Consider the following 72,089-nt stretch of genomic DNA (forward strand, 5'->3'; position numbering starts at 1 on the left):
GGAAGCATTTGGAGCAATTAAATCTGTGTATTTCATAGCAGGATTCCTGCCAGATCGTCTTGTTATTAGATACCACAATCGGAAATCCCTAGACTGGATCCTCTTGTAAATCAACCTCCACACATATCCTTGCCCCTGATGCTCTTGTCCTATGTAAAGTGACATTGTTTGTGCCTAAAAATCTCCCAAAACGAGTCGCCAAAATCTGTAAACAATTAAGCCTATACATATGCATAGGCAGGTGTGGTAAAAAGATCCATTGTGGCACAAGGGAGGATTCTTTCCGCAAATCGAAATCCTTAGTCCAACGAAACAATCTAAACACATGGCCCTGAATCATCCTTCCCTCTCTAACCCATCCGTGCACGAAGTCATTTTCAGATTTCGATTGAAGGAGAACATGAAAGTCGTCCATGAAACTGATGGTTGGCACCTCCAACAAACCCCACAATTTGATTATGTTCCTTTTGATCGTATCAATGGAAGGTTGTGCCCTCATAAACTTGAGAACAAGGGCAAAACGAAAATCTTTTGCCACTTTTGACATCTCTACATAAGAGAAAATGAATCCCGGCTCACTATTCACATCCACAAGGTATCTCATTGGTAGCTTAAAAGAGTAAATCACCCGATGAGATATCGCCTGGAGATAGGACTTGGGGTCAGCACCATCCTCGTGAGACCCTGCCGGTGTGGAAGCCACCAGAGGGGGAGCCACCATGGGCGAACCTTAGACGCAGTATTCAAAAAAACGAACTAAGAAGGGATTCTCGAAAATCGTGGAGCACAAAAAAATGAACCCTATTGTCCAGCCTCCAGGCATATGTGAGAATGTCCAGCCTCCGGGCATATATATGCCTTTTGTAATGCATACATGCTCATGTGTATATGGTAGTCACGCCTCTAAAATTTGGGGGAGGAATATCAAAATTTTGAATCGGATCTCTAAATTCATATCGCTTTGAAGGTAAAATAGCTTAAAACATTACTCTACAAACATTTATAAAATTCATATTCTTTCAACTTTTTATTCTAGTTTTAGTAATAAGAGTCAAGACCTTGTTTGGATGTTAAGATAATATGAGAAATTTATGATATATAGTAGTGAAATAATTTGTAAATAGTAGTAAAATAATTTGAGTTAAGATGTTTTATTAAGTTTTGAGAAAACATAGAGAGAAAAAATTGAATAAAAAAACTATAAAGTTAAAATATTGTTAGACTATAATTTGTTAATATTATTTTTGTTTTGAGATTAAAAAAGTGGAATTGTTTTTGGTATTTTGTTTGTAAATTTAAAAAAATTGTAATGATTAAACAAAAAAGTTTAAAATCTAAAAGTTTTAAATTTAAAAGTATTTGTATTTGAGTAGTATTTGAATGTTGAGATAAAATGAGATAGGTTGAGATAATCTTAACATCCAAACGGGACCTAAAAGTTGAGTCATACTTATAAATTACTGTACAAGATGCACTTTAGAAATTCATATACTTTAGAGTTTCGAGTCTAATTCTAAAATGTAGAGCGGGAAGAAAAAAATATATAACAAATTGAGTTTTGCTATTCATCACTCCACATACAACACAACACACCACACTTATTTTTATTTTTATTTTATTCATTCTAAAGTAATTAAATTTTTTTACTCATCATTCATACACCACATATTTAATGAGGAGCAAAAAATAAAAATTTATAAAAATCATGTGTGGTATGTGGATGATGAGTATAATTTTTCATAAAAAATAACTCGACAACATTTAATTATGCCTCCTATATACTCATTTTATGTGTACATTTTTTCACTCAATATTTCACAAAATTTAATAGAAGTAACTGTTGCCATCTATAAATTTGGGACAGTGCTACGTCCATAGCTCCCAACTTCTGCTAGGAGCTACTGTTAGATATAATTGGTCTCTTTTTTTTTTTTCTTTTTTATATGTATTTTTTTACACTTTTAAATATTTTTTAAAAAATAAAAAAAAATCACAATATTATTAAAAAATAACTTATTAATCACTAAATTAAAAAAAAAATAAAAAATTCCAACAGTAACAGTAAGCTGTAAGAACCAATTATGAAAGTATCATTTTTCTTCATTTTTAGGGCGGTACTATAGCCACCGCTGATTCTTACTAATTATTTTGGTATGCTTTTTTTTAATTTTTTTTACATGTATTTTTTTAATACTTTTCAATATTTTTTAAAAAATAATTTCATAATATCATTAAAAAATAATTTTTTAATTACAAAGTAAAATATAAAAATAAAAAATAAAAATGCCAGCGGGGCGGTAGAACTAGTATTACCCTTCTTGTTTAAATTATCAGAGCTTTAAATTAGAGTACGGATGGGATGGTCCTTGCCTGGCATGGAATAGGTTGTTACCGTAGGAACAATTATAACCTCTGGAGATCATGTCTTCTTAAAAGGTGATTGATTGAAGCAATCTGCTGTTGTGATTGGATCTCCTCCCCCTACTCTTTCAAACTGGCTCCTACCTGGATATTGCCTCTCCGGTGTCGTCACTCTCCTCATTTCATTCAATCGAGCCGCGTACTTCAATCCTATTACCTTTACTTTTTACTGTTTTTTTTTTCTTTTTAAAAATAATAATTTATTAATTGAGTTTTAATTAGAGACATATTTTGAGATTTGAAATTGGTTCCGAATTTGTATCTCCAATAATTTTTTTAATAATTAAAAAATATTTTTAAATGATATTATAAATTTTTTTTATCTTTTTTAAATATTTATAATAATTAAAAAAATATATTAAATAAAATAAATAAAATATATTTTACTCTTTCAGTAAATTTTCGAGCTACATCTCTCAAGAGATGCAGCACTAATCTTTCATTTATAGTTCGGTTTTGTAAACTTATACAATAATTTTTAGTTCATAATATTTAAGTGTTGTTTTTTAAATTAAATTATGTCACTTAAATATTTTAAGAAAATGTTAGGTAGTCCTATGATTTTATCTCTTCAATTTAATCGTTAATGTATTTTAATCGTTTTTAATAATTAAGAAAATAATTATTAGTAAATGTATATTCTTTTAAATATTTAAATATATTTAAAAAAATCAAATATAATAGAGACATATATATATTTAATTTTATTATGTTGATTTAAATAAAATAAAATAAATTTTTTAATTTTATATAATTATTTTTAAATCCTTTTCGGATGAGTTTGCAAGTCATTAAAGTGAGTTCAGTTGTCACGTGAATTACCTTCCCTCTCTCTTTCTCTCTGGTTCACTCCCTCCGTTTGATCCTGCTGCCAGTGCCAGAACCAAGAGGATCCAGATCAGGTATCGTATCTCCAAACTAATAATTGATTGAGTTACTATATTATTAATATTTATTTACTACCTTTTTTTATTTGATTTATTTGTATTTTTTATTTTACTTCATAATTAAAAAAATAAATATTAAAAAAATTATATATTTTTTTAATTTCTTCTTAATGGTTAAAAATATTAAAAAAATACTAAGTTCCGCTACCTCTCGCTCGATGTGGAGCATTGAAGGGAAGGGTAGTGCTGCTAGTACAGCTACTATGCCCTCAATTTGTTCACTTGGCGTACCTTATAGTGTAAATTATATATATATATATATATATATATATTTTAATATTTTTTAAACATATCTAAACTTTTTTAAAAAATAAAAATTATCAATACATTAATAGTCATAACTTACTTCCTTAATCAGTAAATAAATTTAAAAAAAATTAAATATACGAGCGATCAAAATAAAAAATTAAAATTAAATAACATACCAACATTATTGTAAAAGGGAATAAAAACTCATAAATAGCAATAGATGTTTCTCTTATATGTGAGAACCATTATATATATGCCTAAGCAATGTGTTGGGTTGTGAGCACTGTTTTTAATTTTGTACCGTACCGATCGGTATGATCGATATTTGCCATACTGGCCACTGGGCTGGTACAGGTACATATATATTTCGTACCGGTCGTATTGGCCTCAATTTCGGCTAGTACCGATTGATATTTCGGCCTTCAAACCTTTTTTTTTTTCATTTTTTTAAATTACAAGTTTATTTTTTGACCCTCAATTTAGACTAGACTATTTATAATTTATATATATTTATATATAATTTATTCATATATATACTATTATTTTAGAATATAATTTTTATATATAATTTATTAATATATCGACTATCTCAAAACAGTACACGAAACGGTATCAGTATCAAAATATTTCGTTCTAGTGCTTTGACTAGTACAATTTTCAATACGGTATTTAAAACATTAGTTGTGAGCTTTAGGTGGGTGATGAATCCTTGTAACTATTTGTTGAGCCATAATTAGAAATCTCGTCTTTTCATCCAAACAATTTGTACCAATCCAAAACCATTTTAGCTCGTTATAAGATGGAGAATCAATGCATGAATGGTTGAATCTTAATACTTAATATATTTATTGAAACCAACAAATCTTTTTGAGTTTTTATAGACCTCAACTTTTATATCGTGTAACACATTTATGTAAAATAAAAAAATAAAAAAAGATATAACTATATAGAAAATTAAGGCTTGGTTTGTTACGCAAACTAAATCATCTCATCTCATATCATTATAACTTTTTAAAATTCTCACACAAAATATAATAAACAATTCAAAATTTTTAAATATCAAAATAAAAATAATATTAAAAAATTATTTTAATAATATTTTATTCAATTTTCAAGTTTTATCTCATCTCATTTCATTTGTGTAATCAAAAGAGACCTAAGTCTCGATAATTTTATACATAAATGTAAAAAATAAGATTCTAAAAACACAACTTAAAATATTTTTCAAATTTATGATGATAAAGTTTGATAGAATAATATTCATTTATTATTATTTTTGTAATGAATTATTTATAATTTATTTTCATAGAAACTATCAAGTCGTCTTTTAGAAGGACATCTTTCATTCTAGTGTGTAAGTTAATTTATTAAGTTTCATATAAGATCTAGATATTTTTGTATCACATAAAATATATAATAATATAATTGAGATTTTAAATTTTTAAATTTTTTATCTAATCATTATAAATTTTTTAAATTTTAAAATAAAATAAAAAAAATTCAAAATTTTAAATTCTAAAATAAAAGTAATATTAAAATTTAAAATATTACAATACTATTCACAAATTAGTAATATTAATAATATATTTTATTATTTTTCTTACAAAATTATTTTATTTATATTCACATAAAAGTAAACGCTACGACCGATCTTCTGAATAATTTATAGGAAAATGATAGCCCTACAGAATTCCTGATCTCTGAGACTTGTCATTTCGCACACCCACCAATAAGGGTACAAGGACGGTTGATTTCTGGAGTTACCGAAAGTGCAATTACGTGTCCAAAAGCGCACAAAACAACATGTGGACTGAGGCGAACTCCGACTCATACAACAAAAATAAAAAAATCAAAAAGAAAAAGAAGTTGCCATCCATGTTTCCATCTTTTGGATCACTGATTCTTTCCAAAAACTTTGAAGATTCTCGGTGCCCACTCCTTATTTTTTTCTTTACTATGAAATCCATGACCGTTATTTTTAATTAATTTCTTAGTCAAATTATGAAATTACCATATCATTGCTTTCAACGCCCCCCAATAGACGCCACGTGGCCAGACAGTTTCCTAGGTCGGGTCAAGAATTTTTTATTTTATTTTTTTAATCATCGAAAAAGGATATACATTAGCTATTATTTATTTTTTAACAACTAAAATAATTAACTTGTGCATTTCTATTATTATAACTTATTCATTTGATTAAAAAATTCAAAATATGACATATCAATTGATGTGATTAGAAATAACGATATTCAAAATGAAAAGAATAGAGTACTTTAGTGAATAAAATTAGTTAGCAATAAGCAATAGAAATTAAGCGAAAATTGTTACTTAACCATTTGAAAAAAAGGGTTGACAAGAATTCATCATATTTCGTAGTATTTAGTCAATATTGAAATTTTAAATTGAAATTTTGTCATAATTTACAAAATATAATATGAAATTCAAGACTTGGGGTTTAATAATCGAAAAAATCTATTTGTAGGTCATATTTTTTAACCACGTAACACACCACATCAACTTTTTTTTAATATTTTCAAACTATTCATTATTTTTTTATAAATTATTTTATTATTATTTATAAATATTTTTAATATCCATATAAGCTCTGGATTGTTATAAATTTAAAGGTGCTTTAAATTTAGAGATGACATATTTTAGATGAAAGATAAAAATTGAAAAAATATTATTAAAATAATATTTTTATTTTAAGATTTGAAAAAATTAAATTATTTATTATATTTTATGTAAAAATTAAAAAAATATATAATTATAAAATAAGATAAAATAAGATACTTTTTGAAGAACTTATACTGAATTCTATAATAATAACGAATGCATTTTTGAAAAATGAATTAAGTTGACACGTGGATAAAGCAACATTGTATCAATTATAACCTACGGATATCAAAGTATAAATTATTACTCAAAGGTTCCAAAATAAAAAAGGAGGATAGGCATGGGTTTGAATCTGACGGTCCATAATGTCCATAATAAGATCATCGTTGCAAGAATCGTTACACGTGTTTGCAACGAACCCGGCTTAAAGAACATAATTAAAAATAAAGAATAAGATATATAATATATATCATCGTCACGCGCATATAAAGTGCGTTGATATACAACGACCAATCACAACACCAGAACAAGCCCTGCTTTTTCAAACTAACCATGATACCTTAACGCGCCCAATCCTCGCGTGAGGTCTCGCCTCCTCTCCTCTCTTAAACGTGAACAACTCGTAGAAGGACATCTCTCTCGGTCTCTCTTGGATTCATGCGCTCTCAGAGCGAATTCTTCTGCTTCGGCTTATCGAAACCCTAGATTTGCTTCCATTCTCTTCAGGTACTTCTTCCAGATTCGTTTTCCTTTTTGTTTCGTTGTTTTTTCGCCATTTTTGGACGACTCCTGCGCCCAGATCCGTTCTTCTTTCCGTTCTCTCTTCTTTTTCCACTTTGCTTTCGCTTATTAAAATTCTATCCCCATTGGCTTGCGAATTTCGTATATTTATATCATTCTCTCCGTTTTAATGCCCCGTTTAAATTATTTTGTTTTCATTGAATTTTCTGGTTTATCTTGTCGTTAATTCGCAAAATGCATATGTGGAAGACTGTTAAAGACCCTGAGGTGCTCCTCGTTTTTGCTGCTTTCGGTTCCTTTACCATAATCTGTTTCAGATTCTAATATTGATAAAACTTTTTTTGCTTTTGTTTTCGAAAGTATTTTCTCTCGGAAGTGTTTTAAGGAGCCGGAGTGAGCGCTCTCTTTGAATTCTGCTTAACAACATGGTGGAAAGGTCTTTAATTTTCAGGCTTCCTCCATTTTGCATGGAAGTATGTGACTTTCTTATGACTCAAAAGTTGTTTTTATTTTCTTGCTTTATGAATCTCGTTTTTCTTATTTTTCCTTTCTTCTCTTATTCTAGATTGCTTTGTAGTTTATAAGAGTTCACATACTTATTTTGTAGCTGCATTTTAGTTCTCCTTTCATTCGGTTGAATACGTGATCTGCATTTTGGCGATGAAAGCCAAATTTTTTTATTTGACCTATTTTGATGAGAAAATGGAGTACAAAGCAGAAATAGATCTTTGATTCCTATGGTTTTTTTTTTTCCCCATACAAAATTGAACTCAGCCAAGCTACGCGGTTTAGAACTTAAGGTAGGCTGAGCCAGCTTGTTCTGAATGGATTTTGCGGTTTTCTATTCTACTAATAATTAAGCTGAAATATCAAACATAGAAAATGAAGTTCTAGATTTTAAATTCATTTTCTTACCTTCTCCCTACGTAGGTCAAGTTGAGAAGTAGCTATGGTAATAGAAATATTTATCTACTGCGAACTTTTTTCCTTCTTTCACATTCTCCCTGACGTTTAAATGTTGTGGGGTTTTTAATGCTTACTTATTGTCAGAGGGGGCCCTGCTTCAGTTATTCTTCTAGCTTATGAAAATGGATTTGGAAGATAAATTTCTGACCAAAGGTACAGTTTTGATCTATCCTCTGTTTTTATTTATTCGCTAGACATTATTGTCTTTATGTTGCCTTTTGAGTTTTCGTGTTACAGGGGGGGGTAGTAGTGGAGAAAACAGAAGAGGGTGGCAATCATTAATGGTGGTTTATGACACGGCTGTACTGTACTTAGATTTGTGACCTGGTTTGAAGTATAGATGACTTTAGACAGTGGGAAGGTTTTATCGTAATTTCCTCGTACTTATGTCAATTGTTGCTGATGTGCGTGTTATTGTCCCAGTCTTCTGCTAATGAAATATGTTGCTTAGTAAGTTCATGAAGTTATTTCTTCTGGCTATTATTGAAGGTTCTTGTTTCCCATCATCGTGGCAAACACAGACTTTACGTGTATGAACATTGTTATACTGGGTTTGCCTTTTAATTGCTGAAGCCTTTCCTGTGTTAAATGGAAATCTTGCTTGCAATTTAGCATCTCAGCTGTATTTTCCCTGGCATTTGTGATGCACAGCCAACAAGCCCCTAGCGTTCTTGGTAGGCTCAGGGATGTGGGAATTAGAAATTTGCAGAGACACTAATTTCCCTATTACTTGAACATTCTAAAGATATGTTATTCAGTCCCACATAAAGGTAGTTATAGAAATTGCACATTTCCCTCAAATTTGGAAATTTTGTTCTCAGCTACTATATGTTGAACATGGTGACATCATTTTTAATTGAGGTTTGTTATGACAATTTGTGCTCAACATTTAATTAACTTCGTGGATGTTGCTCAGGATAAGAATTTTGTTGGTATTCATATGCTATTTAAATTCCAATGGACTATATAACTACTAGGCTTAGATTTGGCTGTTATTAGTGTGGGTGAATAGATGGAGGGTGATGTTGTGGGCTCAAAACCCCTTGGGTTGTTGTGTACATTTGGATGAAAGGGGAGAAAAAAGAAATGTTATGGATATAAGTTGGAACCTGTGACAGAAGATAAAAGTAATGCAGAAGAAAGAATCAATTGTGAGGAAATATGATATGCAGTTCAGAACCAAATAGGAGCTTCTTGGAGTGCAGCTGAATGGATCAAAAGCTTTAAGACAACATGTAGTATTCAAGGGAAGCTATTGATAAGGAAAAGCAGTTCTGACCTATCTTACTAGATGCTGTCAGCTGTTCATGCTTTATAAGCAATTAGTTTATTCTTGTTTTAGAAAGTACAAGAAATTGAGAGATAAATGTTTCTTTATTTAATCCATCCCAATATTATTAATTAATGCCTTCAAAGGGTTATAAAAACATCTTTAGTTTCCAAAGCAAAAAAGATACCAGATCCAAACTCCAAATCTCCTGTGAGATTTTCTCATCTTGCTGTCTAAAATGCCTAACAAAACTGATTATTGAACTTTGTTGGATTCCAAATATGGATAGTTGGCTATACCATCCATATGTTTCAAATTTTTAACTTTTTAGTGTGAGTATGTTAAAGCAATATCTATATGTACCTCCAACTTTCTGCTTTTTATGGGACATGACAATGGAATCAAATAAACAGATGGCATGTTGTCATAAGGAGTTCAGGTCATTGCATTGACAAGTAAGACTGTTAACAGACCAGCTTAAGACTGTCAGTAGACCAGCCCCTTGGTTTGACATTCAGTAATTGGTTCCAATTTCTTAGATTCATCAACTACCAAGTTGAATTTTAATTTCAGTCGATTGAGGATCTGTTTGGACAAAAAACATTGGCTGGGTAGTATTGAAGTTTAGATGCTATACACTCACAAACACAACTTGTAAGCTATACATGTAGAGCCTATTTAATCCATGTAGTCTTGAGTAGCTTGAGTTGGGACTGCTCCTCCATTAGCTTCTACTGCGTACCACTTATGAAATGCTCCCATAGTTTCATTCCCTCCACCTCAACCCCACTTTGTGTTCTTATGAAACGAAGGATCTGTTATTCATCTGGTATGTCCTAATTTCTGAAACAACTTGTCTTGGACTAGGGTTTCATGTCAAATGGTATCAATCTTTTCTGGTTGAGATGAGAAGACCTGATCTCTTGTCATGTTTTTCTTCCATAAGATTGCTTTATGCAGGAGCTTCTGTCGTTGTTAAGAGGATTTGATTTGTTGATTATGCTTATAGTTCAAGATGGTTTGAAACAAGAAACTTATCATTCTGTTCCCCATATTAAAAAATAAGCAATTCTCTGATCATTTTTCTGTTTCAAGGTATGACTTAGTTGACTCTTGAATGTAACTAAAACTCAGGTTAATATATGATTACTTTATCCTCTGTTTTTGGCCTTTTTTGTTTTTGCAATTCAAAGGGCCTAGATTTTTTTTCCCACCATGAAAGGTATCTATTGTGCCACAATCTAGTAGTTTTGACAGTAGGAATGGAGCAAATAATTGTTTACTGTGGTGGTCAGCCAGGCTCATTCAAATTTATTTGTTACCTTTTTATTATTTTAATATTGGCTTTCAACTAGTTACTGATGGGTAAATTGGGACAACTGGTTTCTTTTGAGCATGATGGGTGTGACAGTTTTGTAGTTCATACATGTCAGATAAATTATTCCTGCAACTGTGTTCCTCCCGAGTCTTAACATGTTCAAGGGACAAATGATTCGGCATTTTGTATTTATTTGCTGATTCAATGTTGTGCTTATTTGGGAATCCCATTTCTCTATGATAGCATTTATTCCCCTATTGTTACAATTGGTCTCGTTTGTATTATTGTTATTGTTGTTACTATTTGATGCTGTACTTATTTGGGTAAAACCCCTAGAGATTGGCTCAAGTGGTAATGGCTTTGGGCTTGGGGGTATGCTCCCCCAGGTCTAAGGTTCAAATCCCCTTGGGTGCAAATAATCTCTAAGGGCCATCGGATTAGGAGATTTTCCCCTTGAATTACCTGAGGCCCGCTTGCGGGAAACTCCTTGTTGAGGGCCTGTGCACCATTGGGATTAGTAGTGACGTTGTTCTCGGACAACCGGTGCCAATAAAAAAAAATTATTTGAGCAACATCCCTACATTCGATGGCCAATTGTCTTGAGAGGCATAGAGCATGGGTCGGGAGAGTTGATGTGTGTGTTAGTTTTGTCTATTGAATTGAAGTAACTATACATGCGAAATGTGGTGCAAGTGGTAGTGGTATTCTTCCAATACATTAGATCAATGGAGCACCATGCTGGCAAACTTGTTATGATGAATTCTAATTACATTGGTGTAATTCAGATGAAGATTTAGGCTACCTTTGAGTAGTGAGGTGATTTCATATGATCTTTAAATATTAGTGAAAAAGTAGTGAAAAAATAATGATAAAATGTTGAATAGTAGTGAAAAGGAATGATAAAATATTGAATAATATTGGAGTGATTTGGTGTTCAAGTAGAAACATTAAGTTTTAGAAATGTAATGTACTAACTCAAGAAAGGGCCATGCCACATCTAAACCTAACTCCAAAAGGGTTAGTTAATGTTACAATTGGAGCTCACTGAAATCATTATAAAGGGCATGAACTTTCTCCTCCCAAGTAATGTGGGATCTCATTCTCCATCTTTCTATACACCTATGATGGACTTAACCCGACGAGGATGTTGGATAGCTAAAGGGTCTAGAGTGTGATACCTTGGATTGTGTTTAGGAAGCAGGTGAATGGGGTCCCACATTGCTCGGGAGGGAAAATTTTAAGCACTTATATAATGATTTTAAGGAGTTCTAATTATAACATTGACTAATCCTTTTGGAGTATGGGCCTAGATGTGGCTTGGGCCTTTCTTGAATTGTTACACGAAATCAGTTAGAGAAAAGCAGATAGTTGGCCTTTGGCCCTTTGATTTGTGCTTCTACCCATTTATGGATAATATGCATTTAAAATTTGTCTTTATTCTTTACATATTTGTGTTCCCAGTAAATATTTACTCATATTTTTAGTTTGTCTCTTCTTCCTGTCTAGTTTCTGGCGTTCAGAGCCTTTCTTCCAGTGTGCAAAGCACCCCAGAGAAAAATGGGCATTCAGATAATGCTTCAAGAAGTCCAGAACTCCTTCAAGAGTTTCTGAAATCTGGTCCAAAGAAAGAACTTCTTCGAACATGCTTTGATAAGGAAAGGAAAAACTCGTCAAAAAGCAAAATGACAGAACTTCATAAGACTAATAATAAGACCATAAAGAAGCACGACTCTAGGAAAGCTTCTTCAAGTTCCAACATTCAGTCTTCTAGTAAGCAACAACGGAAGGGGGAAAATCCTATGCGACTCCCATCGGCTGCTGAACAGTCTCCAGGTTTTGGATATACGAACTCATGGATCTGTAAAAATTCTGCTTGTAGAGCTATTATATCCATAGATGACACATTTTGCAAGAGGTGCTCTTGTTGCATCTGTCACTTATTTGATGACAATAAGGATCCTAGTCTTTGGTTGGTATGCACATCTGAATCTGTTCAGGGAGATTCCTGTGGGTTATCTTGTCACATTGAGTGTGCTCTTCAACATGAAAAGGTGGGGGTTGTCGATCTTGGGCAATTGATGCAGCTAGATGGTAGTTACTGCTGTGCTTCTTGTGGCAAAGTTTCAGGGATACTTGGGTATGTATTGTCTTGCATCTTCCGAGTCATTGGTGAACTTTTAGCTCTAACACTTGATGGGCTGTTCTCTTGCCTTTACTGTGGAATTCTAGCCCAGCCATGAATCAGGCACATTGTTGATTGTTGCCAATTTTTACGGTTGACGGTTCTTATTTTTTTCCCTTTGCTCCCTTTAGTTTGTTGTATTTGTTTTTGTTTTTCATAAGAACTTTGGGTTGGGGATCTTTAATTGTTTTCCTGGTACTGACATAAGTATTTAGCATTACAATAGCTATTGATGGCTGTAAATGTTTTTGCTGGAGATGATTTGAATGAGATACACTGGGCCCTAGTGAACTTACTAGCTGGTGGATAGAGGAGATCCTTCGTGTTCCATACTGAGATGGAATCCAAAAACAGCAGCGCATGAAAGTTATTCCTGTTGTTTTGGTAATATATATTTGGCCTAGCGCTGATGGGAGTGTTGTGATCTTATCTGGCAGATGCTGGAAGAAGCAGCTAGTAATTGCTAAGGATGCTCGTCGTGTTGACGTTCTATGTTATAGAATATACTTGAGTTCCAGGCTTCTGGAAGGCACATCCAGGTTTAAAGAACTGCATGAGATTGTAAAAGATGCGAAGGCTAAACTAGAAACTGAAGTGGGCCCAGTGAATGGAGTATCTGCCAAGATGGCGCGTGGCATTGTCAGCAGACTCTCTATCGCAAGTGATGTGCAGAAACTCTGTTCACTTGCAATAGAGAAAGCAGATGAATGGCTGGCCACTGTTTCTGATGTGAACCCAACTTGTAGAGGTTGGAAAACCTACTATTTGGTCTTCTGTCTCTTTAATAATTTTGAAGGACATGTACAAAATTTACTTGCATAATTAACTGATTTTCTTCATTTCCTTTGCAGAAGATTCCCTTCCTGCTGCATGCAAGTTCTTTTTTGAAGAAGTAACATCATCCTCTGTTGTGATTATCTTGATTGAACTCTCTAAGGCATCATCTGATGATATTAAGGGCTACAAGCTCTGGTATTGCAAAAGTAGAGAAGAGACACAAACAAAAGAACCCATTTGTGTTTTTCCCAAAGCACAGAGAAGGATTAAAATCTCCAATCTGCAGCCCTGCACAGAATATACCTTTCGAATAATTTCTTATACGGAGGCTGGTGACTTGGGGCATTCTGAGGCCAAGTGCTTCACCAAGAGTGTTGAGATAATTCCCAAGAATCCGAATTCAGCAGTTGCCATGTACCGTAAGAAAGAGAATCCCCTCATTGATGGCAGTTGTTTGAGTTCCAAAAGGGAGCCTAAGAATACAACTGAAGTTGGCTTTTCTTCTGGATTTAAGGTTCGAGACCTTGGGAAGATCCTGCATCTGGCTTGGGCCCAAGAGCAAGACTGCTTTGAAGGGTTTTGCAGTCCCGAGGTGGAAAACTGCTGTGGAGTAAGCAAAGTGATCAAGCCTGAAGCTCTTGAAGAAGAACGGTCACCTTTTGTTTCACGTGGGCTTGACTTGAATGTTGTTTCGGTGCCAGATTTGAATGAAGAGCTCACCCCTCCATTTGAATCCTCCAGGGATGAAGATAATGGATGCACTTTGCAGCAGGCTGTTGAGGCAGATGATGATGCTGCTTCCCATGACTTGAAGAAGAATGATTTGGCTAGGTCACATGGTAGTGGTGACTCACAGACATGGACACATGGGCCAGCCATTGATTCCCGGCCAGAGTTTTGCAGGAAAAGGGTTGCAAACTCTAATGAAGAGACACATGATTGTGACAGCACTTTGATAAATGGCTCACCACATCGAATCTCCAATGGTTCATGTTGCTTGGATGAGAACTTTGAGTACTGTGTGAAGATAATCCGAGGGCTGGAATGCGAGGGTCACATTCAACAGGAATTTAGATTGAAGTTGTTAACATGGTTTAGCTTGAGATCAACAGAGCAAGAACGTAGGGTGGTCAACACGTTCATTCAAACATTAATTGATGATCCTAGTAGCTTAGCAGGACAACTAGTCGACTCCTTTTCTGATATTATATCTTTCAAGAGGCCACAAAACGGATTCTGTAGTAAGCTGTGGCATTGAACAAGGGGGGCAGCAACAGCAGTTTAATTTACAGGATTGCTAATTTGCTTCATGTTTAATTTTTTTCCCTGTGATAAATTATCCCTGATTGTTTTCACCGTTCATTGTACAGGCATTTTTTCTTAGTCGAGGTTGAATTGAGTTGGTGATTGCAGAGAGTACCTACCTGATGATTCTTGGAAAAAAGGAGGGGAGGGGGGGCGGGGCTGGGGCTGGGGCTGGGGCTGGGGCTGGGGCCGGGCTTGCTGTAGAAAGGCACTTTCCATCTCCTATATTCTCTAATTAGAATTGAACATTGAAGGAGAGTAGCATTATTCATTTATGGGGATGATATATGTATTAGTTACTTTATCATTGCCTTCTTTAAATCAAAGAAGGATGTACATCAAATCGTGCCTGGATTTTACATGATTATGTTAAACGGGTACATTCTGATGCAAAAGTTCTTTCAGTGGGGGATTAATATGGAAAATTATGACAAATTGGCAAATGACACTAGGTCTCATTGTTCATGTTAGTCTCATCTGTGTATTTCTCTAGTAAAGTTCTATTGGTTTTATAAAGATGGCAGTTGCCTCTAATTGCAAAATTAGGTTGCCAAGGCATAACTTCAACGAAGATGCCTTCAGAATTCTGATGCAAATGGTCAAAACTTGCTGGGAGAATGTTTCAAACTGAGAGGCGTTATTGCAATTAGGGGTGTAAACTCAAACCGAAAAATCGGTCCGGACCGGATCAAACCGGACTGGTTTTACCGGTTTTGAACCGATCCGGTCCGGAATCGGTTTTTAAAATGTAAAAACCGGCTGGTTCCGGTCCGGTTTCGGGATTTTTTGGCTTGGACCAAATCGGACAGGACCGGTTGATTAAAAAAAATAAAAAATAATATTTATACAAAATATTTTATATATATATATTAAATATTAATATATATATAAGTTTTATATATAATGTATAATTATAACTTTTTTTGTGAAATTTTATATATAATATATATTCATATATGAAATAATTTCTTATTATAATTTATAAATTATTACATAAAATGTAAATACTAAATCACTAAAAGTTTATAACTAATACTAATATATAACTTATAATTATATCAATAGTCTAATATTAATGCTATTATATAGTCTAATATATTAATAAAAGTATAAAACAGTTTTTTTTAAATCATTTTTTTTTTTATAAATAAATTTGTAATGACAAATTGTGAAACTTACATTTTAAAAAAACCGAAAAACAGGACCGGACCGGACCGGAAACCGGTAAAACTGAAAGTACCGGTTTAGGAGGGTAACCGGGTCCTAGATTTTATCCAAAACCGGATTGGACCGGACCGGACCGGTTACATCCCTAATTGCACTTTTCTATGTACCACAATCGACTGTGACATTCTTTCATATCAGCAACAAAACAAACAATAAACTTTTAAACCTCTATGAGAGTTAGAAAGGACTACCTTACATGGAAAAGTGTTCTCGCTGATTCTTAGGGGAGGTTTGGGGAGTGAGATGAAAATTTTGTGTTTTGTTTTAAAGTTTAAAATATTATGTTTTAATATTATTATTGTTTTGGGATTTGAAAAATGTGTATTGAGATTTGAAAAAGTTGAATTGTTTATTATATTTTGTATGTGGATTTGAAAAAAATATAATGATGAGATGAGATGAGATAAAAATTTTATATTTTATCTTATATTCCAAACCTGCCCTTATTTATCATATCGGAGGGGGTTATCATAGATCTTCCATGTTTTTGTATGGTATGTCAATAGAATGCTTTTATTTCTCCATGACATTGTGCAAAGCTATAGAGAAGTCATAATCTGACATCAAACCCTTGCATTGATTAGTTTTAGAATAGTCAATAGATATATAAATGTTGAGGTGGCTGCTGAAATATATGTGATTCAAGTCAAAAGAGACAAGAGTCCAGATGCTATATATGCGCTAGTCCTTCACAGTGCTGATTATTCAAAGCAGACTTTCTAGGAAAAAAATGAGGCCTTGAAAGCCTACACTGGAGCCGATTTCAGTTGATGTTGCTAGCTGTGAGGTTGGAATCTTCTTGTCTGACCTTATCTGTCCTTTGATTAATGGGTGCTAATTTGGCTTATTACAGGAAGAATGGATAAGGGATAAAAAACTGCAATATGCTGAATAGTCTTTAGTGTCCAAAATTTAAACTCGAGCTCAGGCTGTTGTTTGCATAGATAAATAATTCAACACTGGCCACAGGCACTTTTTTTTTTTATTTTTGGTTGGGGGGTGTTAACTGGGTATGTCACATGACATCTTGACTCAATATTACGATTATATAAGTTGCTTGAAATCATTATATAGGGTAGACTTCTCTTCTCCAAGCAAAGTGGTATTTCATTAATGCCTGATCTTGGACTATAATATTGACTAATGTTTCCCACACCATAGTAATTTCTTTTAGATAATAATTTTTGTAACACTTAAGGAGACGTTTGGATTCGAAGATGATTTGAGATGAGCTGAGATGAACTGAGATGGATTGTGAATAGTAATGAGATGAGTTGTGAATAGTAATGAGATTTATGAGTTAAAGTTGCTGAATAGTAGTGAGATGAGTTGAGATGAGCTGAGATGAGTTGAGATGAGCTGAGATCACTTACGAATCCAAACGAATCCTAAAGCTATATAACAGCTTGAGAAGAGCAGTAAGACGTGTGCTAGTTCTAGTCAGCATTTAAAAGTATTAGGAACCGCCCCATTAATGAGCTTACCTGCCTGAAACATTTCCCGAAGCAAGTGTTTTGATGCCACAAGTACCTGTGTTGTCATTTTCAGCTTTTTCTTAAAGAGGTCCCCTTCTTTACTCAACTGCAATGCTGAGCATTAATTCAATTTGGGTTTCCCTTTATGGCCTTTAATTCTCAACCAACTTTTGTCCTCTCCACTTGCCAATCCTATATATGCTTTCCTATGCTTAATTGACTGAGTTCCTCAGATACCATTTGTTTAAAGAACTGTTGGCTTTAATGATGATGACATCCCTAATACAATCTAGTTTGTTGTTAATTTTTGCGCATGTTCTTGTTGCACTTGCTTTTGTTTCTTATTTAACATTGAAGATGAGATCTATAAGAATGTCCATTTGATACGTTTTTCCAAATTTCATTTGCATGTAGGGCCATTGCACACTTTGAAGTGTCTAATAATGCAGAAGCGAAAGTATGCCCAAATGGTACTGCAATACTTATTTTTTAATTGAGGTCTAGGCACTGCCTACATGAAGTTCCCAAATCATGGAAAATTTCCTCTCCATTTCATTTGAAATGGATAGACAACAGATATTTTGTTCATCATGTTGACAAGTGAAAGGACTAAAATATCTCATATTTTAAGTTAAAGGTATATATTCTCCATTTCAAGTGAAATATAGAGAATGCTTGTCTCCAAAATCAAGGCTAGAAAAAGGATGCATGCAGTATCCGAAGAAGAATAGTAGTTCTCTATGGTGGTTTTATTACCGTCACCATCACCAACAAGAAGTTAAACTTGAGTAGATGCAGCAAATTCCTGCAAGTTTTGTGCAGATCATGAAAATCTTTAACCTCTTGATAGAGCGCATTTGCGTTTAGATGTTGAGGTGATCTCAAATGATTTGAATTGATCTATAAATAGTAGCATTTTATGGATCCCATTGAAATATGTTTTGTTCAACTTTCAATTTTCATATCATCTCAATTTATAACTATCCAAACCTCCCATAAATGTATAAAAGAAGTTAAGATGTGTTTAACCTTTTAATGAGAAGTTAAAAAAGTAATAAATTTTATCAATGATTGATTTGAGATGAAATAAGATGTATTGAAAATATTTTTGTATGAAAGGGCTTAATTTTGGGGAGATAAGGAACGTCATGCATGGTGGGGGACCGGCGAGCTTTAATGCAGAAAAGGTAGGCCTTGGACTTTATATTAGGTCTCGATGATCACAAGCATTAACAACATATATAAGAAGACAAAGGAGTCCTTTTTGTGTCTGAATACATCTCATCTCCTCCTCATAAATATTCACGATCTTTCCGTGCTTGCTTGCTAGTTACAAGTAGTGGTACTGGCATGCATGGCCTGATTGCATGGCATAATCCCAACATTTTAAGGAGGTTTGGATAAGTTGGAAACCCTCTTAAAAAAAAAAAGAAAAAAAAAAAGAAATAGTGCATGCATGCTTCGAGAAATAATTTGTATGGATGACAAATTTCATATAAATTCTTATAAAAAATAGATTTTTATCTAAAAACAAATGTAAAAAAATTATTTTTTATTGATGAGATTCACTTTTTTATAAGAAACTTGTATAAGACTTATGATTTATAGGTTTTACTATACATCAATCATTATTTATCTCACAATTGATAATTTTTTTTTTTTTTTTTCATAAGAATGTGGGATGTGAGATAGTGAATAATAACTGATGAGAAGAATTATTGTTAATGTAGTCGACATCCTAACAATATGTCTCAAAATTCAAGCTGGTGATCACGTTCGTACGTATTATTGCAATATCTTTTATGTTGGGTTTTATTCCTCAAGTGTGATTAATAGGTTCCGTAACTGAATTTTGAACTGAGTTGAGATTAATTGAGTTCTTTATGAATAGTAGTGAGTTGAAATAGTGTAATGAGTTTTGTGGGACCCACCTAAAATGAGTTTAGATGTGTTTGGATGTTTAAATGTATTTATGAAAAGTTGAAAAATATTGAGGGTCTCGCGTGTAAAGAGGTGTTGAGTTGAAAAATGTTGTGGGTCTCACGTGTAAAGAGGTTTTAAGTTGAGATGACTTTAGTAATTTAAGAGTTGAGTATTTGGATGTTAGACTCATATTAAAATTAGACTGAATTAGATTGATCTTAATTCAATTCAAGTTCCAAACGGAGCCTTAATCTCCTGCTCGTAAAGTAGTGAGATTGACTCTGGTACTAATATTATTAATTAATAATTTTGATTCATATTACCATATATCCTCAATCATATATTTGTTTAAAGTAATGCTAGATACAATTTTAGGATAGACAAGTCCCGTACACTTCTTTTAAAAAAAAGTGAGATCTATTGTTAAAATAATAATTTTTTAATGTAAATCTCAGATTTATCCATTTTTTTTAAAAGAAGTGCTCTGGACTTGAACACCCTAGGCAATAAGGTGCTATACTTGCTTGCCACCAACTTTTTTTTAATTTTTTTTTAAGGGAAATCCTTTAATCACAAAGTGATTAAACAAAACTAGCATGACAGCTTCATGTGGTACATAATATTATAAAGTAATTTTTAATATAAAATAGATCTAATGAATCCTATAAAATTATATTAGTTTTTAAATTTACTTTTGAATAATTTTTTTTTTTATATTATATATATATATAGCAGTTTTTTTTTAAAAAAAAAAGTTAATATTTTCCCAGCTTGTAATATTGAACACGCATGAGTAATGCTACACATACAACACTCTTCACAATACTTTTCACAACACATGCTGTAAAATAAGAATATATTTTTTGTCAAGTGCTGTTGGTGCTATTTTTATAGAAAATGCTACTTCCAAATATATTTCTTACCAAAATCCTCCACCGACTAACCTGGCTTTTGCCACTTGGAAATAGGGGAAAAAAAAAAGTGAAAATGTCCAACTCTCATCTCCTTGAACCCTTGTCTCACTCATCTCCCTCAACAGGCTGAAAGGCTGAAATTGTCGAACCCAAACTGAATCGTCTCTCTGAAAGTGTCAAATCCAAACTTAAAATCGAAAAGAAACCCTCGTCTCCCTGAAAATGTTGAACCCATCTTGTCAAGAACTTAGCTTGATGAACATGTGACTCCTAGGCAAGGTTTTAGTTTCGGAATTGTTTTTTTCCTTTTCTTCATTTGCTTACCAAAAGAAAGTTTTAGTATTCTTGATGTGGAATTCAAATTAATGTTTTGGAGAACAAACGTGGTGCATTGACATTTATAGTTTTTACTTGAAATAAAGTCTCTTAATTACTTTATTTCTCAAAAAAAAAAAAAAAAAGTCTCTTACTTGATACTTTGGGTACTGCAAAAATCGCATAGTATTCTTCTCAAAGTTAGATCCCATCCGATGGTAGCTATGAAGTATGCATCTTTATGCTAATTACTTATGTTTATTTTGTGATAGAAATTTTTGGTGTGTAGAAACATTTTTGGGTCATCCTTAAGGGGATTTCTTGCACCAGAATTGGGGTGATTTTGGTCGGCGGGAGGCATTCCAGATCCAAACAATGGGGCCAGATCTCGAGGTCTGCCGGTGAGGACTTCTTAGGACGGTGAGAGAGGCATGATGGGTCTTTTTTAAAATTTTTTTTTTTTTTTTAGCAAGGAGTCTGTTTTGGAGGAGAGGGACGAATAAATGACGATGGGTCTATTTTCGTGCTTTTGCTTTAGTTCATCTGGCATGCCACATAAGGTCCATCTCAGCCGGTAAAAAGTTTTTGTGGAAAGTTTCTATGACTGTAGCATGACCCTACTTTTATATAGTATTTTATAATAATATTTTTTATTTTAAAATATAATTATAAAATATATTGTAAAAAGTATCGTGTGTTAATCATTTTTCAAAATGATTAAGGAAAGTGGTTGTGGTGGGAAAAGCCAGCTTTGATGCAAGAAAAGGTTGGCCTTGGACTTTTCTCAAGTCTGAATCAACAAAAGAAGATCACCTGCAATAATAGTAGGAGTGTTAAAAAATCCAATAATTCTATGGGGCAACCGGGGTGCGTCCCCACGGATGACATGGCGCATGCCACGTCATTCGCCTTATTTTAATAATAAAAAAAAATGAAAACTCAAAAAGCACAAAATCACAAAAGTGGGAAATGAATACGCTCAGCTTCGTCTTCTCCTCTCGTTTTCAGAGATCAAAGCCCATTTTCTTCTTCCTTCCGAACTTCATCTTTGAGTCTTCTTCACCCCTCCCGAGCTTCATCTTCGAGTTTTCATCACTCTTCCTGAGCTTCATCTTCGAGTTGACCCACGAAGTAGACCCAGGGAAACCCCATCCCCACGAACACACAAGCCGCCGTCTTCCCTCCGCTTCACCCCGTCGTCTTCTCCCCATCAAAACCCTTTGGCCTTCTCCACGAACCCACGAACACCCATAGCAATATTGGTTCCAGCCCACGAAGTCCCTTCGTCTTCTCTACGAACCCACAACACCCACGAAGCCCCTTCGTCTTCTCAACCGACGAACACCCACGAAGCCATTCGTCTTCTCCACGAACACCCACGAAGCCCTTTCGTCTTCTCCACAAAATCCCCTCCAGATTCTAGACCCAGATCTAAAATCCTCCTTTGTCTTCGTATTCTGTTGGTGCAAGGTAACCTAACTATTTCAAGTTGTTTCAATTGCTTTATTACTTGTGCTAACTTTGCATGTGGCCTGCAATGCTAGTATATGTATGGTTTTGATCTTGATTCTAGTATGTGTTTTGTAGAATTTGGGTAATTTGGATTAGGAGCTGTCATATGTTTCATATATAATGTTAAAATTTCTTATGTTGGCTATATAGAATTTCTTATGTTAAAAGATGATTGAGAGCCCCCACTGATGATCAGTTCAAACATGTTGTAATTCATTTATTTCGACCATAATTTTAGAATGAGTCGTAGAACATTTGCACTTTGATTAGTTTGTAAGCTTTTCAGTTTGTTGGTTTAAAAGAGGATGAGGGTTAGGTTTACGAAATCTAATAATTTTATAGTGAAAATATTTACAAAAAAACATTGGATGTAAATACTAAAAACTAATGGACATAAGAAAAGAAAATATTCAATTAAATAGATCCATGTCATTGAGAAAAATAGAGAAAGAAAATAAAGAAAGACATTCCAATCCAAAGTAGCAAATCAGCATATAATATTTTGTTTATTATGAATACTTTTTGTATGATCTCCACAAAAGTATAGTGTAAGCTGTCCAAAAGAAGAAATGATGGTCCAAATAACATGTCAGATTTTCAGTTTATTGGTGCTAACTTGTAACAAAGACAAACACATACATGCTTGTAGATTCTAGACTTAATTGCTTTATTACTTGTGCTAAGTTTGCATGTGACCTGCAATGCTGATATATATATGGTTTTGATCTTGATTCTAGATTAGCTTGTAGCTTTTGATTCTATTATATATATGTATGTTTTGATCTTGATTCCTTTCGTATTTTCAGACTTGATTTGGTATTTGCCACTGAAATTAGGAGCTGCCATATGTTTCATAGATAACCATCATAGAGAGAGAGAGTTGGGTCTGGGGAAGGTTGAGGAGTTATTGTTGGTTTGTTCTAAATTTTTCTTAGAACTGGAGTTGTCGTGGGATTGACATGGTTGCACAGAAGCAATTTTTTGGGGAGTTCCTTTTCGGCCTTCTTTGTCTTGCCATTATCATGTGTCATTCAATACAATAAGATAGATTACTAGTTTCCTAAAACCATTAGTACCATACTGCCCACACCTGTAGAATGAGTCATATTACCAGACTAATTCATTTAAAATAGGCTGAAGAGAGAGATGTGCAAATAATTTTTACAACTCAAGAAGAGATACACAAAATTTATAGATTTTGTAGTATTAATATTATCTAAATAATCCATGTTGGTTTTTGGATTTCACATGTAACAAATTATAAAACATCATGGTAGAATGTTATCATCATCAATATCTTTTACATCGTTTACAAAACGTACTTTGGGACAACCATTCTGCTTCTGTAGGGTCAAAGCTACATTGAGATACTCAAATACTACAAGAAATCCAGGATGGCCCTTCTTAGGTGGTCCAAAATACAACACAGAGATAACTACATCATTTTTACATCTAACATTTTTAAATTATAGTAATTAATATGTTGTACATCTAATTCTTTTTTTATGGGTATAATTACAGGGATTACCATATTGTAAGTTTTTCATGTAGGTAGATAGTAATTAAGAATTTAAGGCCCAACTTCGAGAAAAAAATAATGAATTGTTAAGGAAGGAGAAAGAACTTGAGCAGATACTCGACGATATTGAAAAGACGAAAACTGAGCTCCGTAAGAGAGCGGATGAAATCGAGAAGAGAGAGATGGTGGTATCCAAGAGAGAGATGGTGCTCTTGAAGTGCGAAACTGAAATAAGGTGTTCACACCAATGTTTTGAATACCGTACCGGACGCTGTCCTGGTCAAGGCACTGGAACGAAATATTTCGGTACCTGTACCGTTTCGGGATAGCGTTTCGGGATAACATTTCGGAATAGTCGATATATAAATAAATTATATATAAAAATTATATTCCAAAATAATAGTTTATATATAAATAAATTATATATAAATTATAAATAGTCTAATTTGAATTGGGGGTTAAGAAATAAGCTTGTAGTTTGAAAAAATGAAAAAAAACACTAGCAGAAATTGAGGCTGGTACGAAATAGATATAGTTCATGTACTGGCCAGACGACTGGTACGAAAAATTTCGACCGTACCGGCCGGTATGGTACGAAATTCACAACTATGGTTCACACACAATACTTCGAGTGTATTGGACTTTTTCATTTGTAGTTGTGTGTTGGTTGGTAGTATGTAAGTAATTGCTGCCTAGTGTTTGTATTTAAGTATTGGACTTTATTTGATGTATATATTAAGTTCTTAGATTATGACCAAACTTGGTGCTAACTTGTAAAATTTACTTCATTTTAGCCTCTGAGCAAATATTGATGTATACATTAACTTGTAAAATTTATTGACTGCATGTATTTAGTGTATCTTTTTCTATTTGCATGTGTTTTTTGTGAATGGATTAAATTAGCAATAATTAGATGGTTCCTCCTGGACTTTGTTTATAACTAGATCAGGTTGGCACTTGGCATTTTGATAACAAATTGCACCAGACAACACGTAAGTTATCTTTCAGAAAATCTTGCATGATACAAAGTAAATTATTTTTCCAATATGTTGCATAGAAATCATTCTAGAATTCCCTTCAAACATGTAGAACTCCTTCCAACATATATTGGCAATGTATAAAACAACAAGCTTATGGCATACTTCCCCCTAAATTATTTGATGTTGCTGTCAGTTGTCTATATTAGGTCCTGATGTCTGTACGTACCTAGAACCATATTGGTCAGATAATTTGTAAACACAAAATTACTCGCCCACATAGTTGTAAGGATGAATAAACAAGTTAAAATTGGACTATCTCTAAAACTTACCTGGTACTGCGGATGATAGTTTCTAAAAGACAATACATGAGATATCCAAGGACAATATATGCTACACAAAAAACTTACCAATACATGCTTGATTTTTTAGAAACTTCTTGAACAACAAAAAACACATTAAATCTACAAAAGTCCTTGAAATACACTCATCCCACAAAAAACACAAAGGCTACACAAATAAGTCATTGGAATACATCAATTTCATAAAAAATAAATTAAATCTACAAAAGTTATTGAATATAACTTGGTCTCATAAAAAACACAAAGGCTACACAAATAAGTCATTGGAATACATTCATTCCATAAAAAATACATTAAATCCACAAAAAGTCCTTGAAATACATCCATTCCAAAAAAAAAAAAAAACATTAAATACATAAAATATACATAAAACACAATACATCCTTTGAATCATATCATTGCAGCGGTTGTGATCCATCCAACTCCAAGTCCACCAGTTGTGACCCATCCAACCCAATTTGCATATGCAAAAAATTAAACTCAAATATTATTTTCATGTCAATATTAGTATTAAAATATAAAAAAACTCTTGAGATACACTTACACTTTCTTGACTTGAAATCACTGTTCTTCGGATTTGGGTTCCACTAATGTCAAAGGTTGTGCTTTCTGGAACAGTCTAGTGAGAAATACTCGTAAAAATACAGCCAAACATTAGAATTTAAATATAAATATGTACTTATTAATATACTTGCTGTCCAACATTGGATGCATCCATCTTTGAATGGAAAAATAAAGGTCTCCGTGTGTCCACGAATGATATATCTCATCCATCCCGCTAATAATCAAGTAACAAAGAATACAAAGTTGTCATATTTGTATTTATAAAATATAAATAAAAATGTCATATATTAAATATCTGCACCTCTTTGCCTTTCTCTTTTCCTATTTTTTTTTCACTTTGACTTTTCGCATGTCTTTCTCCATCCTGGATGCTCTCATCAGTGATGGAGGGTTGCTTTTCCCTTGCATAACATGTGGATTGAGTACTTTCTTAGAAATACCAACTGTAGTAGTGTCATGTACCATACAACCAATATTAGAACCTGTTTGGGTCATCGATGGGTGTTGTTGGTTGGCATGATACAATTCAATCATTGCATATAACTTAGTTTTCGCATCCTCAGTATACTCTTTCAAACTTGTTGCATCAGTAATCATCTAATAACAGATATTTAACAGCTCTGAATATCTATTAGAATTTGCCCGTTGTTCTCCTGCATCATAGTTACTGTAGATTAACATGTATCGCCTTTTGATATCCTATCTCCATCGATTTAAAATGTATTTATCTAGCAAATTTTTTATCCCGTTACATTTGAACACGTCCAAAATGTGCCGACACAATATCTTCTCATCTGGAATAATCCACAAGAACACTTTGCAGCTGCATCCTTCTCACCAAAGTCCACAGAATGTGTAACCAACTTAGTGAACTCTTCCAAACGAACTTCATTCTCTACCAAATAGGTCTTTATTACACCATCACTCTTATGTAACTTTGGATTCATATCGATGATGCCTGTAATTTGAAGCTGAACTTCCTTGAGTTTTGCATTCGTGTACAAGTCTTGGAACCTCTTCTCCATTGGAGATCTAGATATGCAGGAATCATGACACTAAACGAGTGGAAGTTCGCGGCATTTTCATTCTCAAATTTTTTTTCAACGCGTTCTCAAACTGATCAACAAATTTTTTTAGGTTTGTCTTAGCATGAACATACCCGTTAAAAAAGGCATTCATGCACTCATTTCGTTGCGTTGTACTCATTCTAGTCCAAAAGTACACTTTCAAGAATGCTAGAACCAAATGCTCATGCTCAGCATATAAACTTTGCAACCACGCATTCTCATACAAATTGTACTTGGCAATTAACTGATCCCAACATCTCTCAAACTCTTCAACACTTTGGGTGTCATACACACACTTTATTAACGCATTCTTCATCCCAGTTTTATAGAAACCATAGGAGCCAAGATTTTCGGGAATTTGCTTCAGGATATGCCACAGACAAAATCTATGTCGGGTCTCTGAGAAAATAATAACAATTACATTTTTCATTACTATATCTTGATCAGTGATAATAGATTTCGGAGCTATGCTATCCATACACTGCAACCAGGTCTTGAATAACCACACAAAGGTCTCCGTATCCTCACTAGAAATCAAGCCTACTCCCAACAAAATTAATTGCCTATGGTTGTTTACACCAACAAATGGTGCAAACGGCATCCCATATCTATTCGTTAGGTATGTGGTGTCAAATGTGACCACATCACCGAAATATTGGTAAGCTACTCTACTAGGGGGGTCTGCCTAAAAGATATTTTTTAATCTCCCATCATCATCTAAATCCATCAATGCAAAGAATCCATGATTTTTGTACTACATCCTACAAAAGTACTCTCGAAGCGCACCAGCACCACCAGCGCCAAGTCGTAGATGTCTTGTCTTGTCGATGTAATTACGACAATCATTTTCAAAAAATGTGAGGTTTTCCAATCCACCCGCGCCAACAACAAGAGACCCAAAGCTCTTATTCATTTGAATGCCAGCCAAATCATTTGTATCTAAGATTCTTTTTACGGAGTCACTCACTTCTCTATTACATCGAAAGAAGCGAGATTTCTTTGGACTGAGGCTGTGGTTATGGATATTATGAACTGTAGTCAATCGAAACTTTCCATCAGATTTTAAGACATTAATGTTTGCCTTACATTTTGTATTTCTTGTCGGGCATGGGTTGGCGACATTGAAAGTCCTATTATGGGCCTTCCCACCACGAGCACAAGCAAGTGTGACATACATAACCGTCTCATCTTCTCCCCTCTCAATCCTTTTTGTCATCACCTCAAACCTGCATTTCTTAGCATATTACTTATAATAACTTATCAAATCTTCAAAGGAATTAGACTCCATTCCCGATTTTGGCTCCTCAATCATATCATCACCATCCATTTCAACATTCTGAGATGTTCCCGTACTGTCATCCTCAGTTTCCTGTGGAAGTGGTCTATACTCATTACTTTCCTCAACTCTAGCGGATGTACATGGTGCTTTAGTTTCCCCACCCTCGGGTCTATTATCCTCTGAATCAACTATTCTACTCATAGCAAAGCTTGTATTGATGAGAGGAGTCGGAGGATATATGGCATGTGGAAATGGGTAACCAGCATTCTGCAAAAGACACAAAGAAATATGCAATTAAACTCCTAAATTGGAAAAACGAACTTATTAAAAATAAATAATAACATATTTATTTTGAAAATATTTGTGTCCATCTGGATATGGCAGAAATCCCGATGACCACGCCGTCACTTCTCCATATTAACCGTTCATGTGATTTGGGATATTTGGACAACTTGATGGTATCTCCTAACATGTTATTGGATTTGCATTATTGATGTATTTTGAAAATAAATATCAACTAAATACATTCTAATGTTATTGATAGATTAAATTATATAACATACCGCGAATGAGGAATTTGAGCTAGATGGTGTTAGCGTGGATGAGTGTTCTTTACTGTTTCCCATGCTGAGAGGGAGCCAAAAGGAAATACTGGATCTAAAGAGTAAAAATGCAAATAAGGAAGCTCAAATATATGGGCTATAGATATTCCTCTATACAAGTATAGAATGCGCAGAATCAACTTAATAATTGGTAGTTTATTAGCAGGCTTATGGCCATACAGATTCATCATTGTCCATCATATATTATGCACTTGTTTACTTAATTTACATCCAAATAGTTGTCTAAATAGAAGAACTCTTACTTAATCTATGATTGGTTTTTCTTCTTTTCAACAACAATAATTCATACATACGAGATCTAAATCCTAATCTTTTCAAGCATGTTGAAATGATCTACTAAACAGGAGAATTAATAGACCTTTAAGATATTATCTGATGTGAATGCAAGAATGGGTTTCAATTACAAACATGTACAAGACATAATACAAACCCTAACCATAAAATTTGCAAAAATGAAATCTGAAGAAATCTGGGAGAGTCGTGAATAAATTAGGCAAGAATAGACCAAAATTTTCGGCTGGGTTTTGAAGAACCGAATCACATCAAGCCCATCCAATGCAAACGCAGATCTGTCTCTCACCCATGACGACTCAGTAGCTCAGAGATACTGATGACGGCGACAACGATAGAATGCTTTCCCACTCTTTGTTTCGCTCCCACTCTGGTTTCACTCCCACCCACTCCTACACAGAACTGAAAACAAAACTCAGAAAGACAGAGATAATTTAATCTATTGGGTCTATTGGTTGATGTGGGTTACCGTTGTTCTTTCGGGAGATGATAAAGCTCGAGACTTGGGGCCAAGATGAGAGGAGAAGACGAAGCTCGGGAGCTCGGGAGCTCGGGATTTTGCAACTCGATAGAAGACGAAGCTCCGGCCAAAACTCGTTTTCATTACCGATGAAGCAAGCTAGAGACGATCTGTGGGCCAAAACGAGAGGAGAGAAGACGAAGCTGGCTCGGGATTCTACAAGCCGAAAATGAAAATGATAGGGGAAGAGGAAGCTGAGCGTTTTCATTTCCAGCTTTTGTGATTTTGTGGTTTCTGAGTTTCATTTTTTTTAATTAAAATAAGGCGGATGACGTGGCATGCGCCACGTCATCAGTGGGGACGCATCCTGGTTGCCCATAGAATTATTGTAAATAACTGATAAATCGGTTCAACGGAATGAATTGAATGAATTGGTTTTTAAGAATTAAAACTAGTTCTAAATTATTGGTCCAATATTAATTTTCATATTTTTAAAATTGATTTAAATTGGACCGATATATATTTTTAATTTTTAATTATATATATAAAATATTATTTATATAGTTATTTATATTTTATATATAATATATTATATGTTAAATTACTAATTAATATAATATGAAATTCTAATATTATTATTCATTTTTATTAATCTTATAACATAAAATTAATATAACATTTGAATTTTGATATTAACATATAAATTTTAATTTTATAAATTTTTAGTAAAAAATTATAAAATGAGGGATATGAGTCAATCACTTACTAAAGTTTTGTTAGTGTATAATTTTGTTTATCTGTAAAGTCGGACTGAAATTGAAAAACCGAAAGTTTCGGTTTCAGTGGTTAGTCGGTCTGGTACTAGTTCTTAAATTTCTAAAATCAGTATATACCAATTTAGTTCTATAAATATTCAAAACCGAACTGGACTGGATAAATTAAACTCGTGATAATAGGATCCTTTTGTGACTATGAATTACATTTCTTCCTGCATGCATGTTGTCCGCCTCTTCTCGCACAAGTGCTCTCTTCTAATTGATAAAAGTACTGATTTGACCTATTTTTAGAGTCCAGACGACAGGTTGGCATTTTCACATGGACATCACATCCTAATAGTTTCCATTTGGATATACAACTCTGCTACAAGTACCCGGCATTGGGTACCTTTAGCGGAATCGGCTGACGTGGTTAATGCCACATCAGTCGATATTATTAAAAAAAAAAAAAACCAGCGATTTCAAAAAATCAAACTCATCCCAGAGTGAACGCCAAAATCAGTCTGAGAAGCACATCAAACCCATCCTAGAAAAAATTTGTTGTTTTGAAAATGATTTTTTGGGTGGTTGTTTTAGGAGTGGCTGCCTTGTTCTTTGATCTTTCTATATTTTGAACAGTGGAGACAAGAAAACGGTTTTCTCCTTCTCCTTCTCCTTCTTCTTTTTCTTCTTCATGTTTCTTCTCTACTCGTCTTTTTTTTTCCTGTTCTTGTTTGAATATTTTGAATGCGTTCTTGTTCCTGTTCTTCTCCACTCAAGTTGCAAACTTATGCCCAGTGGATACTCGTTTAGAAAAAACTGAAAGAAGAAAAAAATTCATATATTCAAACTTATCCACACATTCAGGAAAAAAAAAGGTTGAGAAATAACACAACAAAATCACCCAAAATCACCAAATTTTAGAAGAAGAAGATGAGAAGAACCTAACTTGCGTTCATCTTCGTTGGTAGACGAAGAAGATGAGAAGAAGACCCAACCTTTCATGCTTTGTTCATGGGTAGACGAAGAAGACGAACCTGTCGTTTGGGTTAAACACAAAACATGTCGTTTCAATTTTTCCACGTGGAGGGACGGGGGTTTCCCACGTCGAGTGCAAGTAGACTTTTTGTTGAATACATAAGTTATTCTTTTATCAAATGATGTGTTCTATACATCATTCACATCACTTATTTTAAAATAGTAGAGAATATTACAATGAAGCCATACATCACACATTTTTACTTAATTAATATGTAATTTATCATTTTTTTCTTTTTATTTAAACACATATTTAAGTTTTAAGATAGACGGATAAAAATGATAAATCACATGTTGATTAAGTGGAAGTGTGTGATGTAAGGCTTTCACGTAGAATTTATCTAAATGGTAAGATTTGATCTGTAAAATTCAAATTTTAAAAATTAACATTAAAATCAAATTATATCAAATAAACAGTATATAGAAGATTTAGAATAACAATATCCTAAATATAATATAGCCACCTAAAAAGAACGTTAACAATTTTCAAGTCGATTACAATTAATTTATATATGCATGTCATCTCCACCATTAACTTTTAACAATGATTTTTCCATCAACTTTTTTAAAGATTTTTTTCATTGCTAAATCCCAATTATTTTTTGTAGTAAATTAGTTAGACATATACTATTATTATTATTTTTTTTTATAGAAGACATATATACTAATTAATTCCTGAGATGATGATCTCCTACTTCCTAGACTAGTGTAGGCCCTTGGACTTTTTCCCATGTCTAAACTTCAGAACTTAACCACAAAGGAAGATAAAATGGTCCCTAGCTAGCTTTGTTTTTTAAATTCAATACATGATCTTCCCTTAATTAATATATAGGAGTTTTAAATTCTTGTGTATATATATATAGCATATTATATATTGGTCCTAAGGGATCATGAAAAATGCAACTCTATATATATTGACACGTATGAAGTGAAATAAACAGTCAACGTAGAAAGAGAAGTGCTACTTTTTTTATTTTCACACTATATATCAATATGAGATTTATTATTTTTATCATTCTATTTAAATATACATATTTATACATTAATATATCTATATATATGTATATTTAAATAAAAAATAAATAAAAAAATTATACGTTGATGCATGATACAAGAAATGATAAATAAAATTTTTCACGTTGAAATTACATAACCATGATTTATAATTATGACGTCTCTTCTTTATTTAAGTCCCGACATGATCTTTAATAATATTATTAAAATTGATGATGATTAATATTAATTTATTATTAAAAATAATTATAAACTATATATCTAGATTCTAAACACTTCTACGGCTCAAGTAACTTCGGCTCAGATCTTAAAGTACTTATCTAAGAGCCTAATAAGACTTAAGATTCAATAAATTAATCTCGACCTTCCATTTAAAATATAAATGGTCGAGATGATCATGTTGTCCAAGGAGCAATCTAACTAGTAATGCATACTGATCTTTCTTTCGAGTAATGCTACATACAGTCGTAGAATGCGTAAATATCGTGCAGTCACTTTAAAAAAGAGTGGAATCTATTATTAAAAAATTAATTTCTTTTCATGTGAATCTCATATTTATTCACTTTTTTTAAAATAACTGTACGATATTTATACACTCACAACTATAAATATCATTTCTTATTTTTTAATGAGATAGCCCTTACGTACGTGAGACACATTTTATAAAACCTTATCTGTTAAATAAACAAAAAATCAGAACGATGGTCCAATCACCTCGATCAAGATCGGTGGCCGATTGGGTGGCCATTTACGTCATATAAATTAAGTAGAGTAATTAAAGTCATTTTTTTTTCGAACTAAGTGGATGCATTTCTTGGATCTGGCTGTCTTTCGTGGACGAATATTCTCATGGTAATCCATCGTTGCATGATTTTTTAACCCTAGTTATGGGGAAGAAATACCTTTATTTTGCCTCGTACAAGGATATATATATATATATATATATACTAATTATTAATTAGACGTCTAATACTCTTGTCAATGGCACATCAAGGACATGCTCATATATATATTATTTACTTATAAGACCATAAGATGATATATTAATATGCTCAGTTGGAAGGTGGGTATAATATATAAGAGATGTTATAGACAATTGCTGTGGAGAACCTTTGGAGAACCGTTGTTCAAGTGGAGATGAAACGTCCCGTTTCATTTGATGACTCAAACGTCCCTTCCCTTCCCTTCGTCTTCTCCATCCCAACCAAGCATATCCCTTCGTCTTCTCCACTCCTGGTTGTCTCCACCAAGCCACCATCGAAGACCGCTTCATCATATCCACTTAGAACAACTCATTCTCTTCTCCAATCAGATCTAGTCTCCACAAAGCCACAAAGCCACTCATAGCAACCCATTCTCTTCTCAATATATAATATGTATATATCCTCTACTTTTCATCTCTAGTCATTTGAGTGTCCAAACTCTATTATTTATGTGGGCCTAGGGGCCAATGTTGTAACATAATTTCAAATAATAATTCAAAGTCAATTTTAATTTTTTGGGGACCTAAATTCTATAAGAGTCATTATATTCTCAAGTTGATTTATAGAACACATTATTTATCTCACTTAAATGGTAAAAATTTGCCAAGTACTTAATGGACTGATGGCACACACCCCATTTTCCAAATGAAAGGCATGTGTGTTCGAAACTCCCTCCCTATTGTATAAAAAAATAGTAAAAATTTAATTTGTAAGATTTTAATTTTAAAAATTTATCTTTTAAATTAAATTAAATTATATAAATACTTCATTATGTGTATTCTATACACTAGTTTAATAATAGAATACACATAATGGGAGGCTTAGCGCAGCTGTGAATTATGATTCTAGCCGATTAATGTTAGCCCTTCGAATCCATTAGCGTGCAGAAGCCATCTTTTTTGCGTAAGAGAAATGATAGTTAGTCGTGTAATGATTTTTAAAAAAAAATGAATAAATATGAGATTTATTTAAAAAAGATTAATTTTTTAATAATAAATTTTATTTTTTTTCAAAATGACTGCACAATACTTACACACTCTATAACTATATATATCATTACTCCTTTATTAATTACTAATAATCCAGTGCTCTTTGTTCCTACATTTTCATATATATATATATATATATATATATATATTATACACAAGATATATGAGTAATGCTAGTTCTAAATAATATATATGCTTTTTGTAAAAAAATAAATCTCATTAATAATTTTTTTTTTTTTTAAGATAGAATCTACATTTTTATCAGGACTTACACAAGCTTGTCCAACTCATATAAATCATTCCTCTGTATATAGAGGTGTGTGTAGTAGAGGCCAGGAAACAGCGAACGCCACCAAATACAGCTTAGCTTTTCAACTCTCTCCTACACTTGCTTCCCTGCTCTTTTCTTCTTTTTCTTCTTCCTCTTCCGAACATGGTGCTGACAGAAAAGGATCTTTCGACTGCCTTGAACGCAAAAATCATTGGGTCAGGAAGTGAAGTCATGGTTCTGGCACATGGGTTTGGGGGAGACCAGTCTGTCTGGGACAAAATCCTTCCCTCCTTGTCTCAACATTACAGTGTTCTTATTTTCGACTGGAACTTTTCTGGTGCCATTGATCAAGATCTAAACCTCTACGATCCTGTCAAGTACTCTTCGTACGATGCTTTTGCCAATGACTTAGTTGAACTCCTAGATGAGATGAGGCTAAAGTCTTTGGTTTTTGTTGGACATTCCATGTCTGGTATGATTGGATGCATCGCTTCCATCAAAAGACCCGACCTCTTTAAGAGGCTCATCCTCGTTGGGTCTTCACCAAGGTACTTATAAACACCATATCTTTCTGTTTCTTAATGGTTTTTTCTTCGGATGAGACTTACAAACACACACATACACACACACAAATGTAAATAAATCTTTTGGCAATTAGTTGTGGATCATTTGTTTATGGTCGGCTGTTCTCTGATTCTTGTTCATGTTCTTGATCTTTCCTCTTCCTTCTTGTAATTTATTTTGTTCTTGTTTTGGGATTTGATCCAGGCACACCCATTTAACTGATCAAAAGCATATTAAATATTGTTTCTAGATTTGCCATATCAGATACATATGATTTAGCGAGCTCTTTTCTCCAGTTTTTTCGATTTAAGTCCTCGTTTGTTTTGAGAAAACATCTCATCTCATCTAATTATTATAATTTTTTCAATTTTTAATACAAAATAAAATAAACAATTCAATTTTTTTAAATCTCAAAATAAAAATAATATTAAAAAATATATTCTAATAATATTTTATTCAATTTTTTAATTTTAATTTCATCTCATCTTATCTCCGAAAACAAACGAGCCCATTTTTCTCAAATATTAGAATAATTATGATCTATTTGTACAGTATTTGATAAATATTTTAATCATAAAGAGATACTGTAAAATAAATTTATAAATTAAAGTATATTGATGTAATATGTTAAATTATAAAATTATTTTTATTATAAATCAAAATAGATCTAACATATATTATAAAAAATCATATCAATTTATGAATTTAATTTTATAGAATATAATTGTAACTGTAATATTTTTATTGCAGTTAGAATGCGACATATAAATACACATAAGTCATCAAAATTTAGAATTAAAAAATCAAGCCAATATTTCTAATAGATCATCATGTATATATATTATATGAATGATGTTATGCTTTAATTGCTTTCGGTAGAAGTACTCACCGCCACAACTGCATGGATAATTACTCTCTTTGGGGATATACATGGATTCTATCTAGAAAAGATCATGACCTCGAGCACAACCTAACTAATTAAGTGCATCTCATGTTTTGACTGTACGAATGAATATGCTTGTAATTTGAAGTGCTTTATCAACCCCCCCCCCCCCCCCCCCCCCCCCAAACACACACACACACACACACACATACATATATATATATAGAGAGAGAGAGAGAGAGAGAGAGAGAGAGAGAGAGAGAGCGAGCCAGTCAATCAAACACGCAGACACAAAATAGGGTTAATGTTAACGATGGTGCCGGCCGGGGTTCCATTGACTTTTGTCTTATTCTAGCCCAGTGGAGTTTATATATCTGCAGGTTTATATATTTGTAGCCGGCCAGTGGAGTACCTTTTTATATATTTATGAAAACAAAGACTTTAATATTATCGGACTAAATAGCTAGCGGACATACATGAGCTAGGCAAGCTTAATTAAACTAAAGAAAAGCGCCAGTACTGTTCCTAAATTTCCACTATTTTGACTTGTTTCCCAGTTTAAAACAGCTTATTTTGGACGCATGCTTACAGATGTTAGTGATGCTTGATTATCTCATTTATATACATCGCGCGTGTGCATGTGTATAGGTACATAAACACCAAGGGTTATGAAGGTGGATTTGGGAACTCAGACATCGAGCAGATCATTTCAAACGTCGAATCCAACTATCAAAACTGGGCTTCAGCCTTTGCTTCTCTTGCAGTCGACACAAAAGATCCCCCTTCGGTAGATAAGTTTGCAAAATGCTTGGCAAGAATGAGAGCTGAAGTGGCACTTCCCTTGGCCAAAACTGTATTTTACAGCGATGAAAGACAAGTTCTCGACATGGTCATTACTCCATGCACAATCATCCAGACCACCAAGGACTGTGTTGTCCCAAATTCAGTGCCACTCTATATGCAGAAGAAAATCAAAGGAAAGTCGACTGTGGAAATGATAGAAGGTGATGGACATTTTCCACAGCTAACTGCGCATCTCCAGTTCCTTGATGTGCTAGGACGTGTCCTGGGTTTTCATGATCTTGGTCGTGATTAATGTACAACAGATAACATAATTACCTCATGAGATATATAATATATCGATCTAATTAAGTTAAGGAATAGATCATGCAGATAATTAATTAGACTAGCTAGCTAGCTAAGCTAGCTAGGAGTACTACTTGTAATTTCATGTTCATGTACTGTTCGTTTATGGCTAGTTAATGGGATAGAGTTAGGAGCTGCATGCATGCATGGTTAATTAATTTGGACACGTATGATGATGTTTCGTCTTATTGGAGTACTTTCAAGTTGTTTATTTAATTAAAAGCTTTGTGAAGTTCATTATTAATAATGTTGTCCTGAAATTAATACTTTGGTTCTAATGGTAAGCAAGTACTGGTGGAAAGTAATTGCTTTTGTGTCGATCATTCATTGGATGTATGTTAGGCTAGAATTAATTGTGTTATTCATACCTCAAACTCAACAAATATCATTAACTCATTAAAATTATTTTTTTAATAATAGATATCCTTCTTTTAAAATATAGTATGTGAGAGTTGAGCACTTTAAAACTATATATATTATTATTAAAAACAATTAACAAACTAATTTCTACCTAATAAAAAAATTCTACATATTATTTCTTACACCATACACCAACATGTAATTTATCATTTTTGTTCTTTTATTTTATTATTTTTGTTCTTCTATTTAAATACATATATATTAATATGAAAATATGTGTATTTAAATACAAAAATAAAAATAATAAATCACATATTGACGTGGTGTAGAGTTTATAAGTAACATTTATCCAAAATTAAAGATAATCTTATTCATAGCGAGAAGATTACCTACCATAAAAAAACTTAATCCCAACAAATCGGAGATAATCTTATCTATTATCATCAACACGTGTTTCAACATTAATTTCAGGGCTAGTTTCGATCTCAAACTCATTTCAATTCATCATTATAATTTTTTTAAATTTTAACATAAAATATAATAAATAATTTAAGTTTTTTAAATTCTAAAATAATAATAATAATAAAAAATAATATTCTAATAATATTTTATCATCTCAACTTAATTCAATTTAACTCAATTCAATATCTAAATGCGTTTTTAATATTTATTATGAAAAATTTATAAGGTACTAATAATTCAAAAGGATAATATATAAACTCCTTTTAATTTTTTTAAAAAAATTTACACAATTTCTTATTATTTATACAATCTTCACCTATTATATTTTTTTAAAATTTTATTATTAAATATTTAATATATGAATAATGAATAAAAAAATTAAATTAATTTAAAAAAAATAAATTTAAAAAATATTAAAAAAATATTAAAAAAAATTATATATGGATGTTGTATAGCATTAATAAGAGATCACCTGAAAAAGTGAAAACCAACCCATCACTCCCTCATTAACAAGTAGCCGTTAGTTATAGATCAGGCTTTTTCTAGGCCATTAATGATGGCTATCAGCTTCAAGCTGTCCTTGCAAACCGTCTAATTAATGGTGGCCATCAGCTTCAAGTTGTCAGGCTCTTTCTTGGATATTAAGGTTATGTTTCCATGTTAAAGTGAGTTGAGTTGAGTTGAGTTGAGTTGAAATGATAAAATATTGTTAGAATATTATTTTTTAATATTATTATTATTTTGAGATTTGAAAAAGTTGAATTGTTTATTATATTTTGTATTAGGATTTGAAAAAGTTGTAATGATGAGTTGAGATGAGTTGAGATGAGTTTGAGATCCAAACGAAGCCAAGAGCCGTGTTACGGTCATTAAAATTGTGTTTCGAATAAAGTCATCGAATAATATTTTTTGATTTTTAATTTTTTTATATATTTTTTTAATCATCATGAATATTTTATAAAAAAATAAAAAATTTACAACATCATTAAAAAATATTTACTTAATTATTAAATAAATAAAAAATCATTCGAGACACAATTCAAATCCTAAATTCAAAATCCAAAATATTTCTGAAATATTAATACGAATACTGCTACATCTCAAAGATGTAGTATGAGAATCTATCAAAAAGGTAAAATTAATTTTTTTATTATTAATTTTTTTATATATATATTTATATATTTTTTAATCATTATAAATATTTTTAAAAAAAATAAAAAATTCATAACATCATTAAAAAATATTTCATTAATCACTAAGTGAAAAAAATTCGATTCGGACACAAATTTAGATTTCAAAACATTTCTATATTAATATTATCTCATTTTAGATAAAATATTTTATTAAAAATTAAGTAAAATATTATTATAATATTATTTTTTTAAAATTTAAAAAATTTAAATTATTTATTATATTTTATATAGTAGTTTAAAAAAATTATAATAATTATATGAAATTAAATAAGATGAAATAGTTTAATTTTATTAACCAAACCAATAAATTGACAATAAGCAGGCTAAAAAGTGGGTCTACAATAACTAAACAAAGCCTTTTTATTTTGGTAGGTTATAGTAGTTAAAAGGAAGTTTAATACTAGTATGATAATAAAATAAGATGAGATTAAGAGTTAAGATGAGTTGAAATATATTTTAAAAATTTTCTATTTAAATTGAAAGTGAAATGAGATGATTTTAAGTTATTTGATAGGAGATCGATGTGGATCTCACAAATAATTGTATAGTATTTATAATAATTTTATTTTATTTATAAATATAATTATAAGAAATAATCTTGAGAGAAGTCATTGTTTGGGAGTAGCCACTTTGCACATCTTATGTGTCATCATCCTAACTATCCATTTGGAGAAAAGAAATTAGTAGATTGTAGTGTGTGCATTGTGTGCACCACTATAATGGATGTTATACAGCACTACTCTAATTATAAATAAATTTATTTATATATAAATTACCTATCCACTTTTTATTTTTTATAATATATTTTATAATAATATTATAAGATGATAATATTTTTATAAAATCAAATGATATAAAAATATATCAAATAAGAATATATTTTATTTACAATATTCTTAAATAATTATTTTGATATTTATAAAAACACTTTATTTTATAATTTTATTATTATAAAACTCATGTTCTCTCTGGTTCACCCACCGGAAAAGATGAAGGTGGAGTTTGGTGTGTAGCTAATTTGAGAGTGGGGCTATTCTGTCGGCCTACTCTTACGGTTTATCGGTACTGTCCATTATTTTTTATATTTTTTTTATATATTTAAATATATTTAAAATCACTTTCTTAATCACTAAGTAAAAAAAAAAAAATTTTGACTAACGGTTAAATGGAGTGATCAAAGTGGAGAGGCAAATTAGTTTTTTTCAAAGAAAAAAGCTGAATGTTTTTTCCTTTTTCGTTGACATTCTGAAAAGCTGCTAATTTGAAAGTTTGTCGTGTTGCAAAGATATTATAAATCATTTTAAAATCTCAGGTAGAAAAGTTTGTCGTGTTGCAAAGATATTATAAATCATTTTAAAATCTCAGGTAGACCCCTCAACTTGAAAGGATAAGACACATAAATCATTAGAAGTGCTCTAATTTAGATTCAGCATCCCATTTGCTAAGGGACTTGTGTGAGTCCCTTTTGCATACTGAGGGGTCAATAGTCCTTTACATGCACAAGGGTTTGAACAGTACTAGTGTCGGTGTTGCACCGGGGTTTTGGATTATTCCCAACACTCCGTGCAACCAAGGCAAAGAAAGTTGTGACCAACCATTAGCCCCCATACTCCATAGCTTAGGGCGGGGGTCTTCCCCCTTATAGCCCCCATCGCATTTGACGGCAGATACTCTTGTTAAAAGGTTACAAACCTAAGGAGTCAATTAATAAAATTGAAAAACCAAGCGGCGAAATGATAAACATTGATAGATTACTTGCGGCAAAGTTCTACTACAAATCATAGCCCGTAGATTTCTCTCTCAAGTAGAATTATTCTATTTATAAGTCGGTATGTAGAATATATAATTCTTATCATTTAAATGACAAGATTTAATATGTAATACTCAAATTTTAAAATTTACTTTTAAATCAAATCATTCCACGTAAGCGTTTTGCTAGGTGCCCGGCTTTTAAATAGAATTTCTCATGCATAAAAAATGTTTTTGTTTGTGTTGTTACTTCGATCCTTATTGTCAACCTCAACTTAAAACTGTTTTTTCTTTTATTTAACATGATAATTGCATATTTCCTCATTTTCCCTCTACCCAATTTCGTCTCTTCTAGGCCTACTTTGGGGCTCTGTGGGCTTATTGGTCGGGGGATGTTTTCTCTTCTATGGGCACATCACCTGAGAGGCCTTCAACAGCCCCTTTGCTTTTGCTGGACCCTTGAAAATATCTGTGTCACTCTCAGCTCTCTCCCACTTCACACTCTCCCTGGCCGATTAAAAACAAAGCCGAACAAGATATGATAAGCTTAGTCCGGGCTTCTTCTCAATTCCTCGCCAAATCATCGTCTCTCTTCCTGAATCAGATCACTCGCTCTCAGCGCCAATACTTGCGCAGCTTCCCTCTCTTTAAAACCTCGAAGTCCACTCTCTCTCTCAGAACCTTCGCGATCATGGCTAGTTCGGACGAGTTCGTCAAGGGAAGTGTTCACCCTAACGGCGTCGCAGTGATCACCCTCGATCGTCCCAAGGCTCTCAATGCAATGAACCTAGGTCCCGTTTGGTCTTTGAAATATATGCTCTTTTTTTCTTATTTATTTAAATTGTAATTACTGGATCACGAGGTCAACGCAATCCGTGAAACTCTTACGATTATTAATGTTTAAAGATGTGCGATTTGATGAAGTTGAGGTTCAACTTACTGTTTTGAGATTAGATTTTTTTTACTAGGAATTTTAGTCTTGGAACGAAAGATTTTGTGAAAATAAGTGAGGGGATGGGTATCTTTTAATCGTAAAAGGCTCTGTTAATTCGTGTAAAAAAATTGATTCTGCCAATTGATTGTAAAACATGTCAAATTTATCATATGCCAAGTTGAAATTTAAGTTTATGTAAAATTGATGAAAACTTCCATTCTTTGACAAGAAATGAAGAATAATATAATTTCGTTTTTTAAGGGTTAATTTTCCCTTGAATTAATTCTTTTATAAGAAAATTTCCCATAAATTAATTGGTCATAAATTGTGATATTTCAGTTCATACTTACTGTTGAACGTTGATTTCAATGTAATCGATACCCTAGTTGTTTCCCCTAGCAGCTGGGTTCGCATTGTATTTAATTTGAAACTTGTTCATAATGCAGATATGGATATAAGGTATAAAAGTTTTCTTGATGAATGGGAATCAGACCCAAGGGTCAAATGTGTTCTGATTGATAGCAGCTCCCCTCGTGCCTTTTCTGCAGGTAAAAATGAGTACCATGTGGATAGTTTATTTCACACATTTTTCAACCATCTCGTTTGTTTTTCTTGCTATCTCCAGAATTTTATTTGGCTTTAATCTGTTTTCCGTTCATGTTTTTATTTCAGTTTTGGGGTTAGTTTTGGTTTCCAAGCGTTAGGTAAGGTTTTGAGGGTAACCATTCGTGGTCAATGCAGGAATGGATATTAAAGGGGTTGTTGCAGAGATTCTAAAGGACAAAAACACACCTCTTGTCCAGAAGGTTTCTTTATAATGCTTGATATGTGCTGCGAGTATCTTGTTCCTGTATACTTATTGATTGTGATTGATCTGCATTATTTGCGCTGTTTATATCCCATTGGTATTTTTCCTTCTTAAGTTGCATTGTGATATAAGCATGACATACTTCTTTAATCAGTTGCTGTCTGCTAGTTCGTTGACAATACAGATCTGAGTTTATCTGCAGGTGGTGATATCAAGCAGATCTCAACCAAAAACCAACTATCAGATATGATTGAGGTCTTGTTGTGTCCTTTTAATTATATACCATCCAGATTGATAACGTTCTGAACTTTGTTAAACTAACACTAAAACCAGATGGATGGCTGCATTATCAAGCACATCTTTTGCAATTTGAGTTGTTTCCCATTTTTAAATATCCCGATCTTCGATAAAAGAGCTTTTGATCATATGTTGAACTAGTGCTTGTATCTGAATTCGCCACCTGTCTTAATTATCAAAACTTGAAAACAATGTGTGGCTCTAGTGTGAAAGCTTCTTTAGATGTATGCTAGATGCATCTTTGGTTAGTTCTTTTTAAATCTACCATCAGTTGGAAACTGAGTAGATCAGTTGCAGAAAAGTGTTTAAACCATTTCGTAATCAGGATACCACACTTAAATCTCATTGGAAGCTGAGTAGATCAGTTTTGTGCTTCTGGACTACTTTCAGCTTTATACAATCAAGTTTTTCTGTTTCTCTGGATGGAAGATGACCAGGATGTGAATTTACGCTTCAACATGAGTTCTTTTCTGTGTTTCTATTTTCTTTGGCAGTTTTATAGCATAAGTTGACCAAAATAATTGGAAAAATATTCTATTCTCTGCATGAGATATTTGGATTTGTATGTTCAACCTTCAACACATGCAATTATTTTGAGTATTGGAGACCTGAACTTGACCTGTTTTGACTAGCTCACGCTGGTTTTTAGTTTTGGTGGTTTAGTTGTCATGCTTGAATAAGTCAGATAATTCCTTGTGTCCATTGGACTGCGTATGATATCTAAATAAGCTTCCATGTGTATTATGAGCAGTCCTGTATTTGCTTATCTTTTTGGATGACCTGTAATTTTGTTACATAGAGTTAATATGCCCCATTGTGCCACACATTTTTCAGGTATTCACTGCTGAGTATTCTCTGATATGCAAGATTTCTGAGTATAAGAAGCCATATATATCCTTCATGGATGGCATAACAATGGGCTTTGGAATAGGCCTATCTGGTCATGGCCGCTACCGGATCATAACAGAGGTATGTTGTGTCAATATAGAGAGTTGATATAGTATTACCAACTGTACAATACTGTCATTTTAACTTCTTTCACTTAAATCTTGTGTTGATGCATTTCAGAAAACTCTTCTTGCCATGCCAGAAAACGGAATTGGCTTGTTCCCAGATGTTGGGTTTGCACATATAGCTGCACAGAGTCCAGGAGAAGGATCAGTTGGTATGCTTTTTGTTGTTAAAAGCATCTTTTCCTTTTTATTTTACTGGAAACGATCCCTTTCTTCAATCTATAATCTTATTATGGGATCATGTAAAAAGCATGAGAAGGGTTGGCTACTTTGGAAGTGGTCATGAGTAAAAGCAAAGGCAAAAAATCAAGAAATGCAGGGGTATAGTCGTCATTGTTGCCATACATTTTTTCAGACTGTTTAACAACTATGTAGACTTGCAGGTGCGTACCTTGGAATGACTGGAAAAAGGATTTCTACACCCTCTGATGCACTATACATAGGTCTTGGTTCACATTTCGTGCCATCCGGGAGCCTGGGTTCTTTAAAGGAGGCCCTTTTGGCAGCTACATTGTATGTCAGATCATCATTCTTGATTGATTCATTTTTTTCATTTTAGTGGACACCATTTAGCTTTTCTGTAACGTATAATTCAGAAACTTGCTTTACCTTATCATTTTGATATTTAAAATTGTCTAGAATAAACAGCCATAACACAACTTAATCTACTAGAGAAGTTTTACCCCCATTTGGGATTGTTGCAGTTTATTTGTTCATGGTGGGTCTATAACCTCATGATAACACTAATAATATGAAATCCAAGTGTTTGTTTGTGATGAACTCTATCGCAATGTTTTGAATACCGTACCGGACGCTGTACCGGTCAAGGCACTGGAACGAAATATTTCGGTACCGGTACCGTTTCGGGATAATATTTCGGGATAACATTTTGGAATGGTCGATATATAAATAAATTATATATAAAAATTATATTTCAAAATAATAGTCTATATATAAATAAATTATATATAAATACATGTATATATAAATTATAAATAATCTAGTCTGAATTGAGGGTTAAAAAATAAACTTATAGTTTGAAAAAAAGAAAAAAAGAAAAAAAAACATTGGCCGAAATATCGGCCGGTACCGGCCGAAATTGAGACCAGTACAGGCCAAAATTTAGGCCGGTACGTCCGGTACCGGCCAAAATATTGGCCGGTACGAAACGAAATTCAAAACCTTGCTCTATCGTCCATATACTTTGTGCTTCAAGATATAATATCCTCTCATGTTTATTGATTCAAAATGTTTTAAGAGGTGTTCTGTGTAAATGGTGTTCCTCTTGATGTTTTCTCACTAAAAGAGTCTCATGTCCATTCGTTGATTCAGTTCTGAGGATCCACATCAAGACGTCAAAACCCTTTTGGCAAAATACAGCAGTAACCCTGAGCCTGAGCCCCAGTTAAAATTGCTTTTACCTCACATTATTTCATCATTTGGTGCAAGTAAATCAGTTAACGAGACAATCGAGGAACTGAAAAAGCATCAGCTGAGTAGCGAATCTGCTGGTATGTTTATAAGTACCAATGGAATTCTATTGGTTTGCAAATTTAATGTGCATTCATCGTTTTGGTGCTCTCTGAGACTGAGAAGTGAAGTGGATTTTCTAGACGTTGGCTTGCTCAACTTGTCCCCTCATGCTTTCTGTTTCCATTTCATTCTGTGTAGTGGTAGAGTGGGCTAATGAAGCTCTTCAAGGACTTGGAAAAGGTGCTCCTTTCTCGCTTTGCTTAACACAAAAGCATTTTGCTAGAGTTGCATCTGCATATGGAAAAAATGACAATGAATTATCCACAGTGAGTTTTTGAGTTTCGATGTTTCTTCCTTTTTCCTATTTGGTACTTTCCTTCTCTTCTGGAGCCATAAGAATAAAGTAATATACATTCTTGCATCTGACTCCATCCAGCTAAGCGGTGTGATGAAAACTGAATATCGCATTGCCCTGAGGTCTTCTCTGCGGAATGACTTTGCTGAAGGTGTCCGGGCGGTTTTGGTGGACAAGGATCAGGTTCCATCATTAGTATCCAAAGTCCCTTTATATATATTGTTGAAATATTTCAGTTTCTTGAGATTGGTCTAATGTTAACATCAAGTTACTGTGTTTAATAATCAGTGATGATTCCTCGTGTTTATATCATGCAAACTATCATTTTTACGGTCCAGTTTTCTTCCTCGGTAGCAAGATTATCTTTTAGCAACAATCTCCATTATCAATCTTTTTGACTTTTGAGCCTTTAACGTATACTCATATTCCTTATATAGACCACATTTCATTTCACGATGCATTTTTCTCTGAACTTTTCATGATTATGCCTTTGCAGAACCCAAAGTGGAATCCTTCGAGTTTGGAGGAAGTCAATCACAGTGAGGTGGAAAGTCTATTTGACCCATTGAGCCCAAAAGCCGAGGAGCTTAGAGTGTGATGGATCCTGGATGCAACACAGCTTTACTAGTCCGTCCTTGTTGCATCATATATCTTTCTACCGAGGAAAATAAGATTAGTTCACATAAAGAAAAGCCATCCAACTATAAGTATGGTATTCTTGTGAATATGGAGATTTTGATTAGATGATTTGTGAAATTGGAAAACATTCCCAAGAGTTCATGAAATTGTCAGATGGACCTTACAAATGAATGTTACTGTTTCTTGATCCATTTATGTATTCTAAAAAGTCCAGGCTCTGAAGAACCTGTTCGAAAATATTCAAACGGTTTTATGTCCCTTAATCTCATATGATCTATTTGTTCAGGACTTCAGGCATATGATGTCCCTTAATTTCTTATTGTTTATGCTTATGGACAAAAGAGCTTATTCCATCCTCTGGTTTTATATTTGTTGCCAGCCTGAACTTTTCTAAGAACGACTCAAGATGCCTTTAACTCCTCCATGTTTAAGAATTTCAGCAACGGATCCGATTGAAATCGAATGGTGGCTAAGTGGCTGCAAAAATGTTACGAACTTGTGATACAAGTGGGCAAACGCTGATAGCTTTACGAAGATTCAACACTACTAAGTGAGTAATCTCTCGAGGGTAAAATTGAGAAAAGAGATATATAAAGCAGGTTCTATATCATTTTATTAAATAATTGTAAAAAAATGATAGAATAGTGTTACGACATTAATGTATTGTATATAGTATATATATATTCAGTATAAAGCAATAGGGCGATAGTAGAAGCAGGCTGGATAAAAATGCGGGCCGACATGACTTTACAATGTTCTAGAAAAAGTCAAAAAGGAAAACGTGGAAAATAAGAGGTAAGGACAAAAACGCCACGTTGGATAGGTGAGGAAAGAGAGTGTAGGAGGCTGTATTTGGACACACTGCATAGTATCGTATCCCCACACGGCTTCTATACGCTCTCAGGTCTCTATCAATGTTTTTAAAAATGACCCCCCTCGAGTTTTGTTTATGTATTTATTTAGTGTAATTATTTATATGTTTTTTTTTTTGTGCATGGACTAAAAAGACCCTAGTGGCTTTGACATGATAGCAAAGAAACTAAGGGAAAATTTTTATTTTTATTTTTATTGTTAATCTTTTAATATATTAGATCTTTGATTTACTAGATTTTTAGTACATAACGTTTATGTAAAAATGTATGAATGAATGTACGTAGACAAATACTCTAAAATCTGATTTTGTTTTGCGGTGCCAAAAAAAGAGTTGGGATGTGACCACCACAAAAAAAGAGTTGGGGTTTAATTATCATTGTTTTTTATCAATTAGAAAAGAGATATATTTAAATCTCAAAAAAGAATTATTATAAATATTTTATTTAGTATATTAAATTATAAAATTATTTTTATTGATAAACGTGTATCTGTCTTAGTCTTCACACTCTTAGTTTGGACATCTTACACCCTTTTAATTTATCTTATTTTTTGCATTTATCTTTTCGATATTTACTACTAAGAGCACTCTTATTAGATTAACAAAAATTAAAAGATATTTTTTATGAATGTAAGAGAAATTTAATTTTTAGCTATTCCATTCACATAAATCTACATATTAGAATAGTTATTTTTTCATTATATAATAATAAAATAATATAAGATGAATTTAGTTTTTGTTATTCACATTAAATTATACATTTCTTTATTATATAGTAATAAATAACTAATAATTTTAAAAATATTTAATTTTTTTAAATATTAATTAATTTTTTATTATATTTTACTATTCTACCTATTATATATTAATTAATAATCATATTCTTATTAAATTAATATATTACTAACTCAAATTAATATATCAATTGTAATAAAATATGTGATAAAAATAAATTGATAGAGAAATAATTAATAAAATATGTATTTGATGTATGTACAGTAACTTCCAAATTTGAAAAATTTTTTGAAAGTCACTGTAACTAAATTTCAAATATTTAGAATTTGACTAATCCAATGTGAGCATATTTTACTTTCTAATAGTTAAATACTCACTGAATTTAACTTTTAACTAACCAATGAGAGTGCTCTAAGACCTAAAATAGAGAACTAATAATAATAGCAATTATAAAAATCAGGGGTGTTTATGTCAATTCGAGACCTTTTTTTTTTTTTTTTTCCCTATGATCAGTTGAGACAAAAGGCATGTTTTCCCGTTACACGACTTCAATCTTAAAAGTGGGACCACAGTGTCCCCTACACTTTATATAAAAGCCCATGTCGATTCCTTACTAAGTTACTTCCCTGAAAACTATACTGAAAACTCTTAACCCATGTCGATTCCTTATTTCCCTCCTAAATCCCAGTCCGCCCGGAGAATTCGCCGGAAAACTGGGTTCCGGAAACGTTGTTTGCTAATGGCAAAGCAGCAGAAAACCCGGTTCTACATCTTCGGACGCTGCATCTCTATGCTCATGTGCTGGCACGACCACGCTATCCCAGATTAGCTACCTAGCTAGTAGCCTAAAGTCACTTGCTTTTTTTTTAATGCTGCCATACTTATATGCAGCCATCCAAGTTAGTCGTTCAAGTTGCAGAATCAGCGGGCCGGGGACATGCTCCTGCTATATATTTCAATGCCTCGAGAGGCAGAAGACCCAGATGAAGACTGGAAATGGAAGAAAAACTAGTCAGAGCTAACCACAGAGGATGATTCATGGAGCAGAGGGTGTTGAAGTCCATGCCCTGAGCAGTCATTGTTGACTGCTCAGCGCTTAACCCTCAACCCCCAGCGCCCAACCACCTAATGAATGCAACAATAAATGCGTTCATACGTGAAGTAATGCGCCTATAAATTAAAGCTTCAGACGAGAGCATCATACACCCAAAGAGAAAAGAAAAGAGAGAGAGCCGAGAGAGCTCTGAGAGAAAAGAAGAGAGTTGAGTTGAGTGGAGTGTGATCCTCCTCCTCTGTAATATTTTCTTGTGTTTCACTATTTATTAGTGAAGCTCTTTTCTGTGGATGTAGGCAGTTGCCGAACCACGTTAAATTTTTGGTGTCACTGAGTGCATGAGTGTACTCTTTTATTACCGTTTTTATCCCTTCCGCTGTGTTGATTTCCCCAACAAGTGGTATCAGAGCGTTTGTTGGAAGAAGTTTTTTACAGAAAACTCGATTTTAGTGTGTAGCTCAGTTTTCAAATTTGAGCATACCAATGTGTTCGTCTCATCCAGACAAGAAAAGCGGTGGAAACCAGAGGCCAAACGGATGCCGCACGCGCTCCCACGCGCCGTCTGAAGATCGGAGAGTGAGACCCACTCTCGACACGCGTCCCACGCGCCAAGTAGAGTCTCTAGCGCGTGATTCCCACGCTCATACACGCGCCACACGCGCTCCAGAGTAGACTTGCGCGTGAATTTCACGCGCCCTGACGTGTTCTTGACTTCATAAAGCGCGTGAGGGACACGCGCCTACGCGTTCCACGCGCACCAGAGGTGTTCAGGCGCGTGAGGTACACGCGCCTACGCGCTGTTTGTCGCGCCACGCACTGCACGCGCGACAGAGTTCCTGTTTTGGTTCTTTTGCTCATTCCTTGTGCTATCTGAGTCCGATTTTGACGAAACAAGACTCGTTTCCAACAAAATCAGACGTTCCGGACACAACGGTGCTGTCCGTTTTGTGATATTCCACCTCAAAGATCCTGTACTTGTATTTTGTATTTAGAACAGTCTAAATCCATGGAGGATTCAGCATCAGGCGCCATGATAAAGCTGACTGCCTCAAACTACAGTCTTTGGAGACCTCGAATGGAGGATCTCTTGAACTGTAAAGATCTGTTTGACCCTTTGGAAGATGAAGGGAAGAAGCCAGATGAAGTTACGGATCAAGTGTGGAAAAAGATGCACAAGAAGACTATTGGTCAGATCAGGCAATGGATTGACCATAGTGTTTTTCACCACGTGGCCCAGGAGACGGATGCATATAACCTCTGGAAAAAGTTAGAGGATATGTATCAGGCTAAAACTGCTCGAAACAAGGCCCTCTTGATGAGACGGCTTGTTAACTTGAAGTTGAAAAACGATACCTCTGTTGCCGAGCATACTAGCGAGTTTCAAAACCTAGTTAACCAGCTCGGGTCCGTCAACCTGAATCTTGGCGATGAAGAACAAGCCCTGCTACTTCTCAGTTCATTACCAGACAGTTGGGAGACGCTGGTAGTCTCCCTAAGTAACTCTACTCCAGATGGCAAACTTACCATGACGATGGTTAAGGATGCCCTGTTTAATGAGGAGGCCAGACGAAAAGAGACAAGCATGAATCAAACTCATGCCCTTGTCACCGAGAGTAGAGAAAGGCCTCAAGGTAATGATAGAGGGAGAAGTGGAGGCAGAAACAGAGGGAAGCCTCAACCACGTGGGAGGTCCAGCAGCAGCAAGAACCAGCAGACGGGTAACATAAAATGTTACCACTGTGGCAAAGAAGGCCACATGAGGAAACACTGCCGCAAGTTTTTAAGGGAGCAAGGTCAAAGCAGTAAGCTGAAGAAAGAAGATGGTGAAACCCTTGTCACTCTTTCTGGAGATGTGGCAATACTCTCCACCAGTGACGAGACGTGTCTGCACGTTGCAAGCCATGATGTTGAGTGGGTGGTAGACACAGCAGCATCATACCACGCCACTTCCCACAGTGAATTTTTCACTACGTACAAAGCAGGAGACTTTGGTACGGTAAGGATGGGGAATGCCAGTTCCTCGAAGATCGTGGGTGTTGGCGAAGTGCAGATAAAAACCAACGTTGGTTGCACCATGGTGTTGAAAGATGTTCGACACATTCCTGACCTTCGGCTCAACCTGATTTCCGGGACAGCCCTTGATCGACAGGGCTATGACAGCTACTTCAGCAAAGGCACTTGGAAGCTGTCACAAGGTGCCATGGTTGTCGCCCGAGGACATATTTGCGGTACGTTGTACAAGACCCATGTGAAGATCGGTTCTGATAGCCTCAATGCAGTGGAAGACGAGGCATCACCGAATCTGTGGCACAAGAGACTCGGACACATGGGTGAGAAAGGGTTAGATACGCTTGCAAAGAAGGCACTTATCAAAATTGCCAAAGGAACAGCGTTAAACCCTTGTGAGTACTGTTTGTTTGGCAAACAATGTAGAGTCTCGTTTAAATCCTCTACGAAGAGAAGATCAGAGTTGTTGAGTCTGGTACACTCTGATGTATGTGGTCCCATGGAAGAAGAGTCATTGGGAGGTAACAGATATTTCGTGACATTCATTGATGATGCTTCACGAAAGGTCTGGGTATATGTTTTGAAGTCAAAGGATCAGGTCTTCGAGCACTTCAAGAATTTCCACACCCTAGTGGAAAGAGAGACGGGAAAGAAGTTGAAGTGCCTGCGAACGGACAACGGAGGAGAATATGTCTCCAAAAGGTTCGCTGCATACTGCGCTGATCGCGGTATTCGACATGAGAAGACGGTCCCATATACCCCTCAGCACAATGGTGTAGCCGAAAGAATGAACCGGACCATCATTGAAAGAACAAGATGCATGCTCAGTATGGCCAAGTTACCAAAGCCATTCTGGGGTGAAGCTGTTCTAGCTGCCTGTTACCTGATCAACAGATCACCTTCTGCACCACTGGAATTTGAAATTCCTGAGAAGGTTTGGTCTGGAAAAGATGTCTCTTACTCTCACCTGAGAGTGTTTGGGTGCAAAGCCTTTGCACACGTATCCAAGGAGCTGAGACAAAAGCTCGATGTCAAGTCAACTCCATGTATCTTTGTTGGATATGGAGATGAAGAATTCGGATACAAGTTATGGGATCCAGTGACAAAGAAAATTGTCAGAAGTAGGGACGTTGTGTTCCATGAAAACCAGAACATAGGAACTGAAGCTTCATCAAGAGAGCTTAGTTCCGATACTCCAAATCCTGCACCATTACAGTCCGCCACAGATAATGAGGAAATGCAGGATCGAGATCCAGAAGCAGAAGAAGAAGCTCAGGGTGTCGAGCAGGGGGAGCAAGAATCCTCTCCACCAGCAGCTGGTGTACCACCACAAGGGTTAGATGGTGATGAACCTCCTTTGGTTGATGAACCAAGAAGATCGGCAAGAGGCCGCCTACTGATTCCGTCGAGGAGATATCCGGAATCAGACTATATTCTGCTTACTGATGAGGGGGAGCCAGAGAGTTTCCAGGAAGTTCAAACTCATGCTGATAGAAGCCTATGGGTGCAGGCAATGCAAGAAGAGATGAGTTCTTTGCAGAAAAATCAGACCTATGAGTTGGTGAAACTTCCTGAAGGAAAGAAAGCCCTAAAGAACAAATGGGTGTTCAAGCTGAAGAAAGATGGCCAAGGAAAGCTGATGAAGCACAAGGCCAGATTGGTTGTCAAAGGATTCCAGCAGAAGAAGGGAATCGACTTTGACGAGATATTTTCTCCGGTGGTGAAAATGATGTCGATCCGAGTCATACTCGGATTGGTAGCCAGCTTGAATTTGGAACTCGAACAGATGGATGTGAAGACAGCCTTTCTCCATGGAGGTTTGGAGGAGGAGATCTATATGGAGCAACCAGAAGGGTTTGCAGCTCCAGGGAAAGATCACTTAGTCTGCAGGCTGAAGAAGAGTCTCTATGGCCTCAAGCAAGCGCCGAGGCAATGGTACAAGAAGTTCGACTCATTCATGATGAGTCATGGTTACAAGAGACTTGTTGCAGATCAGTGTGTCTATGTTCGAAGGTTCCAGAATGACAAGTTTGTCATACTCCTTCTTTATGTTGATGATATGTTAATCGTTGGTGAGGATAGGTCCATGATTAACAAACTAAAGAAGGAACTATCCAAGTCCTTTGACATGAAGGACTTAGGCCCAGCACAGCAAATTTTGGGCATGAAGATTGTTCGTGATAGGAAAGTCAAAAGGGTGTGGCTATCACAACAAAAATATGTTGAACAGGTCATTAGACGTTTCAACATGGGAGATGCTAAGCCAGTCAATACTCCACTTGCTAACCACTTCAAATTGAGCAAGAGCTCGTGTCCTTCTTCAAAGAAAGAGATTGAAGAAATGGAAGCAATCCCCTACTCTTCAGCAGTAGGAAGCCTAATGTATGCAATGGTTTGTACCAGACCAGATATTGCTCATGCTGTAGGCATGGTGAGCAGATTCCTTTCAAATCCAGGAAAGGATCATTGGGAAGCAGTCAAGTGGATTCTCAGGTACCTGAAAGGTACATCGAATATGTGCTTGTGTTTTGGGGAGCTAAACCAGTTTTGGAAGGCTATACAGATTCAGATATGGCAGGAGATCTGGATAGCAGGAAATCTACTTCGGGATTTCTCTTCACCTTTGCAGGAGGAGCTGTCTCTTGGCAGTCCAAGTTGCAAAAGTGTGTTGCTTTATCCACAACAGAGGCAGAGTACATTGCCGCAGCGGAAGCTGGGAAAGAGATGCTGTGGATGAAGCGTTTTCTCCAAGAACTAGGAGTTAGTCAAGAGGACTACAAGGTACATTGTGATAGTCAAAGTGCTCTAGATTTGAGCAAGAATTCAATGTACCACTCCCGCACCAAGCATATTGACATCCGCTATCATTGGATACGCGAAGCGATGGAACAACAGCTGTTGAAGCTTGTGAAGATCCATACGAAAGAGAATCCAGCAGACATGCTGACGAAGGTGGTTACAAGTAAGAAGCTTGAGTTATGCAGAGACATAGCTGGGATGGAGAACATATAGGTAAATGGGCATGGAGGGGGAGAATTGTTGAAGTCCATGCCCTGAGCAGTCATTGTTGACTGCTCAGCGCTTAACCCTCAACCCCCAGCGCCCAACCACCTAATGAATGCAACAATAAATGCGTTCATACGTGAAGTAATGCGCCTATAAATTAAAGCTTCAGACGAGAGCATCATACACCCAAAGAGAAAAGAAAAGAAAGAGAGCCAAGAGAGCTCTGAGAGAAAAGAAGAGAGTTGAGTTGAGTGGAGTGTGATCCTCCTCCTCTGTAATATTTTCTTGTGTTCCACTATTTATTAGTGAAGCTCTTTTCTGTGGATGTAGGCAGTTGCCGAACCACGTTAAATTTTTGGTGTCACTGAGTGCATGAGTGTACTCTTTTATTACCGCTTTTATCCCTTCCGCTGTGTTGATTTCCCCAACAGAGGGGCTGCTTTTCATCAGAGGATTTCTCGTTTTCAATATATATACAGTATTATTTTCCTCAAAAAGAGTTATGGATATACTCTGTTTCAAAGTCTCGGTGTGCATGTGGTAATTGATCTATGTACTCTTTAATGAGTCAACTGAGGGGAAATAAAAAGAAAGAGAGACAAAAGGTTTCAGAAGCGAGTCGACGTACTTTGGGTCTAAGATTAATACTGGTTTATCTCCTTTGCATGTTCTTTGGATAGAGTTCGGTTTCATGGCTTAGTTAAATATAAATATTTACGATTTTAATTTGTTTTGTTCATTGCTAAGGGCTTTTATTTTGTTTTTCGTTTTCCTTGCCTTTTCTCCAAACGTGTTTGTTGACGAGCGGTGCTACTCTCACCGTTGGGAGCTTTCACTGGGCTCCCGCTAGTGGTTTTGGAATGAGTTTTTTTTTTTTAAACATTTAAATATATTTTAAAAAGTAAAAAAATTCAAAATATTATTAAAAAATACTTACATAAAAAAAATAATAAAAATAAAATAAAAAATTCATTGCAGTAAAAACTAAGAATAGAAACATTTGTAACGTGATTTACAAGATCTTTTTGAAGTTGATTGTGAACAGGATGTCAAAGGTTATTGAAGGGCTGATTTCCTCGGAACAAGGAGCATTTGTGAAAGGTAGGAGTATGTTTCAAAATATCTCCCTCGCTCAAGAAATGATTAAATTACTACATCGGAAATATGAGGGTGGGAATGTCTTGATGAAAATTGATATAAATAAGGTATATAATAGGGTGAATTGAAAGTTTTTGTTGCATGTTTTGCATGGCTTTGGTATTCTGGAAAATTTTTGTGCTTTGATAATGAATTGTGTGATGACGCCATGGTTTTCAATTATGATGAATGACATGTTTAAAGGCTTTTTTTTAAGTCGAAGAGGGGCTTAGACAAGGGGATCCGCTCTCCCCTTATTTATTTATAATTATGGAGGAGATAATTTCTCAGATGATAAAGCTAAAAGAGACTGAAAGAAAGATTAAGTTGTTCTCTCATTCGGTAAATGCTCCCATTGTTTCGCATCTTCTTTATTTCGATGATATTGTTTTGTTTGCAAATGCTTCGAAAGGAACAGTAACATGCTTGATGGAAGTTTTGAAGCACTATGAAGTATGGACAGGGCAAAAGGTTAATTTTGATAAATTAGCTATTTATTTTTCTAAGAATTTGTCTGCTCATTGTTCTAGAGAAATTATGAAGGAGACTGGTTTTTCTCAAGGCCAATTTCCATTTTATTATTTGGGGGCTCCAATTGTTGATAGAAGACTTAAAGTCAAACACTTTGATTTGTTAGTGGAGAAAGTGAAAAATAAATTAGCATGCTAGAAAAATCGTCTATTGTCGCAAGGGGGGAGGCTGATCTTGTTGAGGCATGTTCTTTCTAGCATGCCAATACATCTTTTATCAATTCTTCCAATGCCGAAGTTAGTGATTAAGAAGTTACAGAGTTTGTTTTCAGCTTTTTTCTGGGATGAAAATGAGGGAAAAAGGAAGAGAAAATGGAGAGTGTGTAATAAATTGTGTTCTAGTGGAAGAGGGGGGTATTGGGGTTAGAAAATTGGGGAAAATACAGCGTTCTTTATTTCTTAAATTTGGGTGGCAGGTTTTGGCGCAAGAGTCCTTATGGGAAAGATTTTTTCAGGCCAAATTATGGTAAGAGTAGTATTTTCCTTTGTTGACAGTTTAACTGATAATCAAGAACTGGACAATGAAATTAAACTAAAACATAAAGGCAATAATAAGTCATGAAATGAAAACGAAGCTCTCCTATTTTAGGAAGAGAACATAAATCTTCCAATTTATAATGAAATGATTTTATATAATATATTATATTTATTTTATAATAAAAGTAATTTTATAATTTAACATACTATATAAAATCACATCAATTTATAAATTTATTTTTGTAAAATTTCTTTATTACTAAAATATTTCTCTTACTTATGCATGCACTAGTGAAGTGATAACGTGGATTCTATAATATTTATTATCTATTTAATTCTATCCAAAATATTTGAGCTTTGTTATTCATAATCTCATAGTACATCCCACTATTTTTTTTTAATTTTCTTAACATTTTTATTGGTTTTATTTTTATTAAAACTAATTGAATTATTCTACTAATCATTCATATACCACATATTTAGTAAGAAAAAAATAAAAAATTATATATGATATATGATGCAAAAATGATAAATGAAATTTTTTAAAATATTTGTATAACGTAGAATGATAAATATTATAAGTAATATTTGTCGGCTGAAAGCTTTAATTTCGGAGAATAAAATTGATTTGATTTGGTATTCTTGGCTGTTGCTGAGCTGCCATTGAGATGAGAAAGTCAAGCTTAAAGCCGCCGAAGAAGGGAAAAATTGAAAATGGTAAGTCTTTTTAAGCACTGGCATTGGCGAATGGATGTTCATATTTTGGCTATGTAATGTTATATATAGTTGTGAAATGTGTAAGTATTGTGCAGTCATTTTAAAAATTAAAAGGATACACTATTAAAAAATTAATTTCTTTTCATGTGAATCCTATATTTATTCATTTTTTTTAAAATGACTACACGACGCTTGCAGACTCACAACTGCAAATATCATTTTTCTTTAACTGAATAAAATTTTCAACTAGCCATATAAGCTACAGTCAATACAAAGCTTCCTCCATCTTTGATTTAGTATTGTTCATAGTCATAACAAATATTTTATTCCACTTTATTATTATTAAAGAAATAATATTATATTATTATTTTGACTTATAATTTACCTAATTTAATGTGGGGTTATACTTGAATAGCTTTAGCTTTTAGGCAAAACATATTTTAGCCAAATTTTGACTTTAGTTTTAGCTAGATCATTGTCAATACGCTAGACCAAAAGAAAACCCGAGTGCTGCAAAGTCAAATCGTTTGAATATAGAAACTATTTCATCTCATCATTATAATTTTATCAAATTTTCACACAAAATATAATAAACAATTTAACTATTTGAAATCTAAGAAAAGTAATAAAATTAAACAAAAATCATCTCATCTCATATAAAATCATTTCATCTCATCTTCATATCCAAACGAGCCCTTAGGAATAGGAGTCCTTAAAGGAGATGTTAATTCCAAACGAACCCTTAGGAGATATTAAAGAATAAATCTTCTTCACACACTACTGTGTGAAGAAGCCCCAGCACACCTAACGTGCTAGGGTGAAAAAAAAAAAATAATAATTTATGAAGGATGTGTTGCGGCTTCCGGCTGATGCACAACATAGCCCGATATTAAAACTCTTGAGGTACTCTTGAGGTTGAGTGGGCAGAAATTGAATTCAACTCTAACAAATGACATTTTGAAATGAATCGAAACTTTTTAAAGATATAACTTTAAAACACAGCTCCAATCCAATTCGGCTATGCCTAGCCCATCTTTCACGATTACCAAAGGAAGTTGTACCTAGCAAGCCCGAAAATGATCCAGCATTTGCCTCTTTTTGTTAGAAGCTCAGATCGTGAGGGGATAGTGAAAGGAGATGATTTGAGCATTCTGTGGAGTAAGGGTTCAGTCGGCAGAACATCATGCGAGAGAAGGAGAAGTGCTGAGTTCGTGTGTTACAAGTGAAGTAAATGGGAAGCTGATACGATGTCGTGTGACTAGGGAATACGGTGTCGTTTCCGAATAGAGTAAGGTTGCGTTTTAGAGTTAATCAAGTGCTGCGTTTAAAGGGAAGAGCAATACGGCGTCGTCTAGTGAAGTGGAGCTACTGCTGACTTGTTGATTCCGTTAGACACACACCTGCTGCATGAGGATAAAAATAGAATAAAATCAGTTATGGATTATTTGTATTCTCTGACATCCGTGACTATAAGGATGAAAAGAGGAATGCTATTTTGTTTTATCTAAAAGCTTTCTATGAACCTATGAACGTACTATTGGAGGTTTAGGGACCCTCGAAGATCCCATAGCAATTCAAGCAATCGTCATTTCCATTTTACTATCATTCTGTTCTTACTCTTTTCACTATCAATATTACATTACATTCCATCATCATCCAATACAGAGAGTGAGAGTCTTAACATTTGGTATCCAAGAGCCCTCGTTCCTACCCAAAGAAGTCCTACCAGATTACATCATTCAATCCCAAACCCAGAAAACAACCAGCACCCAATAGTCAACCCAGAAAACATCACCATGGCCGAAAAAACAAGATCCAAACACCAGCAGGAAGTCTTGCAGAATCAGTTGGAGACTCAGCAAAATGAAATCCTGGAATTGAAAACAGATGTTAGTACAGTGAAGAATGATGTTCAAGAAATTAAAGATATGTTACGTACCCTTTTTGCACAGCCACACAACCCACCCCCTCCCCCAATCAACCCAGAAATGCCTCTGGAAGTAGAAAATCCAGATCCACGAAAGTTCAACCTCAGGGGAGTCAAACTTTATTTTCCTCATTTTCAGGGAGTTAATCCAGCTGCATGGCTTTTTAAAGTCAATCATTACTTCGAGTTTCACCAAACACCACTAGCACAGAGGCTATTGATGGCCTCATACCACATGGAAGGCAATGCCCTCGTATGGTTCCAAAATGCTGCAGAATGAGAATTCTGCCGTGATTGGGACACTTTTTGCAGATCGTTACTCCTTCGTTTCGGGCCAACAGCATATGACGACCCCATGGAGGCATTAACGAGACTCAAACAGACCAGTTCAGTGGCGGGATATATGGCAGAGTTTGAAACATTATCCAACCGTTTGAGGGGCCTATCGGATTTACACAAGCTGAGTTGTTTCCTCAGCAGATTGAAGGACGAGTTGGTGGGAAGTATTAAAGGAGAGCAAGTGGTAATTCTACTAGACTCGGGCAGCTCACACAACTTTATAGATACTGCACTGGCCTCGAAATTGCAGCTACCAGTGGATTATCTAGTAAATTTAAAAGTGAGGGTAGCAAATGGTCAAGGCCTAAACAACGAAGGGTTATGTCGAACCGTGCAATTGAAAGTGCAAGGTAACGTACTACAACTTCCTCTACATTTATTAGAGCTAGCTGGTTGTGATATTTTTTTAGGGGTCCAATGGTTAGAAATCTTGGGCCCTATCATGTGGGATTTTTCCAAGTTGCTTATGAGCTTTATGTGGAAGGGAAAGACCATAGAATTTAAGGGGCTGAAATTGAGCCCTTCCGTGGTGGAGGATAGTGAGAAGACATTAAAAGCAACTATAGCCAAAGGGAAGGGAATGTTCTTACAAATTATGTGTGAGAAAAGTGAGGAAACCGACTGTGAGAAGATGGATGAACAGTTTTCAAAGCTGTTGGAGGGTTTTTGTGAGGTTTTTAATGAACTTCAAGGGTTACCACCACCACGTAACCATGACCATCGTATAATTCTCAAGGAAGGCACCCAACCTATCACAAATAGACCCTACCGATACCCATACTACCAGAAAACAGAGATTGAAAACATTGTGGCTGAGTTGTTAAAATCGGGAGTGATTAGACCAAGTTCTAGCCCCTTTTCCTCCCCTGTTTTGCTGGTCCGTAAAGCTGATGGCAGTTGGCGACTTTGTGTGGATTATAGGGCACTTAATAGGGAGACAGTGAAGGCAAAGTTTCCCATTCCAGTTATAGACGAATTATTAGATGAGCTTTTTGGGACGGTAATTTTTTCTAAGCTGGATTTGCGATCGGGTTATCATCAAGTGAGGGTAGTGCCTAGTGACATCCCTAAAACAGCCTTTCGGACCCATGACGGACATTACGAGTTTTAAGTGATGCCTTTTGGTCTTACTAACGCTCCAGCCACATTTCAAGGGTTAATGAACGATATATTCAAACCTTTTTTGAGGAAATTTGTACTTGTATTCTTTGACGATATATTGGTATATAGCAGATCAAGAGAAGAGCATGTGAACCATTTGAAAGAAGTGTTGGAGATGCTGAAACAGCACTGTTTGTATGCAAAAAAATCCAAGTGTCGGTTTGGAGTGGCTGAAGTTGATTATTTAGGCCATATCATTAATTTGGAAGGGGTGATGGCAGATTCGTCCAAGATTAAGGCCATGCTAGAATGGCCTGAGCCTAAGAACGTGAAAGCCTTACGAAGATTCCTAGGACTCACGAGTTATTACAGGAAATTCATTCGAAATTATGGATTTATTGCTGCCCCTCTTACCTCCTTGTTGAAGAAAAACTCTTTTTCTTGGAACTTGGAGGCCAGCAGGGCATTTGAAGCTTTGAAACAAGCTATCTCACATCCCCCGGTTCTTAAACTACCGGATTTCAGTAAATCTTTTGTGATTGAGTGCGATGCTAGTGAGAAAGGCATTGGGGCTATTTTAATGCAAGAAGGTAGACCCTTAGCTTATTTGAGTAAGGCTTTAAAAGGGAAGGCACTGCTGCTGTCCACTTACGAAAAAGAATTGTTTGCCTTAGTTATAGCAGTGCAGCGTTGGAGACCTTACTTGTTAGGTCAATCTTTTGTTGTTAAGACTGATCAGCAGGCTTTAAAATTCTTGTTGGAGCAGAAGGTAGGCACAGTTGCACAGCAAAAATGGATCACAAAGCTCATGGGGTTTGATTTCTGTATTGAGTATAAAAAAGGAAAAGACAATAAGGTAGCCGATGCCCTTTCAAGGAAAATGGAAGGAAATGAAGAGGGAGATGGTTGCTTAGCCTTGATAACTTTTCCCACAGTGGAATGGATTGAAGAATTAAAAAATAGTTATAAGGCTTCAGCTGAGATGGCGGATTTGTTAGATAAACTGCAGTACAATATTTCTGTTCCTCAAGGATATACTGTACAACAAGGAATTATTCTCAAGAAGGGTAGAATTGTGCTGGTTCCAGATTCAAATTTTAAAAACAAGGTGCTAGATTATCTACATGTGGATCCACAAGCTGGTCATACAGGATTTTTAAAGTCCTATCAACGTGCTAAGCGAGAATTTTTTTGGAAAGGAATGAAAAATTTGCGTTGTTACACAGGCACTAAACAGAGACAATGGAGTAAATGGCTTCCCTTGGCAGAATATAGTTACAACAGCTCTTATCATACTTCAACAAAAATCTCACCTTTCGAAGCGCTGTATGGGTATCCTCCCCCTCGTCTATTGTCATATATACCAGGTACTTCGGCTATAGAGGCATTGGATCAGTTCCTGAAAACAAGAGAACAGATCAAAGAGTTGTTAAAGGAAAATCTTGAGTGGGCTCAAAACCGTATGAAATTTTATGCAGATCAAAGAAGAACCGAGAGAAGTTTCGAGATTGGAGAGTGGGTGTACTTACGTTTGTAGCCATATCGACAGAACTCAGTGTTGCAACGTCGGAATCTAAAACTATCTCCCAGGTTCTTCGGACCATTTAAGATTCTTCAGAAGCTGGGAATCGTGGCTTATCGATTAGAGCTTCCCGCATCGTCACGCATACACCCGGTATTCCACGTTTCTTGTCTGAAGAAGAAACTGGGATCTCAGATCCAGCCTTTTCCAACACTGCCACCCACGGACAAGGAAGGGGAAATCTCATCCGAACCGGAGAAGGTGGTGGATCGGCGCTTAAAGAGGCTAGGGGGCCTTGCCGTGACCGAGGTGTTGATTAAGTGGGTCGGGGCTCCTCCCGAAGACAGTACATGGGAGCTACTCTGGAAACTGCAAGAACGTTACCCGCACCTTGTGGGCAAGGTTCTTTAAGGGAAGGGGATTGTTAGAAGCTCAGATCGTGAGGGGATAGTGAAAGGAGATGATTTGAGCATTCTGTGGAGTAAGGGTTCAGTCGGCAGAACATCATGCGAGAGAAGGAGAAGTGCTGAGTTCGTGTGTTACAAGTGAAGTAAATGGGAAGCTAATACGATGTCGTGTGACCAGGGAATACGGTGTCGTTTCCGAATAGAGTAAGGTTGCGTTTTAGAGTTAATCAAGTGCTGCGTTTAAAGGGAAGAGTAATACGGCGTCGTCTAGTGAAGTGGAGCTGCTGCTGACTTGTTGATTCCGTTAGACACACACCTGCTGCATGAGGATAAAAATAGAATAAAATCAGTTATGGATTATTTGTATTCTCTGACATCCGTGACTATATAAGGATGAAAAGAGGAATGCTATTTTGTTTTATCTGAAAGCTTTCTATGAACGTACTATTGGAGGTTTAGGGACCCTCGAAGATCCCATAGCAATTCAAGCAATCGTCATTTCCATTTTACTATCATTCTGTTCTTACTCTTTTCACTATCAATATTACATTACATTCCATCATCATCCGATACAGAGAGTGAGAGTCTTAACACTTTTCTTACTGGTTCTTCTATTGTAGATCCTGCCTCCTGGAGTAGATGATGCTGTTGCCTCTCATTGGGAAACCATGTTCGTGTACATTATCATAGCTAGTTGTAAAATGACTATTCTCACCAATTTTATTTCAAATATTTTTTTTTGATAAGTAAATTTTATTTCAAATATTTGAGTTTGAAAGCTTAATGATTTCTTTTGAATGCTTTGTTTCTTGGTTTTCTTTTAACTGTTCTTTACAAAATATTTGATCACTAAAAAAATTATTAATTTTTGTATTTCTAGTTCTCCTACTGGGGCACTATTCTTGCTGTTGAACGCACCTATTTGTAAGAACAAAAATGATATAGACAACTGGCCCGTATCCCCGCTGCGGCATCACGTCTTACATGGCTAAAATGAAAACGACATCGTTTTACAAAAATGCAAAATAGAAGGGGCTCTGGATCACCCTTGGCTTCTCCACCATTGTCTACAACAAGTACATTTTGAATCGCAAGCTCTACAACTGGCCCTTCCTGATCTTGCTCACCATGATTCACATGGCCTTCTGCTCCCCCATCGCTTACCTCCTCGTCTGCATCTTCAAGGTCGTGGAGGAGCTCGCCTCCATGACCCGAGACCTCTACAATAGGTCTGTCATCCCCATCAGCACCCTTTACTCTCTCTCTCTCCATCTGGTTCTCCAATTCCACTTATATCTACCTCTCTGTCTCCTTCATCCAAATGCTCAAGGCCCTCATGCCCGTCTCTGTCTACTCCATTGGTCTTGTCTTAAAAAGGACACTTTCAAGTCTGACACCATGCTAAACAAGGTCTCTATCTCCCTCGATGTCGCCATCGCCGCCTACGATGAGGCCAAGTTTGACTCTTGGGGCATAATGCTGCAGCTCCTGGCTGTCGCATTTGAGGCCACCCAATTGTTCTTGATCTAGATTTTGTTGAATTCCAAAGATATTAGCTTGAACCCCATCACGTCGCTTTTCCATGTCGCGTCGTGTTGTTTGGTATTGTTCTTGCTGTGGATGATAATGGATTAATGGACTACTCTTTGTTGAGGGACATTTTCAGTTTCCATCTAGATTTCTTGATCTCCTGGAAGTGGGAGAGAGGACAGAGAAGGATCGGGGGCTGTGATTGGGGGAGGGAGAGTAAGGGTTCATGGGGTCGAAACACCGGTACCTTAGAGTAGAAATAGAAACAGAGCTAGAGATGGTGGAATGACGAGAGTCCATGAAGCCCGATGGAACTTGCGAGTGTGAGCAAGGTATAGGACGAAGAGAAGAGACCCAAAACCATCATGGGTTCGGCTGTGACATGAAGAAGACAAAGAGAGGAAGAAGTGGAGAAAATAGAAAGAGAAAATAGGGGTGAAATGAGGACGAAGAGAGGGCTGAGGCTTTCTCGAATTTGAAATGTAATCATGGGATGGAGGAAGAAGAAGATGAAGAAAATGGGGATTGGAAATGGGGATCGAAACCAGAGCCCATTCTGTTTCCATTTTTGCAAGACGACGTCGTTTTTATTTTAGCCACGTCAGATGCAATGCCGCAGCGGGGATACATGCCGGTTGTCCGTAGCATTTTGTTGTAAGAATAAAAAACTCTACGTGCAGTCACTTTTACGTACTCTTTGTGCATTTCACTAATGTGATTGGCTGCATTATTTTTTTTTAATATAAAATAAATGTTTTAACTAATCACATCAGTAGAGTGATAAAAAAATACGCAAAAATAACTGTATGTAGCATAACTCAAAGATACTAACTACAAATGATGAGGAGACACTTCACTGCACCAAATTTAGTGATGGCCTAGCGAGTATGATTCCTTCTTTCACAATAATCAGAAGGTCTTTTAATTACACATACAGATGATTTTGCTTTCCCACTTGAACCTTGTGCAGAAAAAAGAAGAAGATTTGGATGAGACCCTTCACACCTAAACACGAGATAAAAAGAATACAAATTACTCAAACATGATATCACCAGTCAGCTTCCCATTTTTTTGTGTTTGATTCCTCATTGTGTCGGTATCATCAATGCTGGAACTGATGCCGCTGTAGCTTGTTGAAGAAAAGAAAGCTCCAATATATAAGAGGATGAGAGGCTCTGAGATGTCAAATGCTAAGACTTGGGAGCATGTTCATCATGTCATAATGAACCTACCTGCTACTGCTCTTCAATTTCTAGTTAACATGCCTTTGCATCATTTTTAATGGATCGACTCATCATTTCTTGTGTTGGGCAAACATCCTTTTTTGCTTTGATTATGTATATTTGTTGCCATATCAAACTTTCCTTATCATTCTCATTTCTCAGAATCTTCTTGCTACTTGGGTGTATGCTTTTGTGTACTTCCTTTGTACTTGGGTTGCACTTCTATATATGTGCCTTCTTAAAACTTGAACTATAAATTAAATAAAAAGAAATTATGATTCTTATAGAGAATAGAAGACCAAATGAGACATGCCATCGGTGTTAGATAAAGACATGCATGTTTCTATTGCTAGCAGTTTGTTTATGTTTCTTGGTACTAACATTTTCTCCTGCTTCTGATCTGTTCCCTGGCTGCTAATATTTACTCAGAAAATTTTCCCTTGGTTGCATGTATTTAGGGGCATACCCTATAGAAAAGACTGGAAGGGACCTCTTCCCTGGACTCACTGCTATTGCTTCATGCGGACAAATGAAACCCAATAAATCACGGTTTCAGTAAGTTCATTCTGCATTTTTTTGTGTCCAACTTTTTATCTGCTGAGCTTATTCATTTCCTGCAAGTCCTTTATTTTTTTGATTTTAAGCTCGTTGATCCTTCTGATCATTAGACATACAGTAATTTTTTGATGTAGATGGGGTTGGGCGGGGGGGCTACCTAGGAGCACTGCTCTTACCACATTTACCTAGTTTTATGAAGTTCTCTTAATTTCTTGTTACTTTTGTATTGTAATTGAAACTTCTTTTCCAACTATTTTGCAGGCGGCAGTCTGCGTTGAATGCCGGAATCCAAGACCCAATATTTCATAGGGTTGGGGATATTGTGGCTGATGGCTCAAACTGGGAATCAGTAATTAGTAGCACTTATCGTTGTATTAACTTTTCTTTTTTTTTTACAAACTCCATGGCTAGGCCGTACACGCATGCCTTAGTCACCCTTCAGTTTTCTTTACTTTACTATGCAGGCAATGTTTTGCTTAAGTTTTAGGCTGCCAGAAGCTGCATGCTTCAACGAAGATAACACTGCCAATGTGCTTCATTCTGTTGCTGGAGAGTGATTACCACTCGTTCAGGTACTGCTCAGGCTTTATACTATCATCAGCTCTAATGCAGCAGGTTTTGAAATAAGAGAGTATAGATATCAAATTCGGTGATAGACTCTCTTTTTTACGCCACTCTCTCTCTAGAGTCTCTCTTCACCCTACAGTGGCTTTCCACTCCTTCATGGAGTACTCAACCCTCTCCTAAAAGAAATACAATCAACGTTCTCCAGATAAAAAGAATACAACCTATGGAAATGTACTCACTAATCCAGCAAAAAGGTCTTTCTTGGAAAGACCTCAACTTAGTACCAACTGCTGCAGCAGCTAAAAAAACTACTGAGCTTGACTGGTTGGATGACTTGTAGCTGCTCGCCCATTGAACAATTTTGCAATACATGCTAGTATCAAAGCAGCATGGGATTTTATACAGAAATTCCTCATAGAAGAGTTAGAAGCAAACCTCTTCCTCTTCACATTCCAGTCAGCTCAAGATAAACAAAGGGTCCTTAACCAAGCTCCATGGAACTTCAACGGGCATACGCTCATCCTTAAACCATGGTCTCCAGGATCTACATGGCAAGAGATAAGTTTGAACCATTCAGCTTTCTATGTGCATATACACGGACTTACACTGGATCACATGACTTTTGACAATGCCACAAACATTGGAATGGCCCGGGGCAATCTATTGGAAATGGAAGAAGACCCCCAATTTGGAATAGCTTGCATAAAATCTATCAAGATAAAAGTAGAAATTGACATTACAAAACCACTGAAACAAGACTTCTGGCTTCCTAGAGACATGGGTTTCCTTTAAATACGAAAGATTGTTTGATTTTTTCTATGCAAGGGAGAGGTTAGGTCACTCACAAATTTTCTGCACTTTCCTAAAAATTATCCCCTCCCAATTGCCATTCGGCTCCAGGTTACGAGCAGACAACTCTTACTCAACAACAAATAAGCCTCCACAATAAGCCCAAGCAACCACACAGTCAAATCCAAACCAGATTGACAAACAACTCCAAAACCCACAACCAGGGAATTTTTCTCAAAGTGCAACCATGGTATTGACTGAGCCGCAGAAATAAAACCAGCATCCAGGGAATTTTTCTCGAAGTGCAAAAGGAAAGGAAAAAATAGGGGGAAAACACATGAGGAAGGGGAAAAGTTTGTAGAAGAAACACTGAGCCTCACCTGTGGAAATATCGGGGTCGGCATTCTCCAAGATCGGTGTTGTCTCTCACCTGTGTAGACTTCCCCTTCACAAGATCAGCAAGCCCCCAACCCAGTGAATATCCAACCCACCGAGACTCCAGCCTAGCGAGCTTCCAACCCAGCGAGCTACTGTTCAGCAGTCTCCAGCCATCTACAGTAGGAATTAATTCCTCCCCACCAAATCTCAATCCCAACCAGAATAGGCTTTAACATTTTCTCAGTAAATCCCTTCCCATCAGTTAATCCAAGCTTTCAGATCGCTCCAATGGGGGCTAACTACTCGTACTGCACTCTGACTGATTCCGAGCAACAGGGATTTTCACTTCCCTCTGTAAGAAACTGAAACAAAACAAATCTGTCTGGCGCTCCAATGGAAGCAGATGCAAGCGGGCCATTCAAGGGCCCTTCTAAATAATCAGGCCCAGCTCCTCAAATATATCCCAGCAGCCACCAACCCTTTGAGCCCACCAAAAATACAAAGCAAAGGTCCTACAGTGATCAATTTATCTCTGAGTAGTCCACCAAAGTCCACCGATGCTTCCCAAGTAGATCCCTCTAACTCAAAGAAATAATTAAAGAAGCTGAGCACTCCTCTTACACAAGAAGATAACCAGCCACCAAAAACAGAAGTTGCAAAAAAAACCTAAAACAAAAAATCCATCCAACTCTTATGTAGAAAAAAAAAAAGACCAAAATCCCACCACTGAAGAGCAAACTCTTGTAGTCATGCTTCTCGAAATGCACTCTGGTGCTTCAGAAAAAATCACCAAATCCAAGGAACAATTTCGGTCTAACCCATGCCACAATGCAACACCACATGAAGTCACCGAGAAATTCAAAACAACTGACGAGGCAAGCTCAACATTGCTTCCACTAGCTTCATGAAAACAATGGTATGGAATTGATGGGACACGCCTGACTCAAAGCAATTAAGAAACGCACCTTATTTATTACGAATAGTCTTGGTCTTCACTATTTTGTAAACTTCCCAATCTCGGAAAAAAATGGAGGCATTTTGCTATTATGGCGTCCGAGTGTAGATGTTGAACCTATACATATAACATGAATGCGATATCTGTTTTGATTTACTATGATCCTCTTAACCATCATTGGCTTGTCACATATATTTATGCCCCAGAACAATAGCATCATAAAGCAAAATTTTGGAATTTATTGGACTCTACATTCAAATCCTTCTCGGGTCGATGGTGTTGCATAGGAGATTTCAATGACCTCTTAAATCAATCAGAAAAAATCGGTGGGCAACCCATCACGTCTTCTTCAATTGGTGGATTGAAATATCTTATGGAAACACACAACTTAATTGATATCGGATTCACTGGCCCCACCTTTACATGGACCAACAACAGACATGGCAATGCATTGATCAGAGAAAGATTAGATTGTGGAATAACAAATCCTCAATAGAGATTATTATTTCCAAACGTTACACTGTAGCATTTGACCTCTTCGACATCAAATCATCTCCCACTTCTACTCAATACAACAAAGCACCAACAATGTGCTTCCTCCTTTAAATTTGAAGAATTTTGGATCCACGAGCCACTAAGTCAAATAATAATTCAAAAAGCCTGGAGCAAGCATTTTGTTGGGAGCTCGGCATTCATACTCTACAAAAAGTCAAGGCCACTAAAGATGCCCTCAAACATTGGATCAAAGTTCATTTCAGAAAAATTCAAGTTAATATCTAGCGAGTAGAAAATGAACTCCTTGATATTCAGTGCAATCCACCAAATCCACATAATCTAACAAGAGAAAACAACTCTAACAAAATCTCCAGGAACAACTGAACCATGAAGAAACTCTACGGCGCTAGAAATCTCGAATTTCTTGATTAATTTCATCATATCTAAATACCAAATTCTACCATATATCAAATACCATCAGAAGACGTAGTAATGGGATCAACTCATCAAACTGGGCCTATATAACTTGACAATGGACCAATCTATTATTGAATCATCATTCATTAATTATTTTCGGTCTATATATACTTCCTCAAACCTAGTTATTTTGGAAGCATTAGAAAATCTCTTTGAAAAACAAATCACAGATAAGGATAATGATTTTCTCAATGCAATACCCAACGAGGAAGAAATCTTTTCTACTTTGAAAACAAATCCCAAAGCACAAAGCACCAGGGCCAGACGAAATGACTGCTCTCTTCTATAGATACTACTAGACTGTCATCAAAAGGGAAGTAATTGGTGCAGCAAAATTTCTTTCAAAATAGTAAACTCTTGAAACAGATTAACCATACAAAAATAGCACTCATTCCAAAAATCACAATCGAAGTTCACCACAACATTTCCGACCAATCAGCCTAACCAACGTCATCTACAAAATCATCACCAAAATCCTGGCCAATCATCTTAAGACCACATTGCCCCACATTATTTCTTCTCTTCAAACTGCTTTTGTTCTGAGCTGCGACATAAAAAAAAATACTCTGATTGCTCGTGAGTTGTTTCATCATCTAAAAAATAAAATCGAGGAGAAATGGTTAAATGACAATTAAGCTAAACATGGAAAAGGACTTCGACTACATAGAATGAGATTTCTTATTTGCAGTGATGAAGGTGTTGGGTTATAACAAAAGGTGGATAAATCTAATTAAAAAGTGTTTCACAACAGCTTCCTTCTCAATCCTTATAAATGGCCCATCTAGAGAATTTTTCAAAACACAAAAGAGGACTTAGACAAGGTGTCCTCTTATCACCTTTCCTTTTTATATTATGCACAGAGGTGTTATCCAAATTAATAGCCAGATCGGAAGCATAAGGCAACTTGGAAGGTATCTGGTTAAATCGAAATAGTCCTCCAATATTTCACCTTTTATTTGCATATGATTTAATCATTTTTAGAAAAGCTAGTGAAAGAAATGCTCAAACAATCATTGATAGTCCGAGGAAATATCAGGATTAGTCAAGTCAAAGAATCAACCACAACAAGTCCTCAATTTACATAACAAGAAATACGAATCATGGTGCCAAAGCCACAATTTCTTTGAAGATGCCATACAAGCTATCAACATCCAAAATGAAGTATTTAGGGCTTCCAACCTCATTTGGCAGATAAAAAAAGATAGTTGCAAAGAACTATTGGAGAATATTAATATGAAGTTTGAGGGTTGGAAATCAAAGTTACTCTCACAAGCTCAAAGAACCATTCTAATTAGAATAGTGACAAGCAAAATTCCTTTGTACCAAATTTCAATGCACCTATTGCCAAAATCAGTTTGCAAATATTTGAATACAAGTTTCAAAAATCTCTGGTAGGGCTTCGCAAAAGAACAAAAGCATAATTTGATTTTGAAATCTTGAAAATCTATTTGCAAACCAAAAAATGCAGGGGGTTTGGTTTGAGATCAATGAAAAACATGAATTTAGCTTTATTAGCATAAAGCTAAAAAATGATGGAAAATGAGTCAAGCAAATCCAAGTTTGTGACATTCTCTTCTAACAACAAAATACCTCAATACATCAACCTTCTGGAAGGCAACGTTAAAACTGGCTTATTCATGGTTATGGAAAGGAATCTTGAAGACAAGAGAGCCACTGTCAAAAAGTACATGCTATCAAATATTTAATGAGCTATTTGTTAATGTGTTGTTAGAACTTTGGATTCCGACAATAGAAAATTTTACACCAAAGCCACTACATCAAAGGAAGGAGACCCAACCTTCTCTGAAGGTCTCTAATTTGATTATTCCTAACACTCATTCATGGAACATCCAGAAAATACTAACCCTTTATGCTAATCCTTTTTGAGCAAGAAAGCATCACTCAAATCTAAAAAATTCCTCTACCTCAAAATAATTAAAGAACGGACTTTTGATTTGGATACAAGCCACAATGGTAAATTCTCTGTCAAACCTGATTATCATATAGTAGCAAGAAATTCTAATATACCATTGCCAAAATTTTCAAGCCCAACATTGAAAAACTTTAGCAACTGAAAATTTATGACCGCCATATAAGCTACTAATTTAGAAAATCGTCTGGAACATTATTCCCACTAGGGAGAAGATTGGAAAGCATTATTCCAAATCTCTCTTCATACAGCTGTCCATTGTGCAATGAACATGAAGAAACTATATTCTATCTTTTCACTGAATGCCCAATCACCAGGATATTATAGAACCAAAATAGTTGGCCCTTGAATCTCACATTACTACCGATTAACTCAATGCATGAGTGGATATTGATTATTATTAACCTAGAGTCTATGTTGGGATTAAAATAATTGAAAAAAATCCATTCCAGATATTTGCAGTTTTAATGTTAATTAGGTTTTATCCGGAGAAAAATGAATGATATAGTCCACAATCAATCAACATTATCTCTGAGGAAGGCCAAAGAACAGTTGGAAATCTCTTACCAAGCATATCTACAGGCGTGAAAAGAAAAATTAAAATATCAAATAATACTGAATTGGCAACCCTTGCCTTGGCACTAGTTGAGTATTTCCTTTAACGATAAAGTGAGAGACACTTATTCAACGTCTTCAACAGTAGGCCGCAACTCACAAGGTAAAAAAATACTGGAAATATGGACATAAAAAATTCAATTCACAAATCCAGTCATTGCATAAGCCTCTTCAGCCCTGCCAGCAACAAAGATGGCAGACCTACAAAAAAGTCCTTTCATTCTAGAAGGTGCACTCAGTTGGTTTTCTCAGCCATCAAAGGGGAAGCTTCATCACCAATATGACAGATAACTTCAATCATTGATGATATCCGTTAAATATTATGCACTCAAAAATATTGGAGTGTTAAAAAAAAATTATCAATCTCAAAATTGATGTGCGCACTCAGTGGCCCAGTGGGCAACGACCAACTTAACTTTTGGTTGCATACATTTAGATAATTTACCCAGATGTATCTGTATATTGATAGTGGCAAGGACCCGGCCTTTTATGTTGTAATATTTCTATATCAATATT

General features: G+C 35.1%; 3 protein-coding genes and 1 long non-coding RNA gene across 11 annotated transcripts; 3 read left to right on the top strand and 1 right to left on the bottom strand.

Moving 5' to 3' along the window:
- The first annotated feature begins 6,837 nt into the window (after positions 1-6,837).
- Positions 6,838-14,935, top strand: LOC109004121 (VIN3-like protein 1). 4 transcript variants are annotated; one of them, XM_018982545.2, is made up of 6 exons: positions 6,862-6,959; positions 7,335-7,447; positions 8,025-8,093; positions 12,035-12,665; positions 13,148-13,458; positions 13,562-14,935. In XM_018982545.2, the coding sequence occupies exons 3-6, from the start codon at positions 8,057-8,059 to the stop codon at positions 14,743-14,745; spliced, it is 2,163 nt and encodes a 720-aa protein (XP_018838090.1). In that variant the 5' UTR covers positions 6,862-6,959; positions 7,335-7,447; positions 8,025-8,056; the 3' UTR covers positions 14,746-14,935. The 4 variants fall into 4 exon arrangements, with proteins under 4 accessions (XP_018838089.1, XP_018838090.1, XP_035550708.1 ...); XM_035694815.1 differs by having other exon boundaries at positions 13,565-14,935; XM_035694814.1 differs by lacking the exon at positions 6,862-6,959 and adding an exon at positions 6,992-7,241.
- A 19,471-nt stretch (positions 14,936-34,406) lies between these two features.
- LOC109004123 (strigolactone esterase D14-like) lies at positions 34,407-37,082 on the top strand. Its single transcript, XM_018982554.2, has 2 exons — positions 34,407-34,898; positions 36,446-37,082. The coding sequence occupies exons 1-2, from the start codon at positions 34,513-34,515 to the stop codon at positions 36,891-36,893; spliced, it is 834 nt and encodes a 277-aa protein (XP_018838099.1). The 5' UTR covers positions 34,407-34,512; the 3' UTR covers positions 36,894-37,082.
- Positions 37,083-41,034: 3,952 nt separating this feature from the next.
- LOC109004122 (3-hydroxyisobutyryl-CoA hydrolase-like protein 3, mitochondrial) lies at positions 41,035-46,519 on the top strand. 4 transcript variants are annotated; one of them, XM_018982553.2, is made up of 11 exons: positions 41,187-41,498; positions 42,088-42,189; positions 42,383-42,427; positions 42,652-42,704; positions 43,581-43,715; positions 43,815-43,911; positions 44,143-44,272; positions 45,092-45,270; positions 45,431-45,558; positions 45,669-45,770; positions 46,084-46,519. In XM_018982553.2, the coding sequence occupies exons 1-11, from the start codon at positions 41,246-41,248 to the stop codon at positions 46,183-46,185; spliced, it is 1,326 nt and encodes a 441-aa protein (XP_018838098.2). In that variant the 5' UTR covers positions 41,187-41,245; the 3' UTR covers positions 46,186-46,519. The 4 variants fall into 4 exon arrangements, with proteins under 4 accessions (XP_018838095.2, XP_018838096.2, XP_018838098.2 ...); XM_018982550.2 differs by lacking the exon at positions 42,652-42,704 and having other exon boundaries at positions 41,035-41,498; positions 42,383-42,447; XM_018982551.2 differs by lacking the exon at positions 42,383-42,427 and having other exon boundaries at positions 41,172-41,498.
- Positions 46,520-64,410: 17,891 nt separating this feature from the next.
- LOC108982774 lies at positions 64,411-67,483 on the bottom strand. 2 transcript variants are annotated; one of them, XR_004802648.1, is made up of 3 exons: positions 67,104-67,483; positions 66,370-66,478; positions 64,411-65,059 (listed from the first exon to the last, which is right to left on the bottom strand). It is a non-coding gene; the product is annotated as an uncharacterized LOC108982774 (long non-coding RNA). The 2 variants fall into 2 exon arrangements; XR_001994761.2 differs by lacking the exon at positions 64,411-65,059 and having other exon boundaries at positions 66,004-66,478.
- Positions 67,484-72,089: the final 4,606 nt, after the last annotated feature.

The sequence above is a fragment of the Juglans regia genome, chromosome 10 (genome assembly GCF_001411555.2).
Source record: "Juglans regia cultivar Chandler chromosome 10, Walnut 2.0, whole genome shotgun sequence".
NCBI classification, from domain to species: domain Eukaryota; kingdom Viridiplantae; phylum Streptophyta; class Magnoliopsida; order Fagales; family Juglandaceae; genus Juglans; species Juglans regia.

Excerpts from the sequence above, each read along its gene's own strand:
- LOC109004121 (XM_018982544.2), top strand. The coding sequence starts at position 8,057 with ATGAAAATGGATTTGGAAGATAAATTTCTGACCAAAG. Across the intron at positions 8,094-12,034 it reads AGATAAATTTCTGACCAAAG|TTTCTGGCGTTCAGAGCCTT; the intron begins GTACAGTTTTGA and ends CTTCCTGTCTAG. Across the intron at positions 13,459-13,561 it reads TGTGAACCCAACTTGTAGAG|AAGATTCCCTTCCTGCTGCA; the intron begins GTTGGAAAACCT and ends TTTCCTTTGCAG.
- LOC109004122 (XM_018982553.2), top strand. The coding sequence starts at position 41,246 with ATGATAAGCTTAGTCCGGGCTTCTTCTCAATTCCTCGCCAAATCATCG. Across the intron at positions 42,428-42,651 it reads AGAGATTCTAAAGGACAAAA|GTGGTGATATCAAGCAGATC; the intron begins ACACACCTCTTG and ends GTTTATCTGCAG. Across the intron at positions 45,271-45,430 it reads GCTGAGTAGCGAATCTGCTG|TGGTAGAGTGGGCTAATGAA; the intron begins GTATGTTTATAA and ends CATTCTGTGTAG.
- LOC109004123 (XM_018982554.2), top strand. The coding sequence starts at position 34,513 with ATGGTGCTGACAGAAAAGGATCTTTCGACTGCCTTGAACGCAAAAATC. Across the intron at positions 34,899-36,445 it reads CTCGTTGGGTCTTCACCAAG|GTACATAAACACCAAGGGTT; the intron begins GTACTTATAAAC and ends GCATGTGTATAG.